Here is a 72089-nt window from a genome sequence, read left to right on the forward strand (position 1 = left end):
CTAGTCAACACCACTGACCACTAGTCGACACCACTGACCACTAGTCAACACCACTGACTACTAGTCAACACCACAGACTAGTAGACAATACCACTGACTACTAGTCAACAACACTGACTACTAGTCGGCACCACTGACTACTAGTCAACACCACTGACCACTAGTCAACACCACTGACCACTAGTCGACACCACTGACTACTAGTCGACACCACTGACTACTAGTCAACACCACTGACCACTAGTCAACACCACTGACCACTAGTCGACACCACTGACTACTAGTCGACACCACTGACCACTAGTCAACACCACTGACCACTAGTCGACACCACTGACTACTAGTCGACACCACTGACTACTAGTCAACACCACTGACCACTAGTCAACACCACTGACCACTAGTCGACACCACTGACTACTAGTCGACACCACTGACTACTAGTCAACACCACTGACCACTAGTCAACACCACTGACCACTAGTCGACACCACTGACTACTAGTCGACACCACTGACCACTAGTCAACACCACTGACCACTAGTCGACACCACTGACTACTAGTCGACACCACTGACTACTAGTCAACACCACTGACCACTAGTCAACACCACTGACCACTAGTCGACACCACTGACCACTAGTCAACACCAATTCAATTCAGTTTATTTTGTATAGCCCAACATCACAAATACAAGTTTGCCTCGGAGGGCTTTACAATCTGTACTCATGACATCCTGTCCCGGGACCTCACATCGGATCAGGAACAACTCCCCCAAAAAGATAGTAAAAAGCCTTTCACAGGGAAAAAAAGTGGAAGAAACCTGAGGGAGAGCAGCAGAGGAGGATCCCTCTCCCCTCACCACTGACCACTAGTCAACACCACTGACTACTAGTCGGCACCACTGACTACTAGTCGACACCGCTGACCACTAGTCAACACCACAGACTAGTAGACAATACCACTGACTACTAGTCAACAACACTGACTACTAGTCGGCACCACTGACTACTAGTCAACACCACTGACTACTGGTCAACAAAACTGACCACTGGTCAACACCACTGACCACTGGTCGACACCACTGACTACTAGTCAACAACACTGACCACTAGTCGACACCACTGACCACTAGTCGACACCACTGACCACTAGTCGACACCACTGACCACTAGTCGACACCACTGACTACTAGTCAACACCACTGACCACTAGTCGACACCACTGACCACTAGTCAACACCACTGACTACTAGTCAACACCACAGACTAGTAGACAATACCACTGACTACTAGTCAACAACACTGACTACTAGTCGGCACCACTGACTACTAGTCAACACCACTGACTACTGGTCAACAAAACTGACCACTGGTCAACACCACTGACCACTGGTCGACACCACTGACTACTAGTCAACAACACTGACTACTAGTCGACACCACTGACCACTAGTCGACACCACTGACCACTAGTCGACACCACTGAAAACTAGTTGACACCACTGACTACTAGTCAACACCACTGACCACTAGTCGACACCACTGACCACTAGTCAACACCACTGACTACTAGTCAACACCACAGACTAGTAGACAATACCACTGACTACTAGTCAACAACACTGACTACTAGTCGGCACCACTGACTACTAGTCAACACCACTGACTACTGGTCAACAAAACTGACCACTGGTCAACACCACTGACCACTGGTCGACACCACTGACTACTAGTCAACAACACTGACTACTAGTCGACACCACTGACCACTAGTCGACACCACTGACCACTAGTCGACACCACTGAAAACTAGTCAACACCACTGACTACTAGTCAACACCACTGACCACTAGTCGACACCACTGACCACTAGTCAACACCACTGACCACTGGTCAACACCACTGACCACTAGTCGACACCACTGACCACTAGTCAACACCACTGACTACTAGTCAACACCACTGACTACTAGTCGACACCACTGACTACTAGTCGACACCACTGACCACTGGTCAACACCACTGACCACTAGTCGACACCACTGACTACTAGTCAACACCACTGACCACTAGTCAACACCACTGACCACTAGTCAACACCACTGACTACTAGTCAACACCACAGACTAGTAGAACCTCTGTTGGTCAGATTCAGATCAGAAGTCCTGTGATGTTTCCTTCCCATTTAGAACCCGACCGATACTGGATTCATAAGGTAGATTCTAGATATTAAGACATACTAATGATGTTGCTATCTGTGTGTATATATAAATAAGAAGTTGCACTGATGTCAGTGCATTATTAAACTGTAAAATACCCTCTATTACTAGAGATAAACAAAACATTCAAACGTTCTATCGATGAACTCAAATTGACAGCAAGGCTCCAGACTAACTTTTTTCACCACTGTCCGAAAAGATGATTTCAGCTGTTAAAAAGTTGATCAAAACAGCCAAACATTTAACGTTGTTGTTATTTGCATGTACACGCACATTTCAAGTAAATAAGGCATAAATTATCGTATTTTTATTGTAATTACATTTCATTTAGCTGAGGCTTTTATCCAAAGCGACTTACAATAAGTGATTCAACCATGAGGACAAACTCAAAGTACACTTCATTCATTAAAGTTAAGCTACAAAGTGCTATCAGTAAGAGACATTTAAGTGCTGCTAAAGCGCTACCAGGTGCTACCTTCCTTAGTCAAGTATAGTTGAAAAAGATGAAGGTTTTAGTTTGCGATGGAAGATGTAATAAGTCCGTTGATTTAAAACAAGTATTGTCATTAGTCGTTTTGATGATGTATTAGAAACAGGTTGGTAACGGTAGCCATTTAGCTTGGTGCTATTTAGCTTAGTGCTATTTAGCTTGGTGCTATTTAGCCTTCTTCACTCAAGCGGTGTGCCGACGTAAAGCTAACAAGTGGAAGCGGCACATGTGTGTCAATGTAACTGCACTTTTATATATTTATATATATATATATATATATATATATATATATATATATATATATATATATATATATATATATATATATATATATATATATATATATATATGCATGCATGCTTTACGTATATGCAATGTGATATCAACTTATTTAGATAACCGGTATGCTGCAGCCTCCATAAGAGCCTCTGACATAGCATGTTAGTTTTTAAGATAATGTTATATATAAAAATACATACATACATACATACATACATAGAAAATGTAGGTCCATAAAACTGTGACTTTAACTACATCCCAGTCGTGTGAACCCAGTCGTGTGTGTGTATATATATATATATATATATATATATATATGTATGTATGTATGTGTATGCATGTGTATGTATGTGTGTGTGTATATATATGTTTTTTTTTATATATATATATATATATACATACATACAAAAACTGTGTTATTCCAGTTCTGTCCACTCAAAATGAAGCCTAACTTGACACAAAACCAGCTGCTGATTTTTTTTTTATAGAAAAGACATTGGCCTATTTTAACGTCGTAGAGCTGAGATACTAGTCACTCTATTGTTGGGTGGTCTGGTTGACACGTTCAAGATTCTCTGAAGCTGCTTTTAGGATCTGTTGCTTGCAGCGCTACATCTTACTGGCTCAGAGTGACTGCGTATTTTTGAACCATTCTACTTTGAAATATTTCAAACTGATCCCCCAGCTAAGTGCCATGCCGATTATGCCGATTAAAAACAAAAAAAAGTTTTTCATCACAAATCCTGTCGCCTGCAGCGGCACCACCTGTTGCAGCTTCATAATAAGAGCACTGCAGTGTGTACAATAAAGCATGGACAACAATTATCCTAAGTGAACTTGATTTTAATGATTTATTTGCAAGGTTGTAAACCTTGGCGTACTGTACATCCACTTAAAATTCACTGCTATCAATTCTAACCATAAAGACCGTGATTTGATAGTAAGCTGAGTCCATCAGTCTTAAAGGGCCATCCTGTGCAGCTCTGTTTCATGTTACCCACGCAGTAGAGGAGATCCTCCAAGGCCAGTTAAGGGAGAAAAGTAGCATCGTAATTAAGGCTAACGAAATATCGGTCAGTGGGGGGACCGTTTGGCTTCTCCACTCCGCTCCCTTGGTCCTGTTAAATCAAACCAAATATAGCCAGGAGCTGCGTTTGAGAGGTTTAGAGAGACTTTCATGAGGCCATAATTTGACAGGGACAGAGACCGGCGCCTGTTTTTAGCATTTTAATTTATTTTGCTGCAGCTGGACGCCAGAACTTTACTCGTATTGCTAATTATCTTTAAGAACCATGACGGCTCTGAAAAGCACATTTGGTCTGCAAATATCATTTTATACCTGTTTGACGTTATTGAATGTTCTGGTCGGGTCATCTACACTACCACTAGTTCCAGTTACACACACTAATATTCAGTGGGTTTATCTGCTTAGTTAGATAATGATAACTACTGATGCATGTCCTCACCCTGCGTGCGATGCATAGCCATGGTCTGAGGGTGTGCCCAACCTGTTGTAGGTGCGGTAGGACCATGAAGGGCGGAGGAAGGGGCAAGGAGCCACCTGTTGCAGGGGAGGTCACCGGCAAGCGTCCCAAACGCAAGTGCCTGCAGTGGCACCCGCTGCTCTCCAAAAAGGCCCTGGATTTCTCTGAGGAGGAGGAAGAGGAGGATGAAGAGGAGCTGGAGAAGGTGAGTGTAGTTCACGGGGCCGACGGCACCCCGATCAGCAAACAGTGTTGACGCCTTTTCTGAACTTGTTCCCAGCGGCCGGCGCTGTGTGGCCAGGCCCAGGAGGCCCACGCGCAGTGCGCCAGCACAACGGAGGAAGTGGAGGAGGACTCGAGCGAGCAGCGGGCGCGGCGGCCCATGAACGCCTTCCTCCTCTTCTGCAAGCGCCACCGCTCCCTGGTGCGGCAGGAACATCCGCGCTTGGATAACCGCGGGGCCACCAAGATCCTGGCTGACTGGTGGGCCGTGCTGGAGCCCAAAGAGAAGCAGAAATACACCGACATGGCCAAGGAGGTGACGCATGCACCCGCACTCACTTTATTTCTAACCGTCCTGAGTTTACTGGCTCGACTTTATGAGGTGAATTTGCTTTTTCGCGGCGGAAAGGGGGCGTGGCTTTCCCGTGGCTTAACTCCATGAAAACAGTTACCGTTTCTGCCATCCACCATTGAAATTGCCACTAGTTCTGCTTCATATACGTCAGTGCATTGACTTTGCATGTAATCTACTCGCGAATCTATAAATTCGCAACTCCTTTAGTGTGAACGCAGCATCACAGTCGTGCCAAAGTCACTTGATAGTTGAGAACATTATTTTCAATCTTTATAAGAATTGGGGATACATGTTGGGGACGAACACCTGGATCGTCTTATAGAGTTTTACTGCAGTTGTGTGAAAGTTAAGTTAAGCTAAAGAGATAATCCAGCCTGATCGTGAGCTACACCGCCAACCGTAAAATCGCACAGAAGGAAGCGTGTAAATGGACTGCAGTGTTTCCCCTAGCGCGCCCCGCCCCCCTAATATATAGCGCTAGGGGAAACACTGCACTGTGCTTGTAACACTGAGCTATCTAACGTTAACTCCATTCATTATCTCGTAGACGCACGCTTCCTTAACGCTCGGCGGGAACAGTTTCATGGAAGTCTTGACAACCGGATCACGGTTTCTGAAAAGAGACTTTAGTGTTCAGGGCTCCAGACTAACTTTTCTTTTTAAGTACCGTACTTTAGTGCAATTTAGATTTCTACTCAAATATTGGACTCTTTACTTCACTACAGTCATGCATGAGTATATGATACACAAGGCATTCAATTCAATTAAACAAATATGACGATTTGAAGGCTACGATTTTAAATGCAGGACTTTTTTTTATATTGTGATATTAGTACTTTTACAGTGGTAAATAATCTTAGAACTTTTTCCACCACTGGTATTAATCCAGCACTAGGTTTTGCCAACTCTCCCATAATCACATTCGAACGCTCCACCTGCTCAGCTCTGACTAAACAAAGATGTCTGACCTCCCCTCAACAGACTCTATTCAGAGACATAGCAGACCATTGATGGGATATTTCTTTATGTTTGTCAGTCAAATCTGACCTGACCACGCCCACACGGCCCGGTGGAGCTCATTTACTTTATGTCCTCATTCATCTTTCCTGTTTTAGTGAACTACTTTAATTTAGGCTTGAGGATATGACAACAGGGGCTTCAAGGTTTGGCTTGTTTAAAATAAAATCCTGTCCTTTCAGTACAAGGATGCCTTCATGAAGGCGAACCCGGGCTACAAGTGGTGTCCCACCACCAGCAAACCAGTGAAGAGCCCTTCCTGTCAGCAAGTCAGCAACCCGCGCAAAAAAGTTTGGTCCTTCTCTTCCAACTCAACCAAGGACTCCTCCACTGCCAAAAAAGTGCCCAAAACTGATAGCATGCCACAGTTAAACTTCGCCATGGCAGGTGTGTATAATGCAACACGGTGCGTTTGGTGACCGTACGACAAAGCGCTGGATTGTTTTTGTAACTTCTGTCATTGTCAGATCCTACAAAGATGGGAGGCCTTAGCATGCTGCTGTTAGCCGGGGAACATGCCCTCACAAATAGAGAGGTAGGTCACTGCTCTGTGTTGGTTCCATCAATGCTCTGAGTTTAGCTGACCAACTAACCTGTCTTTGTTCACCTCTAGATCCCTTCCAGCACTAAACCTAGTTTACCTGACACAGCCAGCGAAGGGAACTCCTTTCCAGGGGACGAGGAAGAGGTTTGTTGACTGAATTTGACACCAGCTACTGCAGTTTGTGTTTCTCTCTAAAGCAGCTGGCCGGCTTTAGTGGAAGATATTAAAAAAAAAACATCCTGCACATACGTATGTTGCAGTAGCTAGTGGTGGAAAGTAAATGTACAGTTTTGAGCTACTTGTACTATACTTGAGTATTACCATTTTATGTTGCTTCTACTCTTACTAAGTAAGATAAGATAATCCTTTATTAGTCCTGCAGTGGGGAAATTGCAGGATTACAGCAGCAGCGCACACAAGAGACACATCAAGTAATCAATATAAATAAACAGTAAAGAAGAATACAGTAGCAATATTAGATATACAGACGGAAGTACTTAAATGTGTTATATATTGCACCAGGTGAATGTAATTAAAAAGGCCAAAGTGAAATACTTCACATTATTAATATGAAATGTAATCAACCATTACATTTTGATAGATTAAGCAGCCCAGCAGGTAGAGAAGTTCAAACTAGTCCCAATAAATCAGCTGCACATTAAAATGATAAGAGCATTAATATAATGTTATTCTGAAAGGTGGCATTCTGCATAATGAGTGCTTTTACCTTTTATAGGATTGTAACTCCATCATTTGTTTTGTGTGCTTTCCTCCGTTTGACTAAGATCCATGCTGTGAGTGTTGATTGGCTAAAGCCACTTAGACACTGATTGGTTATTTAATAACTTGTTTTCGCTCCTCCTACAGATGTTGTCTGGGACGATACCGAGCAGAGTGCCTGACCTCACGGAGAGCCGGGTTAAGTGTGCCTCTTCCACACTGGCAGAGGTAACCCCTTCATGGAGGATGCAGCACTTATCACACCTGAGTTCTGTTCTGCAGCCTCGGACTTTGCTTCATGACACTAACAGTGGGACTCACTGCAAACACAAAGCTGATGCTAATCAACCACGTAGAAGCAGAAGCATCACTGCCTTACTAATAAGTGGCAGGAACATGATCTGCATGACCATTTCAGTGCCACCCTCGGGCCAAAATGTCTGTTTTGCACACAATCTATCCCAATCTAACAGTTTGACACGACGACAAATACAATGTTCTGTCAAAAGATGTTCAACTTCTGTAACTTATGATCCAAACCTGACTGCTCGGTACCAGTCAGCTCACTGGAACGATGGTCATCGTTCACCCCGGATACTGACGGGGACAAAAGACTTGACAGTGAAGTGATCATTAGAAATATATATTTTAATATATCGGCTTTCTATGTGTCCTCTTTAGAAGCTCACAAAATAAGCAAATAATGATGATTGTAGACTTCCATCACTACCGATCAGAATAACATGAGGATGTGATCATTTGAAATAAAACGTATAGGCTGTTAATTAGCTCCGTGATAATAAATACATAAGATCCTCTCATTAGACGCTAACGGCTTTCCTCTCTCCTCTCTGAATCATTTGGACATCTTATTCTGTTCTAGTTCTGATTCTATTTTATACATTTCAACTGGTTGAATATCCTTTTTGCTGTAGCTTTATACCGTCACTGTCCAGCGGGTGTCACTGTTTCCTCTCAGATTGGGCCCGGTAACCTGATAGATCTGGCCCTAGTTATTCTGCCTCACTAGAGCGGTCCAGACGGTGACATCTGATGGAAACTGTAAACATGGCTGAATACTAATCTGAGCAGTGTGATAACGTTACTGTGTGTTCACAGTCCTCTCTCTCTGCGGCACCTGAAGGAAAACCCTGCAGACAGTCGGCTCTCTTCCAGCTTGCTGAGGTAAAGTTTAACCACAGAAACACCGGGCCGCTTTATTTATACCCCTTTTACCCGATAGCATCAGTTATCGCTCACGTTAGAGATTGAAATATTGTGAAAATGTGATGAAGCCGGCGAGGTTTGCCTTGTTTATGAGATACAACTAGACAAGAGTCTGTTAACTGCAAGCAAACAGTGACAATGTGTCCGTTTACCACTGAGTTTTTGTGTTGTCGGTAAAGATGTGCTTAGCGTCTGAAGCTGGAAAGATGGACGCCTCCTCTCCAGCCTCTCTGCAGCAAACCACGGTGAAGCCAGAGATCAAGGAGGAGGCGCAAGACGGAGAGGACTGTCCCACATCGGCCCCGGATGCTTCGCTCTCCTCTGTCACTTCTACCTCCGCTCCACAACCCTGCAGCCAAAACACACGTGTCAAAAACAAGAGCAAGAAAAAAGAGGCGGCGGCGAAGTCCACCGACACCGACGAGACCCCCAAGAAGATCTTGAAGAAGTGCAGCGCGGCAGAGTCGAACGCGGACAGTGTCTTCAGCACCATCGAGGCGGTGGCCAAAGGGGCCTGGAAGGACACGGAGGAGAAGCCCAAGAAGAAGATGCAGAGCAGCCCGACCGGCGGGAACGCAGGAGTGCCCAAGAAGAAGAGCAAGCCCAAAGTCAAGGCCTCAGTCCAAGACAAAGAGGAGGAGGAGGAGGAGGACGAGGAGGAAGAGGAGGACGGGCGGTGTGGGCAGCACGGGGCCTCTCAGGTGGAAATGGCAGAAGAGACGAGCGACGTCAGTCTCAAGACGCAGGCGGAGGAAGCCGGGAGAGGAAGCACAGACATGGCAGAGGCCCCCTGCAGCCCCGCCAAGCTCAAAGAGGAAGACAAGGGCAAGGACCGGCCGAGCGACGGGACCTGCGACTCCAACGCAGAGAGCCTCGGGTCCAGGAAGTCTGAGCGCAGCTGCAAAGGCGCCCTGTACAAAACCCTCGTCTCCGAGGGGATGCTGACCTCGCTGAGAGCCAACATCGACCGAGGTATCCATTTTGATTCTGGCGCTCACTGAGATGTTCACGCCTGGTCTTCTCCTGTTGGTCTGAAGCGCTGTGTGTGTGTGTGTGTGTGTGTGTGTGTGCGCAGGTAAGAGAGGTGCTCTCCGTGCCTCTGACCATGATGCAAACTGGAGTGATGACAGCTGGACCGTTTCTCAGATAGGACCTAATAACCCCAAGAAGCTGAAGAAGTCCAAGTCCAAAGAAGAATGTTCACAAGGGTGAGTCATGTCTTATTGCTGTGTTGTTCCTTTCTGTGGAGCTTTTAGTGCAGCCATCTTGTATTCAACACACTATTGAGTTTCAGGCACTGGTCAGGGATTAAGCTCAGTGACATAAACTCTGCACTTCACATGTCAGCCTAGGGAAACTGGAGGAGGAGTTTGAGAGGAAGTTTAACAGTTTGCCGCAGTACAGCCCGACGACGTTTGATAAGAAGGGGACGGCGGTCACCAAGAAGAAGAAGCCCGACAGCGCCGTCGTCCAGGAGGACGCCGCTAAAGCCGGGAAAGGTGAGAACACGACTGAAGACATGAACCTGTTCTCTAACCTCCTCTCATCCACGTCCCGCTCTGCACCTGTTGGTATGTTTTCTCTTTGTTCCAGACTCCATAACATAGCATTCCCATGCTCCTTTTTTCTTTGTTTTTTTGCTACATCAGGGCCATCTCCATCTCAGAAAAAGACTTCATTCCACAAGATTGTTAGGAAGCACAAACAAAAAAAGGAGAGACCAGGTGCAGTGGACAAAGGTGAACTAGAATGTGGATTCCTCCAGCTGTCAACCATCACCACATGCGATGTGTCTAGTGTGTTGCTTTAAAATCCCTTTGGGAATGCACCTCACATGTTTAGGTTGCACTATTTATTTGATAAAGAAATGAATACATTCATAATAAATACTGATTGAAGTCAGCTGTTCAGGCTTGTGTGCCAGCAGCTCACTTTGCTCTGGTCAAATCACAAAGGAGGAGCGAAGAGGACTGGAACTCATTTCTCCCTCTGGATATTTTCCTCAGCGGCGGCACCGAGTGACTCCGCCGCGCTGGACTCCACCTCAAGAGCCAAAGCGTGCGCCCCCGTGTGCCCGGACGTCCAGGGCGCCGCTAGCATGGAGATGCTAGTTGGTAGCCAGAAGAGGAAGGCCAGGAAGACCAAGATCACACACTTGGTGCGCACAGCTGACGGCAGCGTGTCTCCGGTGGAGGGTGAGTGATGATCAGTCTACAGTCTGAACCAGGGCGCCCCGCTGGATGGTAGCGCTTGAAATGGAACACTGTGTGCCATTATTATGATTTCACTTCTTTTATGAGCTGTATTTTTAGAACATTCCTGTGTTTAGGAAAGTGGAACTGAGAGCTTTCTACTGTAGCTAGAGACAAACTGTCCACCAGCCAGGGAGGAAGTACTTCAGACCCCTTCAAAATAAAGCGACATGGCTTTAGAATTGTGTCGAGACGACTGAAAATATCTGCATAACGATAAGAAATGCTCTGAACAGACTTTTGGAAGGCGTTCCTTAAATTGTATATGTTTGTTTTGTTTGTTGCCCCAGAGGACAAAGCTAGGGACCTGAACCAGGAAGAGGATAAGAAGCCATTACCCCAACAGAACTTATGCAATGAAAAAGGGTGCCACAGGAACCCTGGAGCAGAGGAGGAAGAGGAGGAGGAGGAGGAGGAGGAGGAGGAGAGGAGCGCCGCACCACAGGAGCTGCCGGCTTTCTTCAGCCTGGCGGCGCTCGCTGAGGTAGCAGCCATGGAAAACGTTCACAGGTAGACGCAGCAGCTCGTTACAACACGGCTGTGACACAAGGTAGTGTCACGCACGGTGTGCCTCCTATCTAACCTCCTTCGTGTGAAGTGGTTTATGGACTGTAGAAGTACTTAAACATTCAGTTCAGGCGCTCTGGAGGTTGTGTGAGCTTCTTCAGGTTCTTCCTACAGCAGATAGGGAGCATAGCAATGTCCTGCTTAGCTTACAGAAGTTTTTACAAAGGGCAACTGAACTGAAAATGAAACCAAAACTAAAATATTCTAAATGTAGTGAACACAAAGAAATACTGTAATACATTGCTTTACTCCCTATCCACTGTAGTAATACACTGACTATGAAGTACCTCATGCAACCCTGCTCCTAAAGTACACAACTATCCCTATAAGTCAAGGCCTCATTATTTTGCTAGTTTAATACTCAATGTTTGTTTACATTAAAACAAACTAACATACAGTCTACCCAGACGTCACTGCTCGCAAATTTAAATGCAACTGTCTATTTTTTTATAATCCTTCGTTAATCCCACAGTGGGGAAATTGTCACTCGTAAGAACCGGTTTGATTTAAGAGTCTCACATTCACTATGTGTTCCTACTCTTTGGTTTGAGAATCTGAATGAATATAAATGTGACAAATCCTTTAATTCTGTTAAAGAAAAGCTCCAGCAGCCCCCAGGTGTGACAGCTGGCAGTACGTCACCTGTATGTAACATAATGGCTTCTGACAGTCGGCCTCACTTCATGTCACGGCCGTCCCTCTTTGTTTGTGACAGTGCCGCTCTTTGATGACAGCTGTAGGACTGCTTTCACTGCTCAAAACAGAAGGATACTTGTCCGGCAACAAAAAGCTGTAAACCCTAAACCGATGGCCTTGAATAGAGATTTGATCAGAAGTCTAATGGAACAGGTTGAAACTAGCTAAATAAGGTTTAAGATAAGAGTACCGTAAAAGCCGCTACTACCTTCGGTCAGTGTCTCCTTTTGCTCCCCGCTGTAGCCAGCTAGCGCTCATGCTAGTTCCCCGCTAGCTCCCCGACAACCACCTCTCTCTACACCCGACTCGGGCAGAGGGGACACGGGCGGGGGCAGCAGCAGCAGCAGCGGGGAGCTAGCAGCTAGCTAGCGCTGCTGCTAGCTTGCTACAGCGGGACACTGACCGCAGGTAGGAGCGGCTTGTAACCCGACTTTTACGGTACTCAAAAAAACGTTTCATGTCGTACCTTTCTCATCTCCAAGGGCACATGAACAACCACCAAAAAGGTTACAAAATGTCACATTGTAGCATAACACAGCATGTATGCTAGGTCATTATTGCGCTACCTACTGGCATGGAAGAGCATTTCATTACTAGCTCAGCCGCTCAACAATGGAAACATTATTTGCAGCAGCTAAATAATATGTTTTGGGAGCGATTTTAGTGAAATTGGACATTTTCCCACGGCACACCTGACGATCTCTCACTGCACACTGGTTGAAAATCCCTGCCCTACATGGTTTAATAATGATAATAATAACAATAACACACCTCTTCCTCTTCCTTCCACGGCGTCCCAGAGGCCAGAGAGGCTTGTCTGAGACTCAGAAGAAGGAGCTGGCCCAGACTCCAGTCCTCATCTCCTGCGCCGACCAGTGAAGCTGCTGCTGTGACGAGAAGCCGCAACACGGACGCTGAAGGGAGACTCCACCGGGACGCTTTGGACAGACTCCACCTCGCCGCGGTGGGGAACCTCCTCCCTGCTCCTCCTATCTCAGTGTTCCCCCAGAAAGCCTCCCCTCGGTCCGAGTGGGGAAGCCTCTCTGAACTCCTCTCGCCCCGTAGATGCTCCGTTTGGGCCGGTGGAAGAAGCACGCTGTCCCCCAGTGCATGGCTTCCTGTATACAGATGGTTGTCATGGGTTTATTGTACACCGTTTTGTCAGATAGAGGCAATTTTTTCCGGTAAAAGTCTTGCGATTTAAGAAATAATAGCATTTTAGGTCGGCACTGCATTGGTTTTCTAGACAAACACAGCTTTCTGTCACCTTTTTACCTCTCACACACACACACACACACACACACACACACACACACACACACACACACACACACACACACACACACACACACACACACGCGCGCCTACTGAAGAGCTCCCTCCTCCTCGGGTAGAATACCTCCGTATTTGAATAGTTCTGATCCCTTCCATTCCTTCCAGCTTTGACCCAAAATGACTTTAACCAGGGTAAACGATCATGATGGACAGACTTCCTTTAACAAACACTCGCTACCAATAATTCACGGTTGAGTATTCCATATGTAAGTTATGCTGCTGCTGTAAAACAGTGTGTGGTAGCTACACATAATCATGTCAGACTGGTTGTGTAGGAGTAGACCTGTGCGTCCCGCTTCTCTTTGAACCCTCTGTGCGATGGAGAGGTTGTGTGAAAGTGATTCAAATATAGCCTTATCCCCCCCCTCCCCTCCGCCGCCCAGACCAGAACCAGCTCCTTGCTCGACGCCATCCCAGTCCTGAAGTCAGTGTACACATTTTTAAATAGTGAAATGCAGTTGTGTCAATATTTGATCTTATTGCAGTTTGCGTAGCCGCTAGAAAGGTTCCTCCCTCGTGTGCAGCGCCGCTGTTTTTAACCAGATGAACGCCGCGCTGCTCGTAGCTGACGTTTGAGCCGAATGCCTCGTCTCCACGGAGAAACAACACACGCGTGTGTCATGATTTAGTTCCATACTACGTGTCTCATCAAATGAGTTATTTGAAAAAAATGAAATGCAGAAGAATATTGACGCGGCGCTTCCTCACAGCTCACGGAGACGAGGCATCGCATAACAACCCCCCTCTTTTTGTCCCTTTTTTTGGCCTTTTTGAGATTTTATTGCCAAGTGGAGGTCTACTCGGAGCTCACGTGTAATACATGTTCTCATTGTTTAGAAGTATTTATATTATTTAGATGTTAACGTCTGGTGCGAATCATTCCATTTCCACGCCTCTGTTCCCTGAGACCCGGTGGAGGAGAGGGGGTGAGGACGGTGCAGTTGAACTGCAGGTCACCGAGAGCCGACGCCCCTCTGCGGAGACCAACACTTAATTTATCACATTTTAGAATCACGTTTCTAACTTTTATAGATCTTTTGTTTTCTATGTAAGCGTTCTTCTGTTGGTGTGTCTGCGTTCATAAGGCTCTTTTTACTAGGTCCTGATTATGCTTTTTCCTGAGGTCAAGTTTACTGGATTAAGAATGTCGTCAAAAGGAGATGAAGCTCACCGTTCCTTCTGAACGACGGACGGAAAAAAGAAATGGACGGTTCTCTGAAATGTGACATTTTTCCTACACGCTAATAATGTTTTGCAGATGTAGGCCCAATCTATAACTCCTCTCCAAATTTGTTCTCATCAACTAACTGCAAATGTTTCCCAGGTAAACGTAAGGGAAGCGTGTTGTGCTTCACGATAATCCTGATAATAAATGGTATGTCTATTTTTCCAGATACAGAAGGATGGTATCATCCGAGCAGTAGTTCCTTTGCAAAGACAAAGAAGTCGTCTTCCCCCGAGATAGAGATATATTTGCGCATAGCAAGTGAGTTTTGAAGACATTTGCCAAAGAAAAGGGAACGTTATATTCAAATGTAAATCCTGTTTTTAACACACAAAGAGAAGGAGGACGGCGTGACGGTTGCACTGCATCTCCTCGGTGTGTAAATCTTCAGGTAACAATATCAGCACAACTCATCCTGGGACGTCCCGCGTGCAACGAAATAGCGCCACTCAATGCCTCTTTTAATATACAGTATTTGCACCTTATGTCCCAACCAAAATGGTCTTTGAAGAGAATATATCATTTTTACCCACTCTATGAAAAATTATGCATTTTAACTAAGCGAGAATCCAGTCGATAACAAATCAGCCATAATATACGTCATCTCCCATCGCCTCACCTTTTCTATCTAGAACATGCTTCTATAAAGTGAAATTCCTATATTAGTTACCTAAATGACTATAATACCCTTTTGTGCTAGTACTGTCTTCTTGAATGTAATCATTTTGTACCTGTATTTTTCTAATTCAGTCTTGATTGTACTGTACGTATGCTGTGATGTATACGGTTCCTTCGGTGCATCGTTCCTTACGCCGACGGTTCTCTTGACGGGATAGCTGCTGTGCTGCGAACTCAAATGGAAACGTGTGGAGCTTTTAAGTCCAAAGGACTTCCCGTAACTGTGTGAGCGTCCATGCGACTGATAACTGAGAGATTCTTGCATTTTGTTTTGTTTTGTTTTTCCGTGGCGGGACAAACGTTTTTCCCTGGTTTTGCTATTTTTGTTCCTTTTGCAGTAGAAGTGACCGTCTGATCAGGACAGTTTATAAAACGAGGACGCTCCTGCAATCAGATATAGAACAATTGAATGCTTGAGTTTAAACTTATTTATTACTGTTCCTTTTTATAGGTTTAGTTACATAAATAAATCAATAAAATATACAACTGAATATGCATCTATTTATACATGAACGTGTATAAGATACCCTTTACTGGAATGTAGATCACGGCTTCCTTGGTTTCTTTTTTGGTGACGAGGTTACGCCAGATCTTTAAAGTCTCTTTCCTCTGATAGTTTGTACGACCTGTGCTTAATCTAATTTATGCTACTGGTGATCATCAGGACTAATGTGTTTCTTTGATTGTTACGCCCAGTGGTTAAATGCAGCCTTGCCTTACTGGAACCCCTGCTTAGTGAGGGATCCCTCCCTTCCCACAACTCCCATGTCATAACACTGTTTGCTGATGCAACTATTATTCCTTTTACACTTTCTGCTGACGCAACTATTACTTCTTGAACACCTATTAAAATAACATCTATTGCATCTGTGTGAAAAGATGTGTTGTTCATGCTGCTTTCTTCAACTGGACCTCCCACTGGTTAATACTCATAGAAAAGTCATAAGTCGCTTTATAGTTACGATACATGTATTACATTTTAATCAAATTCATCACCACATTATTGCCCACAACTGGGATGCCCAAAGTTTTTTAAATGGCAATATGGGAATAGGAATAGATTAAAAAAAACTAGAATATGGTTAGAGTATATTTCTAATAAATGATATTGTGTTAGATGTCTATATTCAGTGAAAGTATCTCTACCTGTTCGGTTGGTTGTTAATAAACATCGCACAAAAAGTTCGGAAATGTATGTTTGGTAGGTTATTTGTTACTTGTTTTTATTTATTATTTGTTACAAAGCAAATTTCTAAACTTTTTGTTCAATGTTTATTAGACAAAATCCTATTTCATTTACGTTTGAATTGTAATATTGTCACGCTAGGGTTGCTCACCTTAATAACCTTTTTTAAAACCCACCTTTTTTTAGGCCCCTGCTGGAAAATGTCATACACAAACAAACAAAAAAAAGGTGTATCTCTGCAACCACTAGGGCTATTTGAATAATGTTATAATAAAAGAGTATAATGTGAGTTGTTAGTCTATATGTTACTGCTTATGAGTAAATGAAGAAGTGAATTATACAGTTTTTATAGCAATATCTGCCATATATATAATAATAATAATAATATCTGAGAGCTCCAGAGGTCCCTCATTCTTAGGTCATAACCTCGATTGGAGGTTACGGTTTAATACGCGACCGTGTTAACTGGTGACTCATCAGAACGCGTCCGTTGTTGTCGTGGTTACAGACAGCCGTTTGAAAACACGAAGCTGCCGTCGTGAATGCCGCTTTATTTGACTTGTATGTTATATATTATTGTGTATACGAGGAGGGGTTGACACTGTGCTAAAAACAATTAAAACGCCTGGCGTAACCACGACAATAACGGACGCGTTCGGCTGACACGTCTCCAGTTAACACGGTCGCTTATTAAACCGTAACACCCCCTGGGAGGCCACGTGACTTTACTGTCACATGACAACGCCCCGTTGCGGCTAGTTCGCTAATGCTAACAAAATGGCAGCGTTCTTACAGTGGAGGAAATTCGTCTTCTTTGACAGAGACACGGTGAAGGACCCGGCGGACAATGGGAAGCACTTTGTTCTCCCGAGCGGAATCTCGGCGTGCGACTCCGGCCGGGGTCACGTGGTCCTGGGAGATATCCTTCAGTAGCAGCTAGCTTACAATTAGCCTTTAGCATGAACTAGCCGGCTGTCAGCCAAACGTCTGGCGTTACTTAACGTGACACTTCACGAGTGTTTGGGAGTTGATTTACATTTCGGTCGATATTCTACCTACTGGACGACCTTGTGTTGTTGACTAGCATTACTGTTGATGCACCTGTAGTCCTCCACCTGCACAGGGACTGCTGTAAGCAGGGACGACCAGTCAGGTGGGCATGGTATCTAAATACTGTATGCTTTTATTTTGACTGTGTTACAGCGTTGACAGGGTTCTTACGGTCATGGAGAACCTGGGGAGGTTATGGCATTTTAAAATGGTTATTTCCAGGCCTGGAAAAGTCTTTGAAAAAAATTAAAATCCCCAAAGTTTAGTAAAAGTCATGTAAATGTGTTATATTCATGTGTTCATGTAAATGTGTTATATTCATGTGTTTATGTCGTTCATTTACGCTGAGTTTGAAATAATGAATATGCTTTTAAAAGAAAGACTCAAAATATAAGCAGGCATACATACAGGCATCTATATAAATGTTTATTCTTTCAATCAAACTATTGTCTCATTCATTTGTGTCATTTAAGGTTTACTGTATGCTTTGTGTTCTCATTGTTAGTTTAAATACTACATTTACTCACTACATGTTTACACCCAGATTTCACAAAATCATGGTCATGGAAATTTGGTTAAAAGTGGTTCAGACACATTTTGACCAATGGATTTCTTTTTCTTTTCTTTTTTGGTTTAAAGACATGGAAATTTGGTGGAAAGTCATGGAAACCCATTGGTCAAAATGTGTTAAGCAGACATTTTGACCAATGGGTTTCTATGACTTTAAACCAAATTGAAAAGTAATGGAAATTTGGCGAAAAATCATGGCCATTTGGTTAAAAGTCATGGAAATCCATTAGTCAAAATGTGTATGAACCCTGTTTCAATCATAGTGTGTCGTTTCTTAAAAATCAATCCACCAAAATACAAATACTAAATCATATAATTGGTCAGCAGGGTACTGCCATAGACGTCATCTCTTTCTGTACATACTTGTCCTTGACCTCTCCAATGTTACATATGGATGGCAAGATCTGGCTTTTGACCCGCTCCCTGCAGTCGACATCTTTTCAGGCGTACAAGTTGCGGGTGACGCACCTCTACCAGCTGAAGCAGCACAGCATCCTGGTGTCCGTGGGGCAGGACGAACAGGGAATCAACCCTCTCGTAAGCGACCGAAACCGCCGAGCGACCCTTTGGCAACGACTTGAACGGACTGCGACTAAACTGAACCTGTGCTTGTTTTCCAGGTGAAGGTGTGGAACCTCGAAAAGAGGGACAGCGGAAACCCTCTGTGCACCAGGATCTTCCCCGCAATTCCTGGAAACAAACCGACAGAAGTGTCTTGCCTCGGTGTGCATGAGAACCTCAACTTCATGGCTATTGGTGAGAGATCTGCTCTGTGATTCACCGCCAATGGCTTGCTTTGGCCTCCCGGTTTTATAACGGTTGCTGTGTTGATTGACAGGCTTCACAGACGGAAGCGTGGTCTTAACGAAAGGCGACATCACCAGAGATCGCCACAGTAAGACCCTGACTCTGCACGAGGGAACCAGCCCGGTCACCGGCCTCGCTTTCCGCCAGGTGGCAAAGGTCACGCATCTGTTTGTTGCCACTCTGGAGAAAGTCCATGTAAGTCTGATTCCAGAACGTATAAGCTTGTTTGTGACTCTAGAGTCCACAGTCTGACCCCCTGTTCTCTCCCGGCCCAGTGCTACACCCTGTCCACCAAGGAGTACCCAAAGGTAGAGCTGGACACCCACGGCTGTGCGCTGCGCTGCTCCTCCCTGGCAGACCCTTCCCAGGACTCCCAGTTCATCGTTGCCGGTGAGGAGTGCGTGTATCTGTACCAGCCGGACGAGCGAGGGCCCTGCTTCGCCTTCGATGGACACAAGCTGTTGGCCCACTGGCACCGCGGGTATCTGTTTCTGCTCATCAGGGATGCCAAGTCGCCCAACAAGTAAGGACAACACTGAATACGTTAGATGAAGGCGGACTGGAAATCCTTCATCTTCACCAAGTTAACACATGAGCAGCATTTTGTATTTATTTAAAAAACTGCTACCGTAAACGTCAGGTTACAAGCCGCTCCTACGGCCGGTCAGTGTCGCCGCTGTAGCTAGCTAGTAGCAGGGCTAGCTAGTAGCAGGGCTAGCTAGCGCTGCTGCTGCTGCTGCTACCGGCTGCTGCTAGGTAGCGCTGCTGCTACCGGCTGCTGCTAGCTAGCGCTGCTGCTGCTACTGCCTGCGTCCCCTCTGCCCAAGTCGGGTGTCGAGCCCGACTTGGGGGCCCAACTTGAGTCCCGCTACCTTCGGTGGTTTTCGGGGAGCTAGCGGAAGTTAGCGGGGAAGTAACGGAGCGCTAGCAGGAGCCCCGGCTGGCTACAGCGGGGAGCTAACGGGGACACTGACCGAAGGTAGTAGCGGCTCGTAACCCGACGTTTACGGTAATTAGAAAACAACCAAACTGAGGAACACACTGTATGGGCGCCTGTTTCCAGGGGACACTATAAAAGTTTCCTTGTCAAATCTATTTGAACTGTTGGTTAACTCATATTTCCTCACATATTACCTTCCTCTTACATGATGAAGTTCAGCAGTAGAAACATGTTCATTGAACAGCGTCAGATTGTAAATTAGTCGCTTTTTTTTAATGCAAATCAAGGAAAACTGCGACTGGGCTCATTTCCATGTAGTCTTCCATGTAGTCTTCGCTAATATTCTGCTAAATTGATCAGTTTGCTACCAAATAGCTGTGTTCCACTAGCAGTAATAGTGGCTGGACAGTTCATTCCTATACACCACTAGATACTTGTGTCAGCTGAACTTCATGTACAAGTACAATAGTGAATGAGGATTTTTGTTTTTCTGGAAGGACAGACGTGTTGTAGGCTGTGCAGATTGTAAACGAGACACTTCCCAAAGTCTCAGTGTTTCCTATGAGAGCTTTGACAGGACACTTCTTCTGCTCAGGGCAGAGTTTGGTGGCAGCTCTCCATCCGAAAAACAGCTTCTGACCATCTACGACCTGGACAACAAGTTCATCGCCTACAGCGCCTCCTTTGACGACGTGGTGGACGTGGTGGCGGAGTGGGGCTCCTTCTACATCCTCACCAGAGATGGAAGGATGTTTGTTCTTCAGGAGAAAGACACACAGACCAAACTGGAGGTGAGTGGACCTGCAGGACCTGTACTGATGACGGGTCGTTTGTGGATCAGGTAGCAGGCGTCACTCCTTGTCTGTCTCCTCAGATGCTGTTCAAGAAGAACCTGTTTGTGATGGCCATAAACCTGGCGAGGAGCCAGCACCTGGACAGCGACGGGCTGTCGGAGATCTTCAGACAGTACGGGGATCACCTTTACCTGAAGGGAGACCACGACGGGGCCATCCAGCAGTACATCCGGTAATCCATCACTAATCGTTTTCCAGAGCTGACACCGTCTTGGATTGGATGATAAATGTAAGGGTTCATCTTATGAACTGGGTCAGAGATCTAATTGACCACAGATTTCACAATCCATCACAAATATGCCACCTGAACTGCTGTTTCCAGAATAATTAAAATGCCCTCTTGCACTTCAGGCCATACGTTTAGTCTTTACCTGCCGACGTTTTCTCTTGAATGCCCAATTAGTTCCGAACTCTGACGAAAGGAGAGAAGGAAGGCTCACTCCTCAGCTGCTTCCAACATCGTCGCGGCATTGTTGAGCATTCAGTTTACTATTCCACCATCTTGAAGTGTAAAGGGCAGAGAAAAGGAGCCATGGTGGTGATTTTGTGGTCTACAATGGTCCAGCTGTCAAAGAGTGGATTGCTGATCACTAAAACCGCTCTACTAGCATCCCTTCTCTTTTCCCACAGCACCATTGGGAAACTGGAGCCCTCCTATGTCATCAGGAAATTCTTGGACGCGCAGAGGATCCACAACCTGACCGCATACCTGCAGGCGCTGCACAGACAGTCGCTGGCCAACGCAGACCACACCACGCTGCTCCTGAACTGCTACACCAAGCTGAAGGACAGCGCCAAGCTGGAGGAGTTCATCAAGGTGACTGGGATGAATGCAAAGGGAAAAGGGAACTTTTTATTCTTTTTTTTAACCTCTTGATATTCTGACGGACCGCCTGCGGGACATTCAACTGTACACCGTATATTCTACGACTTTAAACGATTGCTAAGACTACATAAAGCTTCATGCTAGGTTCCCATTGTGTCTTCTACCGGTACTTCAGTGTGAGGTTCAAGTACAGCTTGCACTTTACTTTGTATGCCTTGGATCGGCGTTTTAGGCTAATTTTGCAGGAACGCCAAGAGGTAACCGCCGAGTGTTTTCTACCGGAGAACCGATGTGCCGCGGTAACGATGGAACACGTAGTTTAAAGCCTACGTTCTAACGCCGTGGTCCTCCTGCTCCGTATTTCAACAGAGCAGTGAAAGCGAGGTCCACTTCGATGTTGAGATCGCCATCAAGGTTCTGCGGCAGGCCGGCTACCACAGCCACGCTGTCTTCTTGGCTGAGAAACACATGCACCATGAGTGGTACCTGAAGATCCAGCTGGAAGACCTCAAGGTAAAAAAAACAGTATTGCAAGCCGAGCGTTTTAGAACGGGCGTTTCAGAAAACCTTTAGACCATTCATTGACACTTTGCCAAAGATCCCATCAGTTTGATGAGCAGCCATTAAAATGAGCAACGTGGATACAGTTTAATCTGTAAGCGCCTCTTCCTATATTTTAATCTTCATTCATGTCTACTGCATGGAGAATGCTTGACACGGCCCCAATTCATGATTTCCTCCGAAACCCAGAACTACGAGGAAGGGCTGCGTTACATTGGACGTCTGCCTTTCGAACAAGCCGAGAGCAACATGAAGCGCTACGGGAAAACCCTGATGCACCATGTCCCTGAAGGCACCACGCTGCTGCTGAAGGGCTTATGCACCAACTACCAACCCAGCGGAGACGCCGCCGACCGAGGCAGCCTGGACAGAGGCCGGGCCAACAAGGTGAGCCTGTCGCTTTCCCGTGATGCTGATATGACCAGAGTGACCCTGTGACGTCATACATGTTCTCATGAACGCCTCTCCATGTTTGTTCTGTTATAAGGCCAATTCCGAGGAATTCATCTCGATTTTTGCCAACAACCCTCGGGAGCTGAAGGCCTTCCTGGAGCACATGATGGACGTGGACTCCCACTGCTCCCAGGGAGTGTACGACACACTGCTGGAGCTCCGGCTGCAGGACTGGGCACATGAACAGGACCCTGTGGTCAGTGTGTGTGTGTGTGTGTGTGTGTGTGTGAACAAAATGATATACTATATACTACCGTTCAAAGGTTCGGGGTCACCCAGACACATTTCCTGCATGGAATAGTCTTCATCTCTAAGAACAAAAACAGACTGGAGAGTTTCACATGAAAGTTCTCTTTTTCTGGCCATTTTGAGAGTATAATGAACCCACAAAGTGATGCTCCAGATACTCATCTAGCGCAAAGGAAGGCCAGTTTTATAGCTTCTCACCGGCATCACTGTTTTCAGCTGTGCTAACATAATTGCACAAAGGTTTTCAAGGGTTTTCTAATCCTCCATTAGTCTTCTATGCGATGAGCAAATACAATGTACCATTAGAACACTGAGTTATAGGTGTATAGAGGCCCATTTCCAGCAACTATGTACCGTAAAGGTCGGGTTACAAGCCGCTGCTACCTCCGGTCAGTGTCCCGCTGTAGCAAGCTGCTGCTAAGTCGCCCAAGTCAGGTGTCAAGCCGGGGCTGGTCCCGCTACCTTCGGTGGTTGTCTGGGAGCTAGCGGAAGTTAGCGGGGAACTAGCATGAGCGCCAGCTGGCTACAGTGGAGAGCAAAAGGGGACACTGACCGAAGGTAGTAGCGGCGTGTAACCTGACTTTTACGGTAGATATTTCGTTAAAAACCAGACGTTTCCACCTAGAATAGTCATTTACCACATTAACAATGTATAGTGTATTTCTGATTAGTTTAATGTCATCTTCATTGAAAATAAGGACATTTCTAAGTGACCCCAAACCTTTGAATGGTAGTGTACAGTTTGCTGCTGCAGATGTATTTTTTTTAACGAGAGTACAATCATTTAAACGTTTATTTCCTAATGCATTTCTTTGTCAGAGAAAGAAAGTCCTGCAGGGGGAGGCGGTGTCCCTGCTGAGGAGCGACAGCACCGTGTTCGATAAGGCCCTGGTCCTCTGCCAGATGCACAACTTCAAAGAAGGCGTCCTCTACCTGTATGAGAAGGGTAAACTGTAAGTGAGAGAACAATGCATGCAAGTTAGTTAGTTAAAAGAATGTCTATTGACATGATTTTCATTGATGTGCAGGTACCAGCAGATTATGCACTACCACATGCAGAATGAGGAGTATGGGAAGGTAGTGGAGGCCTGCCAGCGCTACGGGGATCAGGAGGGTTGCCTATGGGAGCAGGCGCTGGGATACTTTGCCAGGAAAGAAGAGGACTGCAAGGCCTACATCAGCGAGGTGCTGCACCACATTGACCAAAACAACCTGATGCCTCCATTGCTTGGTGAGCTGGTGGGCGTTTTCCTTAGCTTCAGGGTGTTGTTCTAATAGAGGCCCAGGATTACAGCCGTGTGTTTTTTCCTGCTCCCGTAGTGGTGCAAACGCTGGCGCACAACTCAACAGCCACGCTCTCCGTCATCAAGGACTACCTGGTCAATAAGCTGCAGAGGGAGACCCAGCAGATAGAGGACGACGAACGCAAAATCCACCAGTACCGCGAAGAAACGGCTCACCTCCGCTCTGAGATCCAGGAGCTCAAAACGAGGTGGGTCACACTTTTCATTGATTGTCACTAGTTCTGCCTGTTCCTGTCTGGTGCTTCTTCTGCTGATGTGACCTGCTAATCTTTGTCTTCCTACACAGTGCCAAAATATTCCAGAAGACCAAGTGCAACATGTGCAACAGCCCCCTGGAGCTGCCGTCGGTTCACTTCCTGTGCAGCCACTCCTTCCACCAACACTGCTTCGAGAGCTACGCCGAGAGCGAGGCCGAGTGCCCGACCTGCACGCCGGAGAACCGCAAAGTCATGGACATGCTGCGCGCCCAGGACCAGAAGCGCGACTTGCACGACCACTTCAACCGACAGGTGACGATGCTAGAGCTGTTCAGTCGGTGCGATGTTTCCATAATCTGTCGTGTGATACGATCAGTTCGACATTCTGTCTGTTCTATGGTTTTCAGTTGCGCAGCTCTAACGACGGCTTCTCGGTCGTGGCTGACTATTTCGGTCGAGGAGTGTTTAACAAACTGACTCTGGTCACCGACCCGCCTGGCAGCAAAGCCGTAGGCGGCCTGGACGCGACCCTGCAGAGAGACCTGCTCGTCCACACAAAGAGAAACTGCTGAGAAGCTGCGACGGCGTCCGAGTCCCTCCTGAGCGGCGCTCCACGCTCTGCTTCGCCGCTTCACGCCGGGACGCCTCTCCGTTCACAGCGGCTGCTTTCAGAAGCCGTGACGGACCTGTTTGCACCGTATTCCTAGTCGTGAAGCACTGGGCACTGTATAAATGTAGTTAAACACATGTGACACTGTCTTAAACCTCGCTGAGTTCCACTTTAGAGCCTTTCGCTTTCGGTGTGTTTGCTTGTACTAATTATTCCTCTTGCACTTAACACTGTTCAACCGTCTGACGCTGATGAAATGATTTGATGTCTGCGACTAACTGGAGGATTCAAATTGTGAATAAAGTCATGAAGCAACTGTCTTGATGTAGCATTGTCTAACGGGTCATATGAGAGATATATATATATATATATATATATATATATATATATATATATATATATATATATATATATATATATATATATATATATATGAATGATAATCACAATGCATTTTATGACTAACAATTGTCAACATAGAGGTATTTAGCTGAGTGCTACATGGGCATTGTGTAGCAGTTTTCCTCTGTTTTTGATAAGATTATCTTTTAATTTCTTTAAAATGTCAAGTTTCTGCACATAGTTGAACTAACACAAGTTGTACATGTACTTCCAGCTTCAGATATAAAAATATTTATTTGTCAAACGTATTACAATTTGCCTTCAGTTCACTTCAATTCACTTAAAGGAAGCATGTGGTTTTGCTCTCGATTCACCTGGAAGGGTCGTCATTCAAGTTACGCCCACTATCTGGACGTGGACCAATTGCCTGCAGACAGAAGTTTTGCGACGTCACTCACCTCACGTGGACCAATCACGGCGCAGTGCGTGGAGCCAGGTGGGCGGGCTCTGGCTTGGAGGGTCATTGCCGGTTGTTGCACCAGAAGTCAAGACGGCCGAGATGATTACAGGAGGCGAGGAGGTTTCCCTTTCAAAACAAGAGCACATCATCATCTCTGCCTGCACAAATAATAAAACCCTTCAGCGTTAGCCCTTTAATAACAGCTTTGCCTTTTAAACTAAATGTCCATGACAAACATTTAGTGAAATCTGGGTGTAAACAGTAAAAAGTGAGTAAATGTAGTATTTAAACTAACAATGAGAATACAAAGCATACAGTAAACCTTAAATGACTCAAATGAATGAGACAATAGTTTGATTAAAAGAATAAACATTTATATAGATGCCTTTATGTATGCCTGCTTATATTTTGAGCGTCTTTCTTTTAAAAGCATATTAATTATTTCAAACTCAGTGTAAATGAACGACATGAACACATTTTGAATTAGTGCCCTTGTATTAAAACACTTTACATACAGTGGTATATGCACAAAAGGTGATAGTATGTACACGAAAGGTATTAGATACAGTTTTTAAAAGTGCTAAATAACAGTAATAAATAGTGCTGTTCCTGGATTGTGAAAAGAGGGAAAAGGAGCTATATGGGAATATTGCACATTTTGAGAGGTGGATATATTGCATGGGCTCCGTTGTGTATTTTGCACTTACACACTAACCGGAAACCGTATGTGTGGTTGTCGTCAGCTTGACAGCAGCGTTTTCCTCCCAGAAGCGGCATCAGTGGATCCAATGAGGTGACGCCGCGTTCAGGGCCCGGTAGCTGAGAACGAGCCGGCGATAAGGGGAACGGAAAACGGCGGTGTGACACAAACAAAGAGGTTCTGACTCGAGGAAAGACCAGGAACCCCAACCCGCAGAACCGCAGAACCCGCCCGGCACAGCACAGAGCGGTAAGTTGAGCTCCTGCTCAGCGCAGCGGGTCAGTCACGCTTTCATGGAGATGGTTGTCAGACAGGCATGCTAGCTAACAACTGTCAACTTCTGTTGTGCCGCTAGCTTTTTATTTGAGCATTAACGGTTCCATTCGAACGCAACGCACGCGCTGTCCAGTTGCGTTCGAATGGAACCTCGTGGTGACCAGATAAGACCAGATGTGTGCGAGTTAGTTTATTAGAGAGAGGTTTTTTTTTCACTTCATGCATTCATACGTCACTGTCTCACCTGGACCAACAGAAGTGTCTCTGCAGATGTCCTGATGTTTCTCCCTGACACACACACACACACACACACACACACACACACACACACACACACACACACACATACATTTTCATTGTAGATGTTACAGCTTCAGACATCAGAGCTTGACAGTGGTGTGAATGCCACGTGTTTGGAGCTGTCTACACCTTGTCTGTGGGCGGGGAGCAGGTGCATTAACTGCTTTGAATATATCCTGAAGAACCACACAGGAAACATTAGCAGTGACGGGACGTGGAGCCAAAGACTGATGCAAATGATGTGTGACGTAAATCTCCCGTGTGACGTTGGGAAGAGCAGGGGGTTAAAGGTGATCTCTATTGAGGAGCTCATTCAGATGGTGACGCCTGTGTTCCCCCTGCAGCTCATCATGGAGGGGAGGAAGCTGGCGCCGCTTGTTCTCTTCGGCCTCGTTCTGGCCATGTTGCCCTCGCACACAGGTAATGTGAGCCGCGACCCGTCTCCCTAACATGAAGCGCGACCGGTGCTGTCAGCCAACAGAGAGCAACACGTAACCGTCTTTGTGTCTGCAGCGGCTGTGGCGGTGATGTCCGTGGACCTGGGCAGTGAGTGGATGAAAGTAGCGATAGTGAAACCTGGAGTGCCGATGGAGATCGTTCTCAACAAGTGAGTGTCACGGCACACTGAGCACACACACACCTGGCCTGCACACACCCACGCTCATATTTCCATAAGGCTCGGCACGAAGAAGTCCACATTGTGTCTGCTGTGTTGTTCTGCAGGGAGTCGAGGAGAAAAACCCCCACAGCTGTATGCCTGAAGGAGAATGAAAGGCTTTTAGGAGACAGTGCCTTGGGAGTGGTAGGACTTCTTTACTCTATTCATGCATGGTGCCACAGTGGAATTAACCTCACACTATCTTGTCTGTATGCTATTCATGCTCCCGTATTGCATTCCTTTCAGTCTGTGAAGAACCCCAAAACTGTTTATCGACACCTCCAAGGCCTCCTGGGCAAAAAGCACGATAACCTCCAGGTGGCGCTCTACCAGAAACGATTCCCTGAGCACGAGCTGCTGGAAGACCCAGTAAGAGGCACGGTCTACTTTAAAACCTCAGAGTGAGTCTCTTTACTCGGTTTCATAATGCGTTCCTTTCAAGTAGTTTGCACGGTGATCCTTTAGTTTCAGTAAAACTCCCTCCAGTATCCATGCTCGTTCTAGTTTGACCTCACAGGATGAGGCGCTGCAGGCCTGATGGTTACGACAAACACGTTACCAATAGACTGCTTTGGACTGTGACTGATCTGGCTCTGGGCTTTTTGTCCCGCCAGAGAAACGCAGTTCACACCCGAGGAGCTCCTCGGAATGCTGCTCAACTATTCCCGTGGACTCGCTCAGGACTTCGCAGGTCTGTTTGCCTCGTGGAAGAAGATGCGTCGCTTAAGGATTTGATTATGTGAAGCATGTCGATTTTTAACTGATCCCTCCCGCTCCCAGAACAACCAATCAAAGATGCCGTGATCACCGTCCCAGCCTTTTTCAACCAGGCGGAGCGCAGGGCCGTCCTGCAGGCGGCTCAGATGGCCGGTCTAAAGGTCCTTCAGCTCATCAACGACAACACCGCTGTGGCCTTGAACTACGGGGTGTTCAGGAGGAAAGACATCGACAACAATGTTAAGGTGCACACTCGGCATTTCTCGTTGACTAATCCCATGTGCAGATCCAAAGTACCAAAGCATGTATGGAGTAACCGGGACAGTCCCAGACAGCTAGTGGTCACATTCTGTGACCTTCTTGGAGCCTCAGGATGTGGAACACGGCGTAACTGGAGCTGTGACGTTGAGGCTTAACACATTGTTGGTTTCGGTCGTCTCCAGAGATTTGTTGACAATAACAAATATAGAATATCCACACAGCTTTATCCTTAAATGAATCTCACCTTTTAGGTAGAGCAATGCATGATGGGAATGCATCTGAGTGACTCCAGATTGCTTTTGATGTTGTTCCCCTTTTCAGAACGTGATGTTTTACGACATGGGCTCAGGCAGCACAACGGCCACCATCGTCACTTATCAGATGGTCAAAACCAAGGAGGCGGGCGCCCAGCCCCAGTTCCAGATCCGGGGAGTCGGGTGAGTCCAGCATGGTTGACTATCTGATGGTGGAGACGGGGTTCTTCTTACGCTCATGGAGAACCTGGAGAAGTCATGGAGTTTTAAAATGGTTATTTCCAGGCCTGGAAAAGTCCTTGAAAAAAATATAATCCCAAAAGTTTAGTAAAAGTCATGTAAATGTGTTATATTCATGTGTTCATGTAAATGTGTTATATTCATGTGTTCATGTAAATGTGTTATATTCATGTGTTCATGACGTTCATTTACGCTGAGTTTGAAATAATTAATATGCTTTTAAAAGAAAGACGCTCAAAATATAAGCAGGCATACATACAGGCATCTATATAAATGTTAATTCTTTTAATCAAACTATTGTCTCATTCATTTGAGTCCTTTAAGGTTTACTGTATGCTTTGTATTCTCATTGTTAGTTTAAATACTACATTTACTCACTTTTTACTGTTTACACCCAGACTTCACTAAATGTTGGTCATGGACATTTGGTTTAAAGTCATGGAAAAGTCATGGGTCAGAATGTGTCTGAACCTGTAGAGAGTTATGTAGTTTAAGTGTTCAATAATAAATAAATGACATATGTTGCAATAAAAAATCCTATGAATAAATACTTAACCTAATGCACAAGAACATAATGTAATAACTTCAAACAATACTAATTATTATGAGATTTTAGTCCTTCATTAATACATTCATAATGTATGGGAGTTAATTAGTATAACATTTTATTCTTTTTGAATTCATAATGGTGTTTTTTCTGACCACCGTCCTCAGCCTGCTCATGCCTCTTAGCTGCTAGCATGTTTTACTTCCAGTTGAGCCAGAAGATGGAATACAAAGTTTTCCTGAGCTGCAGTGTTGGAATCAGAGTTTTAGAAAGTGGAGCCAAACACGGCTGCAAGTGTTTAGTGCTACTCTGAAAACCGATGCATTCATCTTGAGTACACTCAACATGCAGCTGGTGTGAGGAGATGATCCCCTCAGCACCTACAGGTCTGAATAAAGGCGGTTGAGTGTAGAGGAATAATTATCAGATTTTATGACAGATCCTGGGTTTTGTGGTGAGATTCTGCGTTTATTTTATTTATTTTAGGTGGAAGCTTTAATGGCTGACCCTACCTGAGCCTCATTAACCTCCACAGACCATCTTGCATTGACCAGTCTTTGATTATGAACGAGGTGTGTTGACTGTCAGCTGATTGAAACCCCCCACATGTCCTCAGGCTAAGGTGATCTCTTGTTCTGGCCGTAGGTTCGATCGCGGGCTGGGGGGCTTTGAGATGGACCTGCGTCTCCGGGACCACTTGGCCAAACTGTTCAACGGGCAGAAGAAGAGCAAGAAGGATGTGAGGGAGAACCACCGGGCCATGGCCAAGCTCCTCAAAGAGGCTCAGAGGCTCAAGACGGTGCTCAGTGCAAACATGGAGTTCATGGCCCAGGTGAGTCCGGGGACGTGAACCTGCAACACACAGCTTGTTGTGTCAAAAAACACATGTTAAGACTAACATTACAGATATTGCAACATTTCGAACACCGTGGAAAAAAAGGAATTTAAGATTTAGAACATTTGTGATGGAGACTCCCAACGTCTGCATGCAGAACCATGCAGTGACAGATAAACATGTGTTTTCTTCCTCAGGTGGAAGGTTTGATGGATGACATTGACTTTAAAGCCAAGGTGACCCGGGCTGACTTTGAAGAGCTGTGTGCTGACCTCTTTGAGAGAGTGCCGGGTCCGGTGCAGGACGCCCTCTCCACCGCAGAAATGAAGCTGGTCAGTATTCTCAGTCCGCGACTCACACTTTGGGGATTTGGCTGCAGTTTTAAGTTATTGTAATTCTGTAACATCAGATACAGGAAAGCTAGATAGAAAAGACAGTGTATGGACTCTCATTGCTGCAGCCAATCACGTGTTAAAGATGAGCTGCTAGACACCAGCCGTCTTGGTCAGTAGAAGTGTGTGTGCACTGGAAGTTTGCATGGTAAACTGTTATTTATTGTCATTCTGAACACGTTTATTCTGCCAACTGGTCCTTCTGTCGACATACGCTTGTTTCTTTGGACCGGTCTCAGTTGTGCATGGAGGCTAGATGATGTAATATGCTGCACTTTGCGTCATTTGTATTTCATTTAATTCAATTACATGTATTTAGTAAAGCCCAAAATCACAAATTATCCCCAGAGGGCGTTACAATCTGTACACATGCAACATCCTCTGTCAGGAAAAACTCCCCAAAAATGTAAAGGTTGAAACCTTCAGGAGAGCAACAGAGGAGGATCCTCTATCAGGATGGACAGAAGTACAATAGATGTCATGTGACCAGAATGAGCAACGTAGCAGAGTTACAGCACATTACATGCATATAACACAAGTTATTCATATAGTGAGTAGTAGGCATGATGACGTCTTTAATGTACTCTCTATTTCTGAGGGTGTGCTTATTGGGCTCGTATTATTATTTGTTGGTTTCCCTTTGCTTTCATTAAAAGTAGTCCCCAAAAAATATATTGCCGATGTCAGATATAACAAAACGATAAAGATGTGGAAGGATTGATTGTCACTGAAGCAAAACCTGTTCAGCTCATCGGAGCTTTGTGGACAGCCGTCATGTGGATTCTGTTTGAAGTGATGAGCAGTGAGTACGACTGAGTGGATATTTGCATCACTGCAGTTCTCATGTCTGCCAACAGGAGGACATTGAGCAGGTGATTTTAGTGGGAGGAGCCACCCGGGTCCCCAAGGTTCAGGAAGTGCTGCTCAAAGCTGTGGAGAAGTACGTGTCACCATATCTCGTATTATCTTTTTACATATTACTTAACTTCTATTTTTATTTTATTATTTATGCAATATACTAATACACCAAAGCAAATACCCGAATACCTTTTGCAATAAACACGATTGTGATGAATTAGAGTTTTACCTTTAAGCAGGTAGAGGAGGATTGAGAGGAGCAGCTGTGTGTGTGTGTGTGTGTGTGTGTGTGTGTGTAGAGAGGAGTGTGTCTGTGGTGTGTGTGTGTGTAGAGAGGAGTGTGTGTGTGTGTAGAGAGGAGTGTGTGTGTGTGTAGAGAGGAGTGTGTCTGTGGTGTGTGTGTGTGCGCGCGCAGAGAGGTGTGTGTGTGTGTCTGTGATGTGTGTGTGTGTAGAGAGGAGTGTGTGTGTGTGTGTGTGTGCGCGCGCAGAGAGGTGTGGGTGTGTGTGTGTCTGTGGTGTGTGTGTAGAGAGGAGTGTGTCTGTGGTGTGTGTGTGTGCGCGCGCAGAGAGGTGTGTGTGTCTGTGGTGTGTGTGTGTGTAGAGAGGAGTGTGTCCGTGGTGTGGGTGTGTGTGTGTAGAGAGGAGAGCGTGTGTCTGTGTTGTGTGTGTGTGTGCGCAGAGAGGAGTGTGTGTGTGTCTCTGTGTGTGTAGAGAGGAGAACGTGTGTCTGTGTTGTGTGTGTGTGCAGAGAGGAGCAGTTGTGAGTGTGTGTGTGTAGAGAGGAGAGCGTGTGTGTGTGTCTGTGTTGTGTGTGTGTGTGTGTGTGTGTGTGTGTGTCTGTGTGTAGAGAGGAGAATGTGTGTCTGTGTTGTGTGTGTGTGTGCGCAGAGAGGAGCAGTTGTGAGTGTGTGTGTTTGTGTGCAGAGAGGAGTGTGTGTGTGTGTGTGTGTGTGCAGAGAGGAGTGTGTGTGTGTGCAGAGAGGAGTGTGTGTGTGTGCGCAGAGAGGAGTGTGTGTGTGTGTGCAGAGAGGAGTGTGTGTGCAGAGAGGAGTGTGTGTGTGTGTGTGTGTGTGTGTGTGTGTGTGTGTGCAGAGAGGAGCAGTTGTAACTGTGTGTGTGTGTGTGTGTGTGTGCGCAGAGAGGAGCAGTTGTAACTGTGTGTGTGTGTGTGTGTGTGTGTGCAGAGAGGAGCTGGGGAAGAACATCAATGCCGACGAGGCAGCGGCGATGGGCGCCGTGTACCAGGCTGCTGCCCTCAGCAAGGCCTTCAAGGTCAAACCGTTCCTGGTGCGAGACGCAGCCGTGTTCCCCATCCAGGTCAGTGCCGGTCCTTCACCTCTGGACTGCATCCCTGAATCCTGAATGCTAGCCGTGTTAACGCACCACGTTATTGAACTCGTCAGGTGGAGTTCACCCGGGAGACGGAGGAAGAGGAGATCAAAAGCCTCAAACACAACAAGCGCATCCTCTTCCAGAGAATGGCGCCCTACCCCCAGCGGAAGGTCATCACGTTTAACCGCTACAACGCTGACTTCGCCTTCTACATCAACTACGGCGACCTCAGCTTCCTCAGTCAGGACGACCTCGGGTTGGTTAGCTGCTCGCTACGTTAGCCGTGTGAATGACGTCCCTGGACGATTGGTAGTAGAAAAGCCAACTCAAATAACCGGTTTCCTTAAAGTTTCCATGATGGATTCTCGTGTTTGACTTGACTGTAGTGGCTCTGTTCCGTTGGATGTGACTGACAGCCCGGCTCTCCTCTCTGCCTGTGTTCTGCAGTGTGTTTGGCTCTCTGAACCTGACCACCGTCAAACTGTCCGGAGTAGGCGACAGCTTCCAGAAGCACACGGACGCCGAGTCCAAAGGCATCAAAGCCCATTTCAACATGGATGAAAGTGGGGTGCTGCTGCTGGATCGGGTCAGTCACACGCTCACAAAGCAGTCGCTGTGAAGATGGACGTGTCCATGTTACACACATGAAAGACTGGCTGTAGAAGAAGCATCAGGCTCCAGCTCTCTCTATAAATACATCTACCGTAAAAGTCGGGTTACAAGCCGCTCCCCCCTCCGGTCAGTGTCCCGCTGTAGCTAGCTAGCAGCAGCGCTAGCTAGCAGCAGCGCTAGCTAGCGCTGCTGCTAGCTAGTGCTGCTGCTAGCTAGTGCTGCTGCTAGCTAGCAGCAGCACTAGCTAGCAGCAGCGCTAGCTAGTGCTGCTGCTACTGCCCGCGTCCCCTCTGCCCAAGTCGGGTGTAGAGCCGGGGCTGGTCTCTACCTTTGGTGGTTGTTGGAGAGCTAGCGGAAGTTAGCATGAGCGCCAGCTGGCTACAGAGCGGTGCAAATGGGGACAATGACCGAAGGTAGTAGCGGCGCATAGCCCGACTTTTACGGTACTATTTTTTTTTGTTTTATTAATGTACCTGAATAATCACGGAATCAAAACATTTTTATTTGCATCGATGAAGATTGTAATATATTACTGTTGTCATCCAAAGGTGGAGTCTGTGTTTGAAACCATTGTGGAGGAGAAAGAAGAGGAATCAACTTTAACGAGTAGGTTTTGCAAACGTAGATCTGTAACGTCCGAAAAACTAAAAAAAAACAACAACAAAAACACAGATGTCAGAATATTAGAGGATCAGCTTTTGGAACACTATTCTGGAGTAACGCTTTGAAAGTGCTGCATGTTTAACACGTAAAGTGATCACTGCAGCCTCCTTACTACTGACTGACCTGCTCTTTGTTCTCATTCAGAACTGGGGAACACCATTTCCACCTTGTTTGGAGGAGGAACGTCAGAACCCGCCTCTAATGTAACTGAACCTGTGCAGGTAATTGTAGCTCATGCCACAGAGTCCCATCAGTTAGCCGGGGGCAGGGGCGTGTTTAGTATCCAAATACACTCCTGTACCAAGTTTCACAACATATTAATGATGCTCAGACGCGTCGGCCTGAGATTGTAGCTCAAATTGTTGTTGTTTTTTTTTTCGTATCCAGGACGAGGAGGAAGTGCTTCCAGAGTCTGGAAGGGACGGCAAGGAGGAGGCACAGAAGGAGGAGGCACAGAAGGAGGAGGCACAGAAGGAGGAGGCACAGAAGGAGGAGGCACAGAAGGAGGAGGCACAGAAGGAGGAGGCACAGAAGGAGGAGGCACAGAAAGAGGAGGATGCAAAAAAGAAGCCGGAAGATGAGGAGAAAAGTGCAGATGAAGAGAAGGGTCAGGAGAAGACGGAGGAGGCAGGAAGCAAGACTGATGCCAAGGTAAGATCAACAGTAGACTGTGGGGTGGGTCTACATTCAAAAAGAATGAAGGACTTGTGGTTGAAAGTAACCACATGTCTGCTGCTAAAGGAGGAGGATGGAGAGAAATCTGGGACCGCTGAGAAGGACACGGAAGAGAAGAAGGCAAAACCTCAAAAAAAGAGCAAGATCTCCGAAGACATCACAGTGGAACTCGTCATCAACGACATCCTCGACCCAACGGCGGATGATGTCATTTCCTCGAAGAAGAAGTAAAGCAGCGGTTTCTATTTGTTTCTGCTCTTGTGTTTGTTTGGTTTTATTGGCTAAGACAAGTCTTTGTTTCTTTCCAGGCTGCAGGATTTGACAGACAGAGACCAGGCCAAACATGAAAGGGAAAAGTCACTAAACAACCTGGAAGCGTTTATGTTCGAGACACAGGTGAGGTTTAGCCAACGTTAATCTGAGCTGTCTTATCTCAGATTTAATATATACAATTATTACAATCTGTCCCGGGACATAAAAAAAAGCTATGACATCACAGAAACACACAATACTTTGGTTCTCCCTCCAGGACAAGCTGCACCAGGAGGAGTACCAGCTGGTGGTGTCGGCGGAGGAGAAGAAGCAGATCTCCTCCAAGCTGAGCGAGGTTTCTGAGTGGATGGACGAGGACGGCTACGCGGCCACCACCAAGCAGCTGAGAGAGAAGCTGTCTCAGCTCAAGAGCCTGTGCAAGGACATGTTCTTCAGGGTGGAGGAGCGACGCAAGTGGCCGGACCGCCTGGCGGCCCTGGACAGCATGCTCAACACCTCCAGCTTCTTCTTGAGGTGAGGGAAGGAAGGAAGGAAGGAAGGAAGGAAGGAAGGAAGGAAGGAAGGCTCTGTGGTGGCGCTGTACTTTTGTTTTGACTCTTTTCTATTTTCATTTTAAAGGAGTGCCAAAATGATTCCAGAGGATGACCAAATCTTTACTGAAGTTGAGCTGACTACGTTAGCCAAAGTGATCAACGAAACAACGGTAGGTGGTGAATGGGTTAACGCGCTCACTTCTAGGAGGAGTCTGTTTCCTTTAAAAGGGCATTCCGCCTACTTCAGTGTCGCTTTACAATAAAGAAGGCTGAATGGGACAGAATAGTCCAAATGGAAACCCTGACTGTAAGTTTCTAGAATGGGTCAAATGCTACCTTTCCCATAATGCATCGCCTCTTTGGCAGGTAAATGGCCACATCACTCAAACTCCATTAACCCCAGTTCATAATGTTATCGGTTTATTGTCCTCAAGACAAAATATTTGATGTCATATTTGTTAAAAATTCTTTTAACATCCAGTCAGTCAATGAATCAAATGCTCTGACAAAAAAATAAACAAATCCTGTAACTGTCACAGGACTGTAATAACCCATAACTCATTCTGCGTCTTTGCTACATTTAGCTGCTAGCTACTGTAAAAGTCGGGTTACAAGCCGCTACTTCCAGTGTCCCCTTTAGCTCCCCGCTGCGCTAGCGCTCTGCTAGTTCCCTGCTAACTTCCGCTAACATCCGCTAACTCCCCGACAACCACCGAAGGTAGTGGGACCAGCCCCGGCTCGACACTGGGCAGAGTGCTAGCGGGCAGCGGCAGTGCTAGCGGCAGTGCTAGCGGCAGCGCTAGCTAGCGCTACTCCTAGCTTGCTACAGCGGGGACACTGACCGGAGGTAGGAGCGGCTTGAAACCCGACTTTTACGGTACTTTTTATTGGAAAGAGTTGGCAACCTTGGGCTTGCGTACTCTCCAACCCCAGCTATAAGAAAGGTGCCACAGAACACATGTAGAACTGTTCCTATAGGCCGAGTAGTTCTACTCGCATCCCATTGTGTCTGTCTTCTCCAGACGTGGAAGAACGAGACGGTGGCAGAGCAGGAGAAACGCTCTCCAATGGAGCGGCCGGTCCTGTTGTCCAAAGACCTCGAGGCCAAGCTGACTCTTCTGGATCGAGAGGTGAACTACTTGCTCAACAAGGCCAAGTTTGCGAAGCCCAAAGCTAAAGCCAAAGCCAAGAACGGCACCAGCTCTGATAAAAGCAGCAAGGCCAACGCCACGGCCGAGGAGAAAGTCATCCCCCCCACAGAGGAGAGCGCCGACACGAAGACTGGTGGGTCCAACAGCAGAGATCACGCCTGGCATGTATGTGCTGTAATAACACTTGAAATAACTTCTCATGTATCGTTTCGTCAAATATAGAAAACCTGGAGGAGGTGCAGCCGGGCAAAGCCCCGCCCACTGAAGAGAGCGCTGTACACGCAGACTCAGACAGCCAATCACAGCCCACAGACCAAACCACAACTACAGGTCGGTCTGCCGCACCTGTTGCTGACGATGCCGGAGAACTGTAGGGCCTTGACACAAGAGTAGAAACGCAGTCGATGTTGTCCAATACGTTACTGCAGGCTCAGAAATCTCCTCTGAACAGAATGAACTCCTCGCTGACTCAAATGGATCATCAGAGTACTGCTCCTATTGAAATGGGTTGCATTAGCTTGTCAAACGTCCTGTTCCTTCTGTGCAGCGACAGAGTGCAGGTGAGGTGTGAGTACAGCCGGGAGCTTTTCATCCTCCAGGTGGACAACTCTGACAACATGTGGTTATTTTTCTCACTGGCTCTGCTTTAGTACTGCGTTACTCGTTTGTTCCTGGGGGAACCTGAGAGACACAATGTGGTTTTTATTCATTGATTCATTATATTTATAAATATGTTGACCTGTAACGCAACTCTGGCAAGTTATTTTATATTTGGAATCTTTTTTCTTTCTTTCTCAAATCCAATTAAAGTACCCTTCTGGACAATAACTCCTAATAGCATGAACCAACAAAACATGGAATGGTAGCTTGTGTTTCTGTTGTAGTAATCAATCCTGCATGACAATGTGATGCAATGTATTACTCTACTTATCCAAAGTAGCAGTACGCTACTTCTTCTTTGCTGCTGGAAGCTAAAGGTCATGCTTCTCACATGTGAGATAGGCTTTGCTAAAGAACATGTGAATAATTAGATGTCTTACAGGTCGATATGGAGTCAAAATCAGATGTGAGTATTCTAACATCAGCGCCTCGCCATAGCAGCAGCTTTCTGTGTGTGGATCAGTGACATGGGCTCAGATTACTCAGCTCTGTTGGTGTGGACTGCAGAGGAACACATTCTCTATACTAATGAAGTGAGTGGATGTAATCCCACATACATACACAGTATTCATTTCCATTCCCTTCTCTGTCCTCATTTCCAGGACCAACGGAGAAGGCCAAACCTGAGAACCACATAGACGATGAATTATAACAGCTGGAACTGGAAGAAAAAGAAAATCACTATATTTATTGACGGTGTATAAATATTTGAGTTCCTTCTCACTCTGTTTTTTTTTCTCTGTTTTGGTTTTTCTTTAATTTCGTCTTTATGTCCTTGTTTATTGAACTGCTGGACGCTTATTGGAGAAGGATTGGAAACTTCTCATCCACCCCCCTCCCTCCCCCCCTCCCTCTTCTGCGCTGTCATCTCTTCTGTCTTTCAAACGGACACTTAAACACCATGAAGAAGCAGTTAAAACAAGATTGTAGATGCAGGTCCAGACGAAGTCCCTTCTCCCGGCCGACAGAAGATCACACCCGTGCTGATGGAGAGGTGTAAACTGTATGGACACTTGACCCGGCTGAGATGTGTTATAGTCTGGTTTGTCATTCGTGAACACGAACTTTGTCTTCTGCACTGTATCATCGACCACACTGTTGCTGTGAGGTTGGTATTCATATAGTACAGTCCTTCACAGGATCCTCAATGAGTCCTAATCCAGAATTGATTTGGCCACATAGTTTTTATTTGTAAACCATGACAAAAAGGGAAAGCACTTAATTCACATCCAGCGTATTTGAAAGCATTGGAAGTACAGTCATCATTAAGAAGAAATCTGTCACAACTATTGATAGTGTAATGGGTAGTTATGCTATGATTACTGCCTGGGCTTTTAGAAGCAGCAGCCTCTACTAACATGTCGACTATAGAGAACGATGGCTGGTATACTTAAGCGGAACTTGTTTACTGGTGAACGTCCAACATTAATGTTCATCAGTCCACTTGTTCTTTTCAAGTTTAATCTTCTAATATCGCCTGATCATGATGACCTCCTGAATGGTGCCAAAGCGCAGCCTGTCGGTGTCATCACGTAGCAGTCCGTGTTGGTCAGTGCACACCACAGCCAGTTCTAAAACGGAGAAACTAAACTGACTGAATAGTTTTTTTCTAATGCTACCGTTAGAACTCTTGAGGAGCTTGAATGTGTTTCAGTGATGGCGGTTAAACTCCATGTTTTCAAAGTCTCATGAGCTGCTAAACGTTGTAGAAGAGGTGGTGTGTTGGTGTCCTCACTGTTCTTTACCTCGACATGCCCTGCACTGCAGATCCTTCCTCAGATGCGCCATTTTTCTGTTGCGCACACAGCTGGCTTTGGGTCCGCTGTGTGCGTCTGTGTTTGCAGCAAAACAAAAAGTCAGGAACGAGAGATGCAAACAATGTTGTGTTTCTAAACTGTTAATAAAAAAATCTTTTGTTTTTAATTTCATTGTCATCTTGTCAACGTATATATTGATGTGATTAGTTTTGAGTAACTGTAATATGTGGTTTCCTCCAGAAATACTTTATTTTCAAAAATGTATATATTTTGGGTACCTGAACGAATATACTATAAATATAGTGTCCCGGAAGTTACTGTGACAGACCAGCCAACCCCGTAAAAACAGCACCATAGACATCAACACAACGCCACCGCAGATGAAAACACACAAAAAGCAGGAAACTTACCAGATGCTGTTCATTAAAGACAAAGTCCATCCGCTCTCCTTTTTAAAAAAAAAAAGAAAAAAGTTCTGCGATGCTGTTGTACAGTTTATCAGTGCACTTCAGTTCCAGAGTGTGTACTGACACACTGACCAATCACAGCGCATGTTAATGGTCACGCGGGCCGTGTGGCAAAACAGATGCTAGCAGGCCTTCTCATAGAGTTTAATCAGCTCTTGAGTTCATAGAGAAACGGAAGTGAAATGTGATTGGATGAGCGCTGTTAACCAGATCACCTGTAAAATTTGACGCAAAACGCCTATCCAGGTATACCCAAAGTAAATTGGAAGCTATACTTTTCTGTCAGTCAGGACATGAAGCTCCTATTGGATACTATCAAGTGGCGTTTCATTGTAAAGGTTGGATTTCGGCGGTCATTTTGATACCCAGTTTTCGTCTGTGCTCTCATGTAAACTTGCTTTTCTTCTAAAAAAAAGATATTCTTTCATATCTTCCAGCTGATATGAAATGATGCAACGCCAGTTGGTGTTTTAGTGCCACAGTTTTATAGCATTGTTTTGTCATGTTTTGTTATGAATAAATGTGACTGGTTCTTTGTGTTAACAACGCTGATGTGGACTACATGCATTATTCGTTAATGATGCAGCATCCCGTCACAGCGTGTTTATGTATCTACACTCTGCAGTTAGTGTATTTGTAGGTGTTGCACTTCATGTAACATTTGATCTCACTTGTTGCAGTGTTATGCGAATATGAGGTGTTTACACAAAACAAATAATAACCGGTAGCTGTGGCGTCATATCGAGGTGATTAGGTTGTTCAGCTGTAATAGAGATGGCACTGTAGGCTCAGGTAGAAAATGCACGGCCCGCCACTGCTTTCACCAAACACTCAAGTCTCTTTTGCGCTCTTACTGCACGGAGCTAGATGGTGACTGGGAAGAGGGGCTACCGTGGTTCTAACTGCACGGGAGACGGGGTTTAGCCCAAATTCTCTAGTGTTTGGCCATACTGCCCGGGGTCCGTTGTCTTTAGGCTCGTTCGAAAGAGCTGCGCCTCGCCTGGAATGTAGACGAGAGCAGCCAACAGCAGCAGGAGGCGTTGACAAAAAACTGTGGTCAAGTCGGACAGTTTTCAGCTGCCTTCAAAATATACACAGGAAGTCACAGAAAAAGTACTTCCTTTTAGTCCCAATCTGTAGTCTACTTGTAGTTTACAAATCATGTTTGGATTTATCATATGTGTTTATAAATATATATATTAATGTAGAAATGTGTGTGTAGCTGCATCCTTTGTTCTTTTTATGTCTGCCTGTGAAATACATTACTACTAGTTTTGATATGTGTATTTTGTGGCCTAATGGCCAAGGCGTCTGACTTCGAATCAGAAGATTGAGAGTTCGAGTCCCTTCGTGGTTGTAATCTCCTTGCAGACCATGTGTAAAATGTTGTGGGCAAAATTGCTGCGAACTTGCTTTCATTCCACTCACATGTAAATTCAGAACTATATTTTAAGATATTCCAACGCTGCCCAAGCCAAGCTTACAGGTGCTGTCACCCGATTGTTCATACAACACTGACCACATTTTTGACGCTCGATCCTGGTTTAGTTCTGGAACTAATTGAGTTGAATGATATATTGAAAACAGGGCCGGTTAGCTCAGCTGGTCAGAGTGTGGTGCTAATAACGCCAAGGTCATGGGTTCAATCCCCATACTGGCCAATGATAGCCATTCAACAAAAGCAATGACTTTAAAAGTTCAGAGGCTGTTTCAAATTACGATATAATGCCACATTTGACAAGATAGAAGGTATTCTTCTCAAAATAAATAGCTATCATCAAGTATATTGGCATTAATTCCTCTAAATCTCACATGTAAATCCATCTTTCTACCATTTACGCTGCTTCCCCTCAGAAAAGCCCACAGGCCATCTTTGCAGCATGTCTTCATACAACTTTTAACTCCGTCCTACTTGGCATACAAACCGTTGCATTTCCCAATTGGGAAAAATGTGTATTTTGTGGCCAAGGCGTCTGACTTCGAATCAGAAGATTGAGGGTTCGAGTCCCTTCGTGGTTGTAGTCTCCTGGCAGACCATGTGTAAAATGTTGTGGGCAAAATTGCTGCCATCTTGCTTTCATTCCACTCACATGTAAATTTAGAACTATATTTTAAGATATTCCAACGCTGCCCAAGCCAAGCTTACAGGTGCTGTCACCCAATTGTTCATACAACACTGACCACATTTTTGACGCTCGATCCTGGTTTAGTTCTGGAACTAATTGAGTTGAATGATATATTGAAAACAGGGCTGGTTAGCTCAGCTGGTCAGAGCGTGGTGCTAATAACGCCAAGGTCATGGGTTCAATCCCCATACTGGCCAAGGATAGCCATTCAACAAAAGCAATGACTTTAAAGGTTCAGAGGCTGTTTCAATTTATGATCCATTGCAACATTTGAGAAGATGGAAGGTATTCTTCTCAAAATAAATAGATATCATCAAGTATATTGGCATTAATTCCTCTAAATCTCACAAGTAAATCCATCTTTCTACCATTTACGCTGCTTCCCCTCAGAAAAGCCCACTAGCCATCTTTGCAGCATGTCTTTATACAACTTTTAAGTCCGTCCTACTTGGCATATAAACCGTTGCATTTCCCAATTGGGAAAAATGTGTGTTTTGTGACCATGTGGCCTAATGGCCAAGGCGTCTGACTTCGAATCAGAAGATTGAGGGTTCGTAGTCCCTTCGTGGTTGTAATCTACTTGCAGACCATATGTAAAATGTTGTGGGCAAAATCGTAGTGAACTTGCTTTCATTCCACTCACATGTAAATTTAGAACTATATTTTAAGATATTCCAACGCTGCCCAAGCCAAGCTTACAGGTGCTGTCACCCGATTGTTCATACAACACTGACCACATTTTTGACGCTCGATCCTGGTTTAGTTCTGGAACTAATTGAGTTGAATGATATATTGAAAACAGGGCTGGTTAGCTCAGCTGGTCAGAGTGTGGTGCTAATAACGCCAAGGTCATGGGTTCAATCCCCATACTGGCCAATGATAGCCATTCAACAAAAGCAATGACTTTAAAGGTTCAGAGGCTGTTTCAATTTATGATCCATTGCAACATTTGAGAAGATGGAAGGTATTCTTCTCAAAATAAATAGATATCATCAAGTATATTGGCATTAATTCCTCTAAATCTCACAAGTAAATCCATCTTTCTACCATTTACGCTGCTTCCCCTCAGAAAAGCCCACAGGCCATCTTTGCAGCATGTCTTTATACAACTTTTAACTCCGTCCTACTTGGCATATAAACCGTTGCATTTCCCAATTGGGAAAAATGTGTGTTTTGTGACCATGTGGCCTAATGGCCAAGGCGTCTGACTTTGAATCAGAAGATTGAGGGTTCGAGTCCCTTCGTGGTTGTAATCTCCTTGCAGACCATATGTAAAATCGTGTGGGCAAAATTGTAGTGAACTTGCTTTCATTCCACTCACATGTAAATTTAGAACTATATTTTAAGATATTCCAACGCTGCCCAAGCCAAGCTTACAGGTGCTGTCACCCGATTGTTCATACAACACTGACCACATTTTTGACGCTCGATCCTGGTTTAGTTCTGGAACTAATTGAGTTGAATGATATATTGAAAACAGGGCTGGTTAGGTCAGCTGGTCAGAGTGTGGTGCTAATAACGCCAAGGTCATGGGTTCAATCCCCATACTGGCCAATGATAGCCATTCAACAAAAGCAATGACTTTAAAGGTTCAGAGGCTGTTTCAATTTATGATCCATTGCAACATTTGAGAAGATGGAAGGTATTCTTCTCAAAATAAATAGATATCATCAAGTATATTGGCATTAATTCCTCTAAATCTCACAAGTAAATCCATCTTTCTACCATTTACGCTGCTTCCCCTCAGAAAAGCCCACAGGCCATCTTTGCAGCATGTCTTTATAGAAACTTTCAACTCCGTCCTACTTGGCATATAAACCGTTGCATTTCCCAATTGGGAAAAATGTGTGTTTTGTGACCATGTGGCCTAATGGCCAAGGCGTCTGACTTCGAATCAGAAGATTGAGGGTTCGAGTCCCTTCGTGGTTGTAATCTCCTTGCAGACCATATGTAAAATCGTGTGGGCAAAATTGTAGTGAACTTGCTTTCATTCCACTCACATGTAAATTTAGAACTATATTTTAAGATATTCCAACGCTGCCCAAGCCAAGCTTACAGGTGCTGTCACCCGATTGTTCATACAACACTGACCACATTTTTGACGCTCGATCCTGGTTTAGTTCTGGAACTAATTGAGTTGAATGATATATAAGGGCCGGTTAGCTCAGCTGGTCAGAGCGTGGTGCTAATAACGCCAAGGTCATGGGTTCAATCCCCATACTGGCCAAGGATAGCCATTCAACAAAAGCAATGACTTTAAAGGTTCAGAGGCTGTTTCAATTTATGATCCTTTGCAACATTTGAGAAGATGGAAGGTATTCTTCTCAAAATAAATAGATATCATCACGTATATTGGCATTAATTCCTCTAAATCTCACAAGTAAATCCATCTTTCTACCATTTACGCTGCTTCCCCTCAGAAAAGCCCACAGGCCATCTTTGCAGCATGTCTTTATACAACTTTTAAGTCCGTCCTACTTGGCATATAAACCGTTGCATTTCCCAATTGGGAAAAATGTGTGTTTTGTGACCATGTGGCCTAATGGCCAAGGCGTCTGACTTTGAATCAGAAGATTGAGGGTTCGAGTCCCTTCGTGGTTGTAATCTCCTTGCAGACCATATGTAAAATGGTGTGGGCAAAATTGTAGTGAACTTGCTTTCATTCCACTCACATGTAAATTTAGAACTATATTTTAAAATATTCCAACGCTGCCCAAGCCAAGCTTACAGGTGCTGTCACCCGATTGTTCATACAACACTGACCACATTTTTGACGCTCGATCCATGTTTAGTTCTGGAACTAATTGAGTTGAATGATATATTGAAAACAGGGCTGGTTAGGTCAGCTGGTCAAAGTGTGGTGCTAATAACGCCAAGGTCATGGGTTCAATCCCCATACTAGCCAAGGATAGCCATTCAACAAAAGCAATGACTTTAAAGGTTCAGAGGCTGTTTCAATTTATGATCCATTGCAACATTTGAGAAGATGGAAGGTATTCTTCTCAAAATAAATAGATATCATCAAGTATATTGGCATTAATTCCTCTAAATCTCACAAGTAAATCCATCTTTCTACCATTTACGCTGCTTCCCCTCAGAAAAGCCCACTGGCCATCTTTGCAGCATGTCTTTATACAACTTTTAAGTCCGTCCTACTTGGCATATAAACCGTTGCATTTCCCAATTGGGAAAAATGTGTGTTTTGTGACCATGTGGCCTAATGGCCAAGGCGTCTGACTTCGAATCAGAAGATTGAGGGTTCGAGTCCCTTCGTGGTTGTAATCTACTTGCAGACCATATGTAAAATGTTGTGGGCAAAATCGTAGTGAACTTGCTTTCATTCCACTCACATGTAAATTTAGAACTATATTTTAAGATATTCCAACGCTGCCCAAGCCAAGCTTACAGGTGCTGTCACCCGATTGTTCATACAACACTGACCACATTTTTGACGCTCGATCCTGGTTTAGTTCTGGAACTAATTGAGTTGAATGATATATTGAAAACAGGGCCGGTTAGCTCAGCTGTTCAGAGTGTGGTGCTAATAACGCCAAGGTCATGGGTTCAATCCCCATACTGGCCAATGATAGCCATTCAACAAAAGCAATGACTTTAAAGGTTCAGAGGCTGTTTCAATTTATGATCCATTGCAACATTTGAGAAGATGGAAGGTATTCTTCTCAAAATAAATAGATATCATCACGTATATTGGCATTAATTCCTCTAAATCTCACAAGTAAATCCATCTTTCTACCATTTACGCTGCTTCCCCTCAGAAAAGCCCACAGGCCATCTTTGCAGCATGTCTTTATACAACTTTTAACTCCGTCCTACTTGGCATATAAAACGGTTGCATTTCCCAATTGGGAAAAATGTGTGTTATGTGACCATGTGGCCTAATGGCCAAGGCGTCTGACTTTGAATCAGAAGATTGAGGGTTCGAGTCCCTTCGTGGTTGTAATCTCCTTGCAGACCATATGTAAAATCGTGTGGGCAAAATTGTAGTGAACTTGCTTTCATTCCACTCACATGTAAATTTAGAACTATATTTTAAGATATTCCAACGCTGCCCAAGCCAAGCTTACAGGTGCTGTCACCCGATTGTTCATACAACACTGACCACATTTTTGACGCTCGATCCTGGTTTAGTTCTGGAACTAATTGAGTTGAATAATATATTGAAAACAGGGCTGGTTAGGTCAGCTGGTCAGAGTGTGGTGCTAATAACGCCAAGGTCATGGGTTCAATCCCCATACTGGCCAATGATAGCCATTCAACAAAAGCAATGACTTTAAAGGTTCAGAGGCTGTTTCAATTTATGATCCATTGCAACATTTGAGAAGATGGAAGGTATTCTTCTCAAAATAAATAGATATCATCAAGTATATTGGCATTAATTCCTCTAAATCTCACAAGTAAATCCATCTTTCTACCATTTACGCTGCTTCCCCTCAGAAAAGCCCACAGGCCATCTTTGCAGCATGTCTTTATACAACTTTTAACTCCGTCCTACTTGGCATACAAACCGTTGCATTTCCCAATTGGGAAAAATGTGTGTTTTGTGACCATGTGGCCTAATGGCCAAGGCGTCTGACTTCGAATCAGAAGATTGAGGGTTCGAGTCCCTTCGTGGTTGTAATCTCCTTGCAGACCATATGTAAAATCGTGTGGGCAAAATTGTAGTGAACTTGCTTTCATTCCACTCACATGTAAATTTAGAACTATATTTTAAAATATTCCAACGCTGCCCAAGCCAAGCTTACAGGTGCTGTCACCCGATTGTTCATACAACACTGACCACATTTTTGACGCTCGATCCTGGTTTAGTTCTGGAACTAATTGAGTTGAATGATATATAAGGGCCGGTTAGCTCAGCTGGTCAGAGCGTGGTGCTAATAACGCCAAGGTCATGGGTTCAATCCCCATACTGGCCAAGGATAGCCATTCAACAAAAGCAATGACTTTAAAGGTTCAGAGGCTGTTTCAATTTATGATCCTTTGCAACATTTGAGAAGATGGAAGGTATTCTTCTCAAAATAAATAGATATCATCAAGTATATTGGCATTAATTCCTCTAAATCTCACAAGTAAATCCATCTTTCTACCATTTACGCAGCTTCCCCTCAGAAAAGCCCACTGGCCATCTTTGCAGCATGTCTTTATACAACTTTTAACTCCGTCCTACTTGGCATACAAACCGTTGCATTTCCCAATTGGGAAAAATGTGTGTTTTGTGACCATGTGGCCTAATGGCCAAGGTGTCTGACTTCGAATCAGAAGATTGAGGGTTCGAGTCCCTTCGTGGTTGTAATCTCCTTGCAGACCATATGTAAAATCGTGTGGGCAAAATTGTAGTGAACTTGCTTTCATTCCACTCACATGTAAATTTAGAACTATATTTTAAGATATTCCAACGCTGCCCAAGCCAAGCTTACAGGTGCTGTCACCCGATTGTTCATACAACACTGACCACATTTTTGACGCTCGATCCTGGTTTAGTTCTGGAACTAATTGAGTTGAATGATATATAAGGGCCGGTTAGCTCAGCTGGTCAGAGCGTGGTGCTAATAACGCCAAGGTCATGGGTTCAATCCCCATACTGGCCAAGGATAGCCATTCAACAAAAGCAATGACTTTAAAGGTTCAGAGGCTGTTTCAATTTATGATCCTTTGCAACATTTGAGAAGATGGAAGGTATTCTTCTCAAAATAAATAGATATCATCAAGTATATTGGCATTAATTCCTCTAAATCTCACAAGTAAATCCATCTTTCTACCATTTACGCAGCTTCCCCTCAGAAAAGCCCACTGGCCATCTTTGCAGCATGTCTTTATACAACTTTTAAGTCCGTCCTACTTGACATATAAAACGGTTGCATTTCCCAATTGGGAAAAATGTGTGTTTTGTGACCATGTGGCCTAATGGCCAAGGCGTCTGACTTCGAATCAGAAGATTGAGGGTTCGAGTCCCTTCGTGGTTGTAATCTACTTGCAGACCATATGTAAAATGTTGTGGGCAAAATCGTAGTGAACTTGCTTTCATTCCACTCACATGTAAATTTAGAACTATATTTTAAGATATTCCAACGCTGCCCAAGCCAAGCTTACAGGTGCTGTCACCCGATTGTTCATACAACACTGACCACATTTTTGACGCTCGATCCTGGTTTAGTTCTGGAACTAATTGAGTTGAATGATATATTGAAAACAGGGCCGGTTAGCTCAGCTGGTCAGAGTGTGGTGCTAATAACGCCAAGGTCATGGGTTCAATCCCCATACTGGCCAATGATAGCCATTCAACAAAAGCAATGACTTTAAAAGTTCAGAGGCTGTTTCAAATTACGATATAATGCCACATTTGACAAGATAGAAGGTATTCTTCTCAAAATAAATAGCTATCATCAAGTATATTGGCATTAATTCCTCTAAATCTCACATGTAAATCCATCTTTCTACCATTTACGCTGCTTCCCCTCAGAAAAGCCCACAGGCCATCTTTGCAGCATGTCTTTATACAACTTTTAACTCCGTCCTACTTGGCATACAAACCGTTGCATTTCCCAATTGGGAAAAATGTGTATTTTGTGACCATGTGGCCTAATGGCCAAGGCGTCTGACTTCGAATCAGAAGATTGAGGGTTCGAGTCCCTTCGTGGTTGTAGTGTCCTGGCAGACCATGTGTAAAATGTTGTGGGCAAAATTGCTGCCATCTTGCTTTCATTCCACTCACATGTAAATTTAGAACTATATTTTAAAATATTCCAACGCTGCCCAAGCCAAGCTTACAGGTGCTGTCACCCGATTGTTCATACAACACTGACCACATTTTTGACGCTCGATCCTGGTTTAGTTCTGGAACTAATTGAGTTGAATGATATATTGAAAACAGGGCTGGTTAGGTCAGCTGGTCAGAGTGTGGTGCTAATAACGCCAAGGTAATGGGTTCAATCCCCATACTGGCCAAGGATAGACATTCAACAAAAGCAATGACTTTAAAGGTTCAGAGGCTGTTTCAATTTATGATCCATTGCAACATTTGAGAAGATGGAAGGTATTCTTCTCAAAATAAATAGATATCATCAAGTATATTGGCATTAATTCCTCTAAATCTCACATGTAAATCCATCTTTCTACCATTTACGCTGCTTCCCCTCATAAAAGCCCACAGGCCATCTTTGCAGCATGTCTTTATACAACTTTTAACTCCGTCCTACTTGGCATACAAACCGTTGCATTTCCCAATTGGGAAAAATGTGTATTTTGTGGCCAAGGCGTCTGACTTCGAATCAGAAGATTGAGGGTTCGAGTCCCTTCGTGGTTGTAGTGTCCTGGCAGACCATGTGTAAAATGTTGTGGGCAAAATTGCTGCCATCTTGCTTTCATTCCACTCACATGTAAATTCAGAACTATATTTTAAGATATTCCAACGCTGCCCAAGCCAAGCATACAGGTGCTGTCACCCGATTGTTCATACAACACTGACCACATTTTTGACGCTCGATCCTGGTTTAGTTCTGGAACTAATTGAGTTGAATGATATTTTGAAAACAAGGCCGGTTAGCTCAGCTGGTCAGAGCGTGGTGCTAATAACGCCAAGGTCATGGCTTCAATCCCCATACTGGCCAAAGATAGCCATTCAACAAAAGCAATGACTTTAAAGGTTCAGAGGCTGTTTCAATTTATGATCCATTGCAACATTTGAGAAGATGGAAGGTATTCTTCTCAAAATAAATAGATATCATCAAGTATATTGGCATTAATTCCTCTAAATCTCACAAGTAAATCCATCTTTCTACCATTTACGCAGCTTCCCCTCAGAAAAGCCCACTGGCCATCTTTGCAGCATGTCTTTATACAACTTTTAAGTCCGTCCTACTTGACATATAAAACGGTTGCATTTCCCAATTGGGAAAAATGTGTGTTTTGTGACCATGTGGCCTAATGGCCAAGGCGTCTGACTTCGAATCAGAAGATTGAGGGTTCGAGTCCCTTCGTGGTTGTAATCTACTTGCAGACCATATGTAAAATGTTGTGGGCAAAATCGTAGTGAACTTGCTTTCATTCCACTCACATGTAAATTTAGAACTATATTTTAAGATATTCCAACGCTGCCCAAGCCAAGCTTACAGGTGCTGTCACCCGATTGTTCATACAACACTGACCACATTTTTGACGCTCGATCCTGGTTTAGTTCTGGAACTAATTGAGTTGAATGATATATAAGGGCCGGTTAGCTCAGCTGGTCAGAGCGTGGTGCTAATAACGCCAAGGTCATGGGTTCAATCCCCATACTGGCCAAGGATAGCCATTCAACAAAAGCAATGACTTTAAAGGTTCAGAGGCTGTTTCAATTTATGATCCTTTGCAACATTTGAGAAGATGGAAGGTATTCTTCTCAAAATAAATAGATATCATCAAGTATATTGGCATTAATTCCTCTAAATCTCACAAGTAAATCCATCTTTCTACCATTTACGCAGCTTCCCCTCAGAAAAGCCCACTGGCCATCTTTGCAGCATGTCTTTATACAACTTTTAACTCCGTCCTACTTGGCATACAAACCGTTGCATTTCCCAATTGGGAAAAATGTGTGTTTTGTGACCATGTGGCCTAATGGCCAAGGTGTCTGACTTCGAATCAGAAGATTGAGGGTTCGAGTCCCTTCGTGGTTGTAATCTCCTTGCAGACCATATGTAAAATCGTGTGGGCAAAATTGTAGTGAACTTGCTTTCATTCCACTCACATGTAAATTTAGAACTATATTTTAAGATATTCCAACGCTGCCCAAGCCAAGCTTACAGGTGCTGTCACCCGATTGTTCATACAACACTGACCACATTTTTGACGCTCGATCCTGGTTTAGTTCTGGAACTAATTGAGTTGAATGATATATAAGGGCCGGTTAGCTCAGCTGGTCAGAGCGTGGTGCTAATAACGCCAAGGTCATGGGTTCAATCCCCATACTGGCCAAGGATAGCCATTCAACAAAAGCAATGACTTTAAAGGTTCAGAGGCTGTTTCAATTTATGATCCTTTGCAACATTTGAGAAGATGGAAGGTATTCTTCTCAAAATAAATAGATATCATCAAGTATATTGGCATTAATTCCTCTAAATCTCACAAGTAAATCCATCTTTCTACCATTTACGCAGCTTCCCCTCAGAAAAGCCCACTGGCCATCTTTGCAGCATGTCTTTATACAACTTTTAAGTCCGTCCTACTTGACATATAAAACGGTTGCATTTCCCAATTGGGAAAAATGTGTGTTTTGTGACCATGTGGCCTAATGGCCAAGGCGTCTGACTTCGAATCAGAAGATTGAGGGTTCGAGTCCCTTCGTGGTTGTAATCTACTTGCAGACCATATGTAAAATGTTGTGGGCAAAATCGTAGTGAACTTTCTTTCATTCCACTCACATGTAAATTTAGAACTATATTTTAAGATATTCCAACGCTGCCCAAGCCAAGCTTACAGGTGCTGTCACCCGATTGTTCATACAACACTGACCACATTTTTGACGCTCGATCCTGGTTTAGTTCTGGAACTAATTGAGTTGAATGATATATTGAAAACAGGGCCGGTTAGCTCAGCTGGTCAGAGTGTGGTGCTAATAACGCCAAGGTCATGGGTTCAATCCCCATACTGGCCAATGATAGCCATTCAACAAAAGCAATGACTTTAAAAGTTCAGAGGCTGTTTCAAATTACGATATAATGCCACATTTGACAAGATAGAAGGTATTCTTCTCAAAATAAATAGCTATCATCAAGTATATTGGCATTAATTCCTCTAAATCTCACATGTAAATCCATCTTTCTACCATTTACGCTGCTTCCCCTCAGAAAAGCCCACAGGCCATCTTTGCAGCATGTCTTTATACAACTTTTAACTCCGTCCTACTTGGCATACAAACCGTTGCATTTCCCAATTGGGAAAAATGTGTATTTTGTGACCATGTGGCCTAATGGCCAAGGCGTCTGACTTCGAATCAGAAGATTGAGGGTTCGAGTCCCTTCGTGGTTGTAGTGTCCTGGCAGACCATGTGTAAAATGTTGTGGGCAAAATTGCTGCCATCTTGCTTTCATTCCACTCACATGTAAATTTAGAACTATATTTTAAAATATTCCAACGCTGCCCAAGCCAAGCTTACAGGTGCTGTCACCCGATTGTTCATACAACACTGACCACATTTTTGACGCTCGATCCTGGTTTAGTTCTGGAACTAATTGAGTTGAATGATATATTGAAAACAGGGCTGGTTAGGTCAGCTGGTCAGAGTGTGGTGCTAATAACGCCAAGGTAATGGGTTCAATCCCCATACTGGCCAAGGATAGACATTCAACAAAAGCAATGACTTTAAAGGTTCAGAGGCTGTTTCAATTTATGATCCATTGCAACATTTGAGAAGATGGAAGGTATTCTTCTCAAAATAAATAGATATCATCAAGTATATTGGCATTAATTCCTCTAAATCTCACATGTAAATCCATCTTTCTACCATTTACGCTGCTTCCCCTCATAAAAGCCCACAGGCCATCTTTGCAGCATGTCTTTATACAACTTTTAACTCCGTCCTACTTGGCATACAAACCGTTGCATTTCCCAATTGGGAAAAATGTGTATTTTGTGGCCAAGGCGTCTGACTTCGAATCAGAAGATTGAGGGTTCGAGTCCCTTCGTGGTTGTAGTGTCCTGGCAGACCATGTGTAAAATGTTGTGGGCAAAATTGCTGCCATCTTGCTTTCATTCCACTCACATGTAAATTCAGAACTATATTTTAAGATATTCCAACGCTGCCCAAGCCAAGCATACAGGTGCTGTCACCCGATTGTTCATACAACACTGACCACATTTTTGACGCTCGATCCTGGTTTAGTTCTGGAACTAATTGAGTTGAATGATATTTTGAAAACAAGGCCGGTTAGCTCAGCTGGTCAGAGCGTGGTGCTAATAACGCCAAGGTCATGGCTTCAATCCCCATACTGGCCAAAGATAGCCATTCAACAAAAGCAATGACTTTAAAGGTTCAGAGGCTGTTTCAATTTATGATCCATTGCAACATTTGAGAAGATGGAAGGTATTCTTCTCAAAATAAATAGATATCATCAAGTATATTGGCATTAATTCCTCTAAATCTCACAAGTAAATCCATCTTTCTACCATTTACGCAGCTTCCCCTCAGAAAAGCCCACTGGCCATCTTTGCAGCATGTCTTTATACAACTTTTAAGTCCGTCCTACTTGACATATAAAACGGTTGCATTTCCCAATTGGGAAAAATGTGTGTTTTGTGACCATGTGGCCTAATGGCCAAGGCGTCTGACTTCGAATCAGAAGATTGAGGGTTCGAGTCCCTTCGTGGTTGTAATCTACTTGCAGACCATATGTAAAATGTTGTGGGCAAAATCGTAGTGAACTTGCTTTCATTCCACTCACATGTAAATTTAGAACTATATTTTAAGATATTCCAACGCTGCCCAAGCCAAGCTTACAGGTGCTGTCACCCGATTGTTCATACAACACTGACCACATTTTTGACGCTCGATCCTGGTTTAGTTCTGGAACTAATTGAGTTGAATGATATATAAGGGCCGGTTAGCTCAGCTGGTCAGAGCGTGGTGCTAATAACGCCAAGGTCATGGGTTCAATCCCCATACTGGCCAAGGATAGCCATTCAACAAAAGCAATGACTTTAAAGGTTCAGAGGCTGTTTCAATTTATGATCCTTTGCAACATTTGAGAAGATGGAAGGTATTCTTCTCAAAATAAATAGATATCATCAAGTATATTGGCATTAATTCCTCTAAATCTCACAAGTAAATCCATCTTTCTACCATTTACGCAGCTTCCCCTCAGAAAAGCCCACTGGCCATCTTTGCAGCATGTCTTTATACAACTTTTAACTCCGTCCTACTTGGCATACAAACCGTTGCATTTCCCAATTGGGAAAAATGTGTGTTTTGTGACCATGTGGCCTAATGGCCAAGGTGTCTGACTTCGAATCAGAAGATTGAGGGTTCGAGTCCCTTCGTGGTTGTAATCTCCTTGCAGACCATATGTAAAATCGTGTGGGCAAAATTGTAGTGAACTTGCTTTCATTCCACTCACATGTAAATTTAGAACTATATTTTAAGATATTCCAACGCTGCCCAAGCCAAGCTTACAGGTGCTGTCACCCGATTGTTCATACAACACTGACCACATTTTTGACGCTCGATCCTGGTTTAGTTCTGGAACTAATTGAGTTGAATGATATATAAGGGCCGGTTAGCTCAGCTGGTCAGAGCGTGGTGCTAATAACGCCAAGGTCATGGGTTCAATCCCCATACTGGCCAAGGATAGCCATTCAACAAAAGCAATGACTTTAAAGGTTCAGAGGCTGTTTCAATTTATGATCCTTTGCAACATTTGAGAAGATGGAAGGTATTCTTCTCAAAATAAATAGATATCATCAAGTATATTGGCATTAATTCCTCTAAATCTCACAAGTAAATCCATCTTTCTACCATTTACGCAGCTTCCCCTCAGAAAAGCCCACTGGCCATCTTTGCAGCATGTCTTTATACAACTTTTAAGTCCGTCCTACTTGACATATAAAACGGTTGCATTTCCCAATTGGGAAAAATGTGTGTTTTGTGACCATGTGGCCTAATGGCCAAGGCGTCTGACTTCGAATCAGAAGATTGAGGGTTCGAGTCCCTTCGTGGTTGTAATCTACTTGCAGACCATATGTAAAATGTTGTGGGCAAAATCGTAGTGAACTTGCTTTCATTCCACTCACATGTAAATTTAGAACTATATTTTAAGATATTCCAACGCTGCCCAAGCCAAGCTTACAGGTGCTGTCACCCGATTGTTCATACAACACTGACCACATTTTTGACGCTCGATCCTGGTTTAGTTCTGGAACTAATTGAGTTGAATGATATATTGAAAACAGGGCCGGTTAGCTCAGCTGGTCAGAGTGTGGTGCTAATAACGCCAAGGTCATGGGTTCAATCCCCATACTGGCCAATGATAGCCATTCAACAAAAGCAATGACTTCAAAAGTTCAGAGGCTGTTTCAAATTACGATATAATGCCACATTTGACAAGATAGAAGGTATTCTTCTCAAAATAAATAGCTATCATCAAGTATATTGGCATTAATTCCTCTAAATCTCACATGTAAATCCATCTTTCTACCATTTACACTGCTTCCCCTCAGAAAAGCCCACAGGCCATCTTTGCAGCATGTCTTTATACAACTTTTAACTCCGTCCTACTTGGCATACAAACCGTTGCATTTCCCAATTGGGAAAAATGTGTATTTTGTGACCATGTGGCCTAATGGCCAAGGCGTCTGACTTCGAATCAGAAGATTGAGGGTTCGAGTCCCTTCGTGGTTGTAGTGTCCTGGCAGACCATGTGTAAAATGTTGTGGGCAAAATTGCTGCCATCTTGCTTTCATTCCACTCACATGTAAATTTAGAACTATATTTTAAAATATTCCAACGCTGCCCAAGCCAAGCTTACAGGTGCTGTCACCCGATTGTTCATACAACACTGACCACATTTTTGACGCTCGATCCTGGTTTAGTTCTGGAACTAATTGAGTTGAATGATATATTGAAAACAGGGCTGGTTAGGTCAGCTGGTCAGAGTGTGGTGCTAATAACGCCAAGGTAATGGGTTCAATCCCCATACTGGCCAAGGATAGACATTCAACAAAAGCAATGACTTTAAAGGTTCAGAGGCTGTTTCAATTTATGATCCATTGCAACATTTGAGAAGATGGAAGGTATTCTTCTCAAAATAAATAGATATCATCAAGTATATTGGCATTAATTCCTCTAAATCTCACATGTAAATCCATCTTTCTACCATTTACGCTGCTTCCCCTCATAAAAGCCCACAGGCCATCTTTGCAGCATGTCTTTATACAACTTTTAACTCCGTCCTACTTGGCATACAAACCGTTGCATTTCCCAATTGGGAAAAATGTGTATTTTGTGGCCAAGGCGTCTGACTTCGAATCAGAAGATTGAGGGTTCGAGTCCCTTCGTGGTTGTAGTGTCCTGGCAGACCATGTGTAAAATGTTGTGGGCAAAATTGCTGCCATCTTGCTTTCATTCCACTCACATGTAAATTCAGAACTATATTTTAAGATATTCCAACGCTGCCCAAGCCAAGCATACAGGTGCTGTCACCCGATTGTTCATACAACACTGACCACATTTTTGACGCTCGATCCTGGTTTAGTTCTGGAACTAATTGAGTTGAATGATATTTTGAAAACAAGGCCGGTTAGCTCAGCTGGTCAGAGCGTGGTGCTAATAACGCCAAGGTCATGGCTTCAATCCCCATACTGGCCAAAGATAGCCATTCAACAAAAGCAATGACTTTAAAGGTTCAGAGGCTGTTTCAATTTATGATCCATTGCAACATTTGAGAAGATGGAAGGTATTCTTCTCAAAATAAATAGATATCATCAAGTATATTGGCATTAATTCCTCTAAATCTCACAAGTAAATCCATCTTTCTACCATTTACGCAGCTTCCCCTCAGAAAAGCCCACTGGCCATCTTTGCAGCATGTCTTTATACAACTTTTAAGTCCGTCCTACTTGACATATAAAACGGTTGCATTTCCCAATTGGGAAAAATGTGTGTTTTGTGACCATGTGGCCTAATGGCCAAGGCGTCTGACTTCGAATCAGAAGATTGAGGGTTCGAGTCCCTTCGTGGTTGTAATCTACTTGCAGACCATATGTAAAATGTTGTGGGCAAAATCGTAGTGAACTTGCTTTCATTCCACTCACATGTAAATTTAGAACTATATTTTAAGATATTCCAACGCTGCCCAAGCCAAGCTTACAGGTGCTGTCACCCGATTGTTCATACAACACTGACCACATTTTTGACGCTCGATCCTGGTTTAGTTCTGGAACTAATTGAGTTGAATGATATATAAGGGCCGGTTAGCTCAGCTGGTCAGAGCGTGGTGCTAATAACGCCAAGGTCATGGGTTCAATCCCCATACTGGCCAAGGATAGCCATTCAACAAAAGCAATGACTTTAAAGGTTCAGAGGCTGTTTCAATTTATGATCCTTTGCAACATTTGAGAAGATGGAAGGTATTCTTCTCAAAATAAATAGATATCATCAAGTATATTGGCATTAATTCCTCTAAATCTCACAAGTAAATCCATCTTTCTACCATTTACGCAGCTTCCCCTCAGAAAAGCCCACTGGCCATCTTTGCAGCATGTCTTTATACAACTTTTAACTCCGTCCTACTTGGCATACAAACCGTTGCATTTCCCAATTGGGAAAAATGTGTGTTTTGTGACCATGTGGCCTAATGGCCAAGGTGTCTGACTTCGAATCAGAAGATTGAGGGTTCGAGTCCCTTCGTGGTTGTAATCTCCTTGCAGACCATATGTAAAATCGTGTGGGCAAAATTGTAGTGAACTTGCTTTCATTCCACTCACATGTAAATTTAGAACTATATTTTAAGATATTCCAACGCTGCCCAAGCCAAGCTTACAGGTGCTGTCACCCGATTGTTCATACAACACTGACCACATTTTTGACGCTCGATCCTGGTTTAGTTCTGGAACTAATTGAGTTGAATGATATATAAGGGCCGGTTAGCTCAGCTGGTCAGAGCGTGGTGCTAATAACGCCAAGGTCATGGGTTCAATCCCCATACTGGCCAAGGATAGCCATTCAACAAAAGCAATGACTTTAAAGGTTCAGAGGCTGTTTCAATTTATGATCCTTTGCAACATTTGAGAAGATGGAAGGTATTCTTCTCAAAATAAATAGCTATCATCAAGTATATTGGCATTAATTCCTCTAAATCTCACATGTAAATCCATCTTTCTACCATTTACGCTGCTTCCCCTCAGAAAAGCCCACAGGCCATCTTTGCAGCATGTCTTTATACAACTTTTAACTCCGTCCTACTTGGCATACAAACCGTTGCATTTCCCAATTGGGAAAAATGTGTATTTTGTGACCATGTGGCCTAATGGCCAAGGCGTCTGACTTCGAATCAGAAGATTGAGGGTTCGAGTCCCTTCGTGGTTGTAGTGTCCTGGCAGACCATGTGTAAAATGTTGTGGGCAAAATTGCTGCCATCTTGCTTTCATTCCACTCACATGTAAATTTAGAACTATATTTTAAAATATTCCAACGCTGCCCAAGCCAAGCTTACAGGTGCTGTCACCCGATTGTTCATACAACACTGACCACATTTTTGACGCTCGATCCTGGTTTAGTTCTGGAACTAATTGAGTTGAATGATATATTGAAAACAGGGCTGGTTAGGTCAGCTGGTCAGAGTGTGGTGCTAATAACGCCAAGGTCATGGGTTCAATCCCCATACTGGCCAATGATAGCCATTCAACAAAAGCAATGACTTTAAAGGTTCAGAGGCTGTTTCAATTTATGATCCATTGCAACATTTGAGAAGATGGAAGGTATTCTTCTCAAAATAAATAGATATCATCAAGTATATTGGCATTAACTCCTCTAAATCTCACATGTAAATCCATCTTTCTACCATTTACGCTGCTTCCCCTCAGAAAAGCCCACAGGCCATCTTTGCAGCATGTCTTTATACAACTTTTAACTCCGTCCTACTTGGCATACAAACCGTTGCATTTCCCAATTGGGAAAAATGTGTATTTTGTGGCCAAGGCGTCTGACTTCGAATCAGAAGATTGAGGGTTCGAGTCCCTTCGTGGTTGTAGTGTCCTGGCAGACCATGTGTAAACTGTTGTGGGCAAAATTGCTGCCATCTTGCTTTCATTCCACTCACATGTAAATTCAGAACTATATTTTAAGATATTCCAACGCTGCCCAAGCCAAGCTTACAGGTGCTGTCACCCGATTGTTCATACAACACTGACCACATTTTTGACGCTCGAGCCTGGTTTAGTTCTGGAACTAATTGAGTTGAATGATATATTGAAAACAGGGCCGGTTAGCTCAGCTGGTCAGAGCGTGGTGCTAATAACGCCAAGGTCATGGGTTCAATCCCCATACTGGCCAAGGATAGCCATTCAACGAAAGCAATGACTTTAAAGGTTCAGAGGCTGTTTCAATTTATGATCCATTGCAACATTTGAGAAGATGGAAGGTATTCTTCTCAAAATAAATAGATATCATCAAGTATATTGGCATTAACTCCTCTAAATCTCACATGTAAATCCATCTTTCTACCATTTACGCTGCTTCCCCTCAGAAAAGCCCACAGGCCATCTTTGCAGCATGTCTTTATACAACTTTTAACTCCGTCCTACTTGGCATACAAACCGTTGCATTTCCCAATTGGGAAAAATGTGTATTTTGTGGCCAAGGCGTCTGACTTCGAATCAGAAGATTGAGGGTTCGAGTCCCTTCGTGGTTGTAGTGTCCTGGCAGACCATGTGTAAACTGTTGTGGGCAAAATTGCTGCCATCTTGCTTTCATTCCACTCACATGTAAATTCAGAACTATATTTTAAGATATTCCAACGCTGCCCAAGCCAAGCTTACAGGTGCTGTCACCCGATTGTTCATACAACACTGACCACATTTTTGACGCTCGAGCCTGGTTTAGTTCTGGAACTAATTGAGTTGAATGATATATTGAAAACAGGGCCGGTTAGCTCAGCTGGTCAGAGCGTGGTGCTAAAAACGCCAAGGTCATGGGTTCAATCCCCATACTGGCCAAGGATAGCCATTCAACGAAAGCAATGACTTTAAAGGTTCAGAGGCTGTTTCAATTTATGATCCATTGCAACATTTGAGAAGATGGAAGGTATTCTTCTCAAAATAAATAGATATCATCAAGTATATTGGCATTAATTCCTCTAAATCTCACAAGTAAATCAATCTTTCTACCATTTACGCTGCTTCCCCTCAGAAAAGCCCACAGGCCATCTTTGCAGCATGTCTTTATACAACTTTTAAGTCCGTCCTACTTGGCATATAAACCGTTGCATTTCCCAATTGGGAAAAATGTGTGTTTTGTGACCATGTGGCCTAATGGCCAAGGCGTCTGACTTCGAATCAGAAGATTGAGGGTTCGAGTCCCTTCGTGGTTGTAATCTCCTTGCAGACCATGTGTAAAATGTTGTGGGCAAAATTGTACATGTAAATTTAGAACTATATTTTAAGATATTCCAACGCTGCCCAAGCCAAGCTTACAGGTGCTGTCACCCGATTGTTCATACAACACTGACCACATTTTTGACGCTCGATCCTGGTTTAGTTCTGGAACTAATTGAGTTGAATGATATATTGAAAACAGGGCCGGTTAGCTCAGCTGGTCAGAGTGTGGTGCTAATAACGCCAAGGTCATGGGTTCAATCCCCATACTGGCCAATGATAGCCATTCAACAAAAGCAATGACTTTACAAGTTCAGAGGCTGTTTCAAATTACGATATAATGCCACATTTGACAAGATAGAAGGTATTCTTCTCAAAATAAATAGCTATCATCAAGTATATTGGCATTAATTCCTCTAAATCTCACATGTAAATCCATCTTTCTACCATTTACGCTGCTTCCCCTCAGAAAAGCCCACAGGCCATCTTTGCAGCATGTCTTTATACAACTTTTAACTCCGTCCTACTTGGCATACAAACCGTTGCATTTCCCAATTGGGAAAAATGTCTGTTTTGTGACCATGTGGCCTAATGGCCAAGGCGTCTGACTTCGAATCAGAAGATTGAGGGTTCGAGTCCCTTCGTGGTTGTAGTGTCCTGGCAGACCATGTGTAAAATGTTGTGGGCAAAATGGCTGCCATCTTGCTTTCATTCCACTCACATGTAAATTTAGAACTATATTTTAAAATATTCCAACGCTGCCCAAGCCAAGCTTACAGGTGCTGTCACCCGATTGTTCATACAACACTGACCACATTTTTGACGCTCGATCCTGGTTTAGTTCTGGAACTAATTGAGTTGAATGATATATTGAAAACAGGGCTGGTTAGGTCAGCTGGTCAGAGTGTGGTGCTAATAACGCCAAGGTCATGGGTTCAATCCCCATACTGGCCAATGATAGCCATTCAACAAAAGCAATGACTTTAAAGGTTCAGAGGCTGTTTCAATTTATGATCCATTGCAACATTTGAGAAGATGGAAGGTATTCTTCTCAAAATAAATAGATATCATCAAGTATATTGGCATTAATTCCTCTAAATCTCACATGTAAATCCATCTTTCTACCATTTACGCTGCTTCCCCTCAGAAAAGCCCACAGGCCATCTTTGCAGCATGTCTTTATACAACTTTTAACTCCGTCCTACTTGGCATACAAACCGTTGCATTTCCCAATTGGGAAAAATGTGTATTTTGTGGCCAAGGCGTCTGACTTCGAATCAGAAGATTGAGGGTTCAAGTCCCTTCGTGGTTGTAGTGTCCTGGCAGACCATGTGTAAACTGTTGTGGGCAAAATTGCTGCCATCTTGCTTTCATTCCACTCACATGTAAATTCAGAACTATATTTTAAGATATTCCAACGCTGCCCAAGCCAAGCTTACAGGTGCTGTCACCCGATTGTTCATACAACACTGACCACATTTTTGACGCTCGAGCCTGGTTTAGTTCTGGAACTAATTGAGTTGAATGATATATTGAAAACAGGGCCGGTTAGCTCAGCTGGTCAGAGCGTGGTGCTAATAACGCCAAGGTCATGGGTTCAATCCCCATACTGGCCAAGGATAGCCATTCAACGAAAGCAATGACTTTAAAGGTTCAGAGGCTGTTTCAATTTATGATCCATTGCAACATTTGAGAAGATGGAAGGTATTCTTCTCAAAATAAATAGATATCATCAAGTATATTGGCATTAATTCCTCTAAATCTCACAAGTAAATCAATCTTTCTACCATTTACGCTGCTTCCCCTCAGAAAAGCCCACAGGCCATCTTTGCAGCATGTCTTTATACAACTTTTAAGTCCGTCCTACTTGGCATATAAACCGTTGCATTTCCCAATTGGGAAAAATGTGTGTTTTGTGACCATGTGGCCTAATGGCCAAGGCGTCTGACTTCGAATCAGAAGATTGAGGGTTCGAGTCCCTTCGTGGTTGTAATCTCCTTGCAGACCATATGTAAAATGTTGTGGGCAAAATTGTACATGTAAATTTAGAACTATATTTTAAGATATTCCAACGCTGCCCAAGCCAAGCTTACAGGTGCTGTCACCCGATTGTTCATACAACACTGACCACATTTTTGACGCTCGATCCTGGTTTAGTTCTGGAACTAATTGAGTTGAATGATATATTGAAAACAGGGCCGGTTAGCTCAGCTGGTCAGAGTGTGGTGCTAATAACGCCAAGGTCATGGGTTCAATCCCCATACTGGCCAATGATAGCCATTCAACAAAAGCAATGACTTTAAAAGTTCAGAGGCTGTTTCAAATTACGATATAATGCCACATTTGACAAGATAGAAGGTATTCTTCTCAAAATAAATAGCTATCATCAAGTATATTGGCATTAATTCCTCTAAATCTCACATGTAAATCCATCTTTCTACCATTTACGCTGCTTCCCCTCAGAAAAGCCCACAGGCCATCTTTGCAGCATGTCTTTATACAACTTTTAACTCCGTCCTACTTGGCATACAAACCGTTGCATTTCCCAATTGGGAAAAATGTGTATTTTGTGACCATGTGGCCTAATGGCCAAGGCGTCTGACTTCGAATCAGAAGATTGAGGGTTCGAGTCCCTTCGTGGTTGTAGTGTCCTGGCAGACCATGTGTAAAATGTTGTGGGCAAAATTGCTGCCATCTTGCTTTCATTCCACTCACATGTAAATTTAGAACTATATTTTAAAATATTCCAACGCTGCCCAAGCCAAGCTTACAGGTGCTGTCACCCGATTGTTCATACAACACTGACCACATTTTTGACGCTCGATCCTGGTTTAGTTCTGGAACTAATTGAGTTGAATGATATATTGAAAACAGGGCTGGTTAGGTCAGCTGGTCAGAGTGTGGTGCTAATAACGCCAAGGTCATGGGTTCAATCCCCATACTGGCCAATGATAGACATTCAACAAAAGCAATGACTTTAAAGGTTCAGAGGCTGTTTCAATTTATGATCCATTGCAACATTTGAGAAGATGGAAGGTATTCTTCTCAAAATAAATAGATATCATCAAGTATATTGGCATTAATTCCTCTAAATCTCACATGTAAATCCATCTTTCTACCATTTACGCTGCTTCCCCTCATAAAAGCCCACAGGCCATCTTTGCAGCATGTCTTTATACAACTTTTAACTCCGTCCTACTTGGCATACAAACCGTTGCATTTCCCAATTGGGAAAAATGTGTATTTTGTGGCCAAGGCGTCTGACTTCGAATCAGAAGATTGAGGGTTCGAGTCCCTTCGTGGTTGTAGTGTCCTGGCAGACCATGTGTAAAATGTTGTGGGCAAAATTGCTGCCATCTTGCTTTCATTCCACTCACATGTAAATTCAGAACTATATTTTAAGATATTCCAACGCTGCCCAAGCCAAGCATACAGGTGCTGTCACCCGATTGTTCATACAACACTGACCACATTTTTGACGCTCGATCCTGGTTTAGTTCTGGAACTAATTGAGTTGAATGATATTTTGAAAACAAGGCCGGTTAGCTCAGCTGGTCAGAGCGTGGTGCTAATAACGCCAAGGTCATGGCTTCAATCCCCATACTGGCCAAAGATAGCCATTCAACAAAAGCAATGACTTTAAAGGTTCAGAGGCTGTTTCAATTTATGATCCATTGCAACATTTGAGAAGATGGAAGGTATTCTTCTCAAAATAAATAGATATCATCAAGTATATTGGCATTAATTCCTCTAAATCTCACAAGTAAATCCATCTTTCTACCATTTACGCAGCTTCCCCTCAGAAAAGCCCACTGGCCATCTTTGCAGCATGTCTTTATACAACTTTTAAGTCCGTCCTACTTGACATATAAAACGGTTGCATTTCCCAATTGGGAAAAATGTGTGTTTTGTGACCATGTGGCCTAATGGCCAAGGCGTCTGACTTCGAATCAGAAGATTGAGGGTTCGAGTCCCTTCGTGGTTGTAATCTACTTGCAGACCATATGTAAAATGTTGTGGGCAAAATCGTAGTGAACTTGCTTTCATTCCACTCACATGTAAATTTAGAACTACATTTTAAGATATTCCAACGCTGCCCAAGCCAAGCTTACAGGTGCTGTCACCCGATTGTTCATACAACACTGACCACATTTTTGACGCTCGATCCTGGTTTAGTTCTGGAACTAATTGAGTTGAATGATATATTGAAAACAGGGCCGGTTAGCTCAGCTGGTCAGAGTGTGGTGCTAATAACGCCAAGGTCATGGGTTCAATCCCCATACTGGCCAAGGATAGCCATTCAACAAAAGCAATGACTTTAAAGGTTCAGAGGCTGTTTCAATTTATGATCCTTTGCAACATTTGAGAAGATGGAAGGTATTCTTCTCAAAATAAATAGATATCATCACGTATATTGGCATTAATTCCTCTAAATCTCACAAGTAAATCCATCTTTCTACCATTTACGCTGCTTCCCCTCAGAAAAGCCCACAGGCCATCTTTGCAGCATGTCTTTATACAACTTTTAAGTCCGTCCTACTTGGCATATAAACCGTTGCATTTCCCAATTGGGAAAAACGTGTATTTTGTGACCATGTGGCCTAATGGCCAAGGCGTCTGACTTCGAATCAGAAGATTGAGGGTTCGAGTCCCTTCGTGGTTGTAATCTACTTGCAGACCATATGTAAAATGTTGTGGGCAAAATCGTAGTGAACTTGCTTTCATTCCACTCACATGTAAATTTAGAACTACATTTTAAGATATTCCAACGCTGCCCAAGCCAAGCTTACAGGTGCTGTCACCCGATTGTTCATACAACACTGACCACATTTTTGACGCTCGATCCTGGTTTAGTTCTGGAACTAATTGAGTTGAATGATACATTGAAAACAGGGCCGGTTAGCTCAGCTGGTCAGAGTGTGGTGCTAATAACGCCAAGGTCATGGGTTCAATCCCCATACTGGCCAAGGATAGCCATTCAACAAAAGCAATGACTTTAAAGGTTCAGAGGCTGTTTCAATTTATGATCCTTTGCAACATTTGAGAAGATGGAAGGTATTCTTCTCAAAATAAATAGATATCATCAAGTATATTGGCATTAATTCCTCTAAATCTCACAAGTAAATCCATCTTTCTACCATTTACGCTGCTTCCCCTCAGAAAAGCCCACAGGCCATCTTTGCAGCATGTCTTTATACAACTTTTAAGTCCGTCCTACTTGGCATATAAACCGTTGCATTTCCCAATTGGGAAAAACGTGTATTTTGTGACCATGTGGCCTAATGGCCAAGGCGTCTGACTTCGAATCAGAAGATTGAGGGTTCGAGTCCCTTTGTGGTTGTAGTGTCCTGGCAGACCATGTGTAAACTGTTGTGGGCAAAATTGCTGCCATCTTGCTTTCATTCCACTCACATGTAAATTCAGAACTATATTTTAAGATATTCCAACGCTGCCCAAGCCAAGCTTACAGGTGCTGTCACCCGATTGTTCATACAACACTGACCACATTTTTGACGCTCGATCCTGGTTTAGTTCTGGAACTAATTGAGTTGAATGATATATAAGGGCCGGTTAGCTCAGCTGGTCAGAGCGTGGTGCTAATAACGCCAAGGTCATGGGTTCAATCCCCATACTGGCCAAGGATAGCCATTCAACAAAAGCAATGACTTTAAAGGTTCAGAGGCTGTTTCAATTTATGATCCTTTGCAACATTTGAGAAGATGGAAGGTATTCTTCTCAAAATAAATAGATATCATCAAGTATATTGGCATTAATTCCTCTAAATCTCACAAGTAAATCCATCTTTCTACCATTTACGCAGCTTCCCCTCAGAAAAGCCCACTGGCCATCTTTGCAGCATGTCTTTATACAACTTTTAACTCCGTCCTACTTGGCATACAAACCGTTGCATTTCCCAATTGGGAAAAATGTGTGTTTTGTGACCATGTGGCCTAATGGCCAAGGTGTCTGACTTCGAATCAGAAGATTGAGGGTTCGAGTCCCTTCGTGGTTGTAATCTCCTTGCAGACCATATGTAAAATCGTGTGGGCAAAATTGTAGTGAACTTGCTTTCATTCCACTCACATGTAAATTTAGAACTATATTTTAAGATATTCCAACGCTGCCCAAGCCAAGCTTACAGGTGCTGTCACCCGATTGTTCATACAACACTGACCACATTTTTGACGCTCGATCCTGGTTTAGTTCTGGAACTAATTGAGTTGAATGATATATAAGGGCCGGTTAGCTCAGCTGGTCAGAGCGTGGTGCTAATAACGCCAAGGTCATGGGTTCAATCCCCATACTGGCCAAGGATAGCCATTCAACAAAAGCAATGACTTTAAAGGTTCAGAGGCTGTTTCAATTTATGATCCTTTGCAACATTTGAGAAGATGGAAGGTATTCTTCTCAAAATAAATAGATATCATCAAGTATATTGGCATTAATTCCTCTAAATCTCACAAGTAAATCCATCTTTCTACCATTTACGCAGCTTCCCCTCAGAAAAGCCCACTGGCCATCTTTGCAGCATGTCTTTATACAACTTTTAAGTCCGTCCTGCTTGACATATAAAACGGTTGCATTTCCCAATTGGGAAAAATGTGTGTTTTGTGACCATGTGGCCTAATGGCCAAGGCGTCTGACTTCGAATCAGAAGATTGAGGGTTCGAGTCCCTTCGTGGTTGTAATCTCCTTGCAGACCATGTGTAAAATGTTGTGGGCAAAATTGTACATGTAAATTTAGAACTATATTTTAAGATATTCCAACGCTGCCCAAGCCAAGCTTACAGGTGCTGTCACCCGATTGTTCATACAACACTGACCACATTTTTGACGCTCGATCCTGGTTTAGTTCTGGAACTAATTGAGTTGAATGATATATTGAAAACAGGGCCGGTTAGCTCAGCTGGTCAGAGTGTGGTGCTAATAACGCCAAGGTCATGGGTTCAATCCCCATACTGGCCAATGATAGCCATTCAACAAAAGCAATGACTTTACAAGTTCAGAGGCTGTTTCAAATTACGATATAATGCCACATTTGACAAGATAGAAGGTATTCTTCTCAAAATAAATAGCTATCATCAAGTATATTGGCATTAATTCCTCTAAATCTCACATGTAAATCCATCTTTCTACCATTTACGCTGCTTCCCCTCAGAAAAGCCCACAGGCCATCTTTGCAGCATGTCTTTATACAACTTTTAACTCCGTCCTACTTGGCATACAAACCGTTGCATTTCCCAATTGGGAAAAATGTCTGTTTTGTGACCATGTGGCCTAATGGCCAAGGCGTCTGACTTCGAATCAGAAGATTGAGGGTTCGAGTCCCTTCGTGGTTGTAGTGTCCTGGCAGACCATGTGTAAAATGTTGTGGGCAAAATGGCTGCCATCTTGCTTTCATTCCACTCACATGTAAATTTAGAACTATATTTTAAAATATTCCAACGCTGCCCAAGCCAAGCTTACAGGTGCTGTCACCCGATTGTTCATACAACACTGACCACATTTTTGACGCTCGATCCTGGTTTAGTTCTGGAACTAATTGAGTTGAATGATATATTGAAAACAGGGCTGGTTAGGTCAGCTGGTCAGAGTGTGGTGCTAATAACGCCAAGGTCATGGGTTCAATCCCCATACTGGCCAATGATAGCCATTCAACAAAAGCAATGACTTTAAAGGTTCAGAGGCTGTTTCAATTTATGATCCATTGCAACATTTGAGAAGATGGAAGGTATTCTTCTCAAAATAAATAGATATCATCAAGTATATTGGCATTAATTCCTCTAAATCTCACATGTAAATCCATCTTTCTACCATTTACGCTGCTTCCCCTCAGAAAAGCCCACAGGCCATCTTTGCAGCATGTCTTTATACAACTTTTAACTCCGTCCTACTTGGCATACAAACCGTTGCATTTCCCAATTGGGAAAAATGTGTATTTTGTGGCCAAGGCGTCTGACTTCGAATCAGAAGATTGAGGGTTCAAGTCCCTTCGTGGTTGTAGTGTCCTGGCAGACCATGTGTAAACTGTTGTGGGCAAAATTGCTGCCATCTTGCTTTCATTCCACTCACATGTAAATTCAGAACTATATTTTAAGATATTCCAACGCTGCCCAAGCCAAGCTTACAGGTGCTGTCACCCGATTGTTCATACAACACTGACCACATTTTTGACGCTCGAGCCTGGTTTAGTTCTGGAACTAATTGAGTTGAATGATATATTGAAAACAGGGCCGGTTAGCTCAGCTGGTCAGAGCGTGGTGCTAATAACGCCAAGGTCATGGGTTCAATCCCCATACTGGCCAAGGATAGCCATTCAACGAAAGCAATGACTTTAAAGGTTCAGAGGCTGTTTCAATTTATGATCCATTGCAACATTTGAGAAGATGGAAGGTATTCTTCTCAAAATAAATAGATATCATCAAGTATATTGGCATTAATTCCTCTAAATCTCACAAGTAAATCAATCTTTCTACCATTTACGCTGCTTCCCCTCAGAAAAGCCCACAGGCCATCTTTGCAGCATGTCTTTATACAACTTTTAAGTCCGTCCTACTTGGCATATAAACCGTTGCATTTCCCAATTGGGAAAAATGTGTGTTTTGTGACCATGTGGCCTAATGGCCAAGGCGTCTGACTTCGAATCAGAAGATTGAGGGTTCGAGTCCCTTCGTGGTTGTAATCTCCTTGCAGACCATATGTAAAATGTTGTGGGCAAAATTGTACATGTAAATTTAGAACTATATTTTAAGATATTCCAACGCTGCCCAAGCCAAGCTTACAGGTGCTGTCACCCGATTGTTCATACAACACTGACCACATTTTTGACGCTCGATCCTGGTTTAGTTCTGGAACTAATTGAGTTGAATGATATATTGAAAACAGGGCCGGTTAGCTCAGCTGGTCAGAGTGTGGTGCTAATAACGCCAAGGTCATGGGTTCAATCCCCATACTGGCCAATGATAGCCATTCAACAAAAGCAATGACTTTAAAAGTTCAGAGGCTGTTTCAAATTACGATATAATGCCACATTTGACAAGATAGAAGGTATTCTTCTCAAAATAAATAGCTATCATCAAGTATATTGGCATTAATTCCTCTAAATCTCACATGTAAATCCATCTTTCTACCATTTACGCTGCTTCCCCTCAGAAAAGCCCACAGGCCATCTTTGCAGCATGTCTTTATACAACTTTTAACTCCGTCCTACTTGGCATACAAACCGTTGCATTTCCCAATTGGGAAAAATGTGTATTTTGTGACCATGTGGCCTAATGGCCAAGGCGTCTGACTTCGAATCAGAAGATTGAGGGTTCGAGTCCCTTCGTGGTTGTAGTGTCCTGGCAGACCATGTGTAAAATGTTGTGGGCAAAATTGCTGCCATCTTGCTTTCATTCCACTCACATGTAAATTTAGAACTATATTTTAAAATATTCCAACGCTGCCCAAGCCAAGCTTACAGGTGCTGTCACCCGATTGTTCATACAACACTGACCACATTTTTGACGCTCGATCCTGGTTTAGTTCTGGAACTAATTGAGTTGAATGATATATTGAAAACAGGGCTGGTTAGGTCAGCTGGTCAGAGTGTGGTGCTAATAACGCCAAGGTCATGGGTTCAATCCCCATACTGGCCAATGATAGACATTCAACAAAAGCAATGACTTCAAAAGGTTCAGAGGCTGTTTCAATTTATGATCCATTGCAACATTTGAGAAGATGGAAGGTATTCTTCTCAAAATAAATAGATATCATCAAGTATATTGGCATTAATTCCTCTAAATCTCACATGTAAATCCATCTTTCTACCATTTACGCTGCTTCCCCTCATAAAAGCCCACAGGCCATCTTTGCAGCATGTCTTTATACAACTTTTAAGTCCGTCCTACTTGACATATAAAATGGTTGCATTTCCCAATTGGGAAAAATGTGTGTTTTGTGACCATGTGGCCTAATGGCCAAGGCGTCTGACTTCGAATCAGAAGATTGAGGGTTCGAGTCCCTTCGTGGTTGTAATCTACTTGCAGACCATATGTAAAATGTTGTGGGCAAAATCGTAGTGAACTTGCTTTCATTCCACTCACATGTAAATTTAGAACTACATTTTAAGATATTCCAACGCTGCCCAAGCCAAGCTTACAGGTGCTGTCACCCGATTGTTCATACAACACTGACCACATTTTTGACGCTCGATCCTGGTTTAGTTCTGGAACTAATTGAGTTGAATGATATATTGAAAACAGGGCCGGTTAGCTCAGCTGGTCAGAGTGTGGTGCTAATAACGCCAAGGTCATGGGTTCAATCCCCATACTGGCCAAGGATAGCCATTCAACAAAAGCAATGACTTTAAAGGTTCAGAGGCTGTTTCAATTTATGATCCTTTGCAACATTTGAGAAGATGGAAGGTATTCTTCTCAAAATAAATAGTTATCATCAAGTATATTGGCATTAATTCCTCTAAATCTCACATGTAAATCCATCTTTCTACCATTTACGCTGCTTCCCCTCAGAAAAGCCCACAGGCCATCTTTGCAGCATGTCTTTATACAACTTTTAACTCCGTCCTACTTGGCATACAAACCGTTGCATTTCCCAATTGGGAAAAATGTCTGTTTTGTGACCATGTGGCCTAATGGCCAAGGCGTCTGACTTCGAATCAGAAGATTGAGGGTTCGAGTCCCTTCGTGGTTGTAGTGTCCTGGCAGACCATGTGTAAAATGTTGTGGGCAAAATTGCTGCCATCTTGCTTTCATTCCACTCACATGTAAATTTAGAACTATATTTTAAAATATTCCAACGCTGCCCAAGCCAAGCTTACAGGTGCTGTCACCCGATTGTTCATACAACACTGACCACATTTTTGACGCTCGATCCTGGTTTAGTTCTGGAACTAATTGAGTTGAATGATATATTGAAAACAGGGCTGGTTAGGTCAGCTGGTCAGAGTGTGGTGCTAATAACGCCAAGGTCATGGGTTCAATCCCCATACTGGCCAATGATAGACATTCAACAAAAGCAATGACTTTAAAGGTTCAGAGGCTGTTTCAATTTATGATCCATTGCAACATTTGAGAAGATGGAAGGTATTCTTCTCAAAATAAATAGATATCATCAAGTATATTGGCATTAAGTCCTCTAAATCTCACATGTAAATCCATCTTTCTACCATTTACGCTGCTTCCCCTCAGAAAAGCCCACAGGCCATCTTTGCAGCATGTCTTTATACAACTTTTAACTCCGTCCTACTTGGCATACAAACCGTTGCATTTCCCAATTGGGAAAAATGTGTATTTTGTGGCCAAGGCGTCTGACTTCGAATCAGAAGATTGAGGGTTCGAGTCCCTTCGTGGTTGTAGTGTCCTGGCAGACCATGTGTAAAATGTTGTTGGCAAAATTGCTGCCATCTTGCTTTCATTCCACTCACATGTAAATTCAGAACTATATTTTAAGATATTCCAACGCTGCCCAAGCCAAGCATACAGGTGCTGTCACCCGATTGTTCATACAACACTGACCACATTTTTGACGCTCGATCCTGGTTTAGTTCTGGAACTAATTGAGTTGAATGAGATATTGAAAACAGGGCCGGTTAGCTCAGCTGGTCAGAGTGTGGTGCTAATAATGCCAAGGTCATGGGTTCAATCCCCATACTGGCCAAGGATAGCCATTCAACAAAAGCAATGACTTTAAAGGTTCAGAGGCTGTTTCAATTTATGATCCTTTGCAACATTTGAGAAGATGGAAGGTATTCTTCTCAAAATAAATAGATATCATCACGTATATTGGCATTAATTCCTCTAAATCTCACAAGTAAATCCATCTTTCTACCATTTACGCTGCTTCCCCTCAGAAAAGCCCACAGGCCATCTTTGCAGCATGTCTTTATACAACTTTTAAGTCCGTCCTACTTGGCATATAAACCGTTGCATTTCCCAATTGGGAAAAACGTGTATTTTGTGACCATGTGGCCTAATGGCCAAGGCGTCTGACTTCGAATCA

General features: G+C 43.8%; 3 protein-coding genes across 3 annotated transcripts; all 3 read left to right on the top strand.

The window, feature by feature from the left end:
- Window positions 1-4521: 4521 nt before the first annotated feature.
- On the top strand, window positions 4522-12954 carry bbx (BBX high mobility group box domain containing; the record flags this gene model as incomplete). The annotated part of the gene is made up of 14 exons (XM_079234309.1): window positions 4522-4680; window positions 4756-5013; window positions 6252-6456; window positions 6537-6604; window positions 6683-6757; window positions 7481-7561; window positions 8453-8518; window positions 8740-9532; window positions 9636-9768; window positions 9908-10059; window positions 10210-10299; window positions 10567-10755; window positions 11103-11322; window positions 12876-12954. 14 exons carry the CDS (start codon window positions 4522-4524, stop codon window positions 12952-12954), a joined length of 2568 nt encoding a protein of 855 aa, XP_079090435.1.
- A 4322-nt stretch (window positions 12955-17276) lies between these two features.
- vps11 (VPS11 core subunit of CORVET and HOPS complexes) lies at window positions 17277-25230 on the top strand (the record flags this gene model as incomplete). The annotated part of the gene is made up of 16 exons (XM_079214118.1): window positions 17277-17428; window positions 18512-18656; window positions 18740-18875; window positions 18958-19121; window positions 19202-19449; window positions 20462-20657; window positions 20741-20892; window positions 21351-21537; window positions 21916-22059; window positions 22297-22494; window positions 22595-22756; window positions 23629-23762; window positions 23838-24040; window positions 24130-24301; window positions 24400-24622; window positions 24718-25230. The coding sequence occupies 16 exons, from the start codon at window positions 17277-17279 to the stop codon at window positions 24880-24882; spliced, it is 2781 nt and encodes a 926-aa protein (XP_079070244.1). The 3' UTR covers window positions 24883-25230.
- Window positions 25231-26568: 1338 nt separating this feature from the next.
- Window positions 26569-39550, top strand: hyou1 (hypoxia up-regulated 1). Its single transcript, XM_079238037.1, has 24 exons — window positions 26569-26671; window positions 27343-27418; window positions 27512-27605; window positions 27722-27800; window positions 27903-28057; window positions 28271-28347; window positions 28437-28618; window positions 28956-29071; window positions 30321-30507; window positions 30708-30842; window positions 31760-31842; window positions 32947-33079; window positions 33166-33350; window positions 33542-33680; window positions 34255-34312; window positions 34514-34590; window positions 34757-35020; window positions 35111-35271; window positions 35353-35440; window positions 35574-35830; window positions 35936-36020; window positions 36873-37134; window positions 37224-37331; window positions 38264-39550. The coding sequence occupies exons 2-24, from the start codon at window positions 27349-27351 to the stop codon at window positions 38311-38313; spliced, it is 3045 nt and encodes a 1014-aa protein (XP_079094163.1). The 5' UTR covers window positions 26569-26671; window positions 27343-27348; the 3' UTR covers window positions 38314-39550.
- Window positions 39551-72089: the final 32539 nt, after the last annotated feature.

The sequence above is a fragment of the Taurulus bubalis genome, assembly GCF_910589615.1.
Source record: "Taurulus bubalis genome assembly, chromosome: 2".
NCBI lineage: Eukaryota > Metazoa > Chordata > Actinopteri > Perciformes > Cottidae > Taurulus > Taurulus bubalis.

Bases quoted from the DNA above. Each gene is read 5' to 3' on its own strand.
- hyou1 (XM_079238037.1), top strand. From the start codon at position 27,349: ATGGAGGGGAGGAAGCTGGCGCCGCTTGTTCTCTTCGGCCTCGTTCTG. The intron at 35,272-35,352 runs GTAAAGCAGCGG...GTTTCTTTCCAG, and splicing joins GTCATTTCCTCGAAGAAGAA to GCTGCAGGATTTGACAGACA. The intron at 35,831-35,935 runs GTGAGGGAAGGA...TTCATTTTAAAG, and splicing joins ACCTCCAGCTTCTTCTTGAG to GAGTGCCAAAATGATTCCAG.